The following is a 72089-nucleotide window of genomic DNA, read 5'->3' as shown; positions in this document are numbered from 1 at the left end:
TCTGTTGATTAGTTTGTACAAGTTATAGAAATGGATATTGGAAATGATTATGATGATATATGGATTCACTTCAAACTTATCACATTTATGAAGAGATACATTCCTCATCCCCGAATCTTGTATTTGAAGCTCTTTATAATGTTACCAAGGGTAGACCAGAGGTTATTTCTTCACAAAAGTTGTCTATTATTTTGTGCCCCTGATACATAATGGTATATATTTCGCCATTTTAATTCATTTTTACTCAAAAAACCTCAAGAACTTGAAATGAAAACTTTCTCCACACTTCATTTATAGTTTATCTATTTATCTCAGCAGTGTGCAAACCTTTTCATTTTTTCCAGTTCAGGAATTCAAATGTAACTTCAACCAAACTCCAGTTTTCTGATTCTGTTTTAAAAAACAGCACTTCACTTTGAGCAGATTTACTTTGTATCTCTCTTCTTTAGTATTCATTAATTTTTTTATACATATAAAAATGGAAGCGCACAGCTTTTCTTAATATTTGTGAAAAATTAAAATCTTTGTTATTGCACTCATATTTTTTTCACTTTAGGCAAATTAAAGTACCTTGTCTTGATTAAAAACATCTTTTTCATATTTAGCCGTGCTTGTAATATCCTTTATCTAAAATCCAATCCAACACAAAGTTTCTCTGTATGATCACTGGTAACTTATGCTAGACTTCTAAATGTTTTGAAGGAACGCTTGCTATGAATGGTTCATGCCACATTCTCCTTAAATCACCCTAAAACAAAATAATATAAAATACGTTTGAAAAATACCCTGTAAACATACATAAACCAAAATAAATTTCCTATGATGTCTAGAGGAAAATATGTTAGGATTGCTGACCTGAGGTATTGTCATAAAAAATTCTTTCAGATTGAGACAATCCATTTGTCCAGAATTTATGGGCAGGTGTTCTCAACTTTTTCTTTTCTATTACCCCTTTCAGGATCCTTGATCAATTAAAATAAATACTTATTATCGCCCCCTCTTCCCCCTACAAATCCTTATCATTACCCCACTTCCCCCTATATATCTTTATTATTACCCCACTTCCCCCTACAAATCCTTATTATTACCCCCTTCACCATATAAATCCTTATTATTATCCCTCTTCCCCTATAAATCCTTATTATTACACCACTTCCCCTATAAATCCTTATTACCCCCTTCCCCCTATAAATCCTTTCTATTACCGCCTTCCCCCTATAAATCCTTATTATTACCCCTTCTACCCTCTATAAATCCTTATTATTACCCTTTTACCCCTATAAATCCTAGTTACTATTTCCTAATTTTCTCTTAGGTTTGCCCTACGATCTTTTTCAATATAGGCTGACTGAAAAGAACGCCCAAAACTATAATTGTCCCAAAATTTTATGCTGAAATACAAAGCACCTCATTAACCCCCAAAAAAATCAAAAATTACCCTCAGATTGAAAACCCTTGTTATAGGGCTTTAAAGATACAAACACATGGAATTTTGTTAAAAAGTAAGCCTAATAATTTGATTAGATTTGAGTACAAAATAGAACATACCTTTAAATAAGCCATGGTAAGAAGTGGAAGTAATGTAAATGGAACTAAATAAAGTAGAGCTGGTTGGGCAGCTCTAAACATTTCAGATGATACTGTTGCTGTTAAAAGACCTGTAGTTGCAAAATTTGATTTGAATTGAATAGTAAATTTCAATGAAAAAAATGTGCACATTTGTAATGAAAGATGGCACACAACGAAAATCGGCATGCCAATGATTAATGTATTTGTGAACTAGCAATTTTCAAATGTTCAAAAATGGGCACTTATAAATTTTTTAAACAATCCACAAATTTTCACTTAACATTTATTGCTCTTGTGTTTCAATTACTTGCACAGCACGTCAGGCCTTAAATGCTGAGCTCCATAGCAAAGTGCCGAAAACCTAACGCCTTGTCACGACCATTACTTGGACAAATATCGCGCAAGTGTCAGTGTGGCATTAGATAATGTAAATGATTATACCTAAGAAATATCCTACTAGAGAACAATGAAAATAAGTTAATTTCTGTACATATGATGGTGTTGGTGGTATACCGGTTTCAGCACTGCCTGTTTGATTCTTCTTATAAGCATCATAGCGTAATACAAAACATAGTAACAAACCAGGCATTACCTACAATAATAATAATATCATTTTTATAATATCAATATACATGTACATTTTTTTTAGTTAAAATCAGCACTAACAATAACCAGAACAAAGCGTAAGCTTCAAACCCAATGCAAACATTTTCAAAAAACTTCTCTTGCAATTCTTATCCATGCTCATTTTTGTGCAGACACAAACTGGGCTTTAAGGTTATTAAAGCATGGTTCAATACCTGATAATAGATTGAAGGGTTAAAAAATCATATACTTACTATATCACCAAGTCCTAACATGGAGAAATGACTAGAGTTTTGTGAACTGAAATATAATAAGTAAAAAGTATAAAATATGTACAGCAAAATCAGAGCTTACACAGCCAACCATGGATACTGGTTATACTTGAGAATTGAGTAAGAAATTCATCTAATATTCAATACCATAAATTAAAAGTCTGTTGACCATGCATCCGTATGTCCTGTGGTCTTTGGTTCTGATCTCTGTAACTGTGTGAAAGTCAGCTGACCTTGAATGAGATATTATTATAACAGCTAGTAGAAAGAATCCTTGTGAACCCAAGATTTTATCTTTCTCAAATGCCTTCTGACTTTTTATATCAAATGACTTCTGCCTTTCCATAGCAAATGCCTTGTGCCTTTCTATCTCAAATGCCTTCTATAAATTCATCTCAAATAGCTTCTGTCAATGCATCTCGAATGTCTCTTGACTTCTTATCTAAAATGCCTTGTAAAATTCAATTTCAATCCAATATGACATTTGACAAAGTATCTCAAGTGAAAAATAGAAAGATTCTCTTACAAAAATACAACTACCTGGGAAAGACTAATTTGGCTGGAAGAGACAGTTTTGGAGCATCACGAACAAAACCTGTTAAATGTAGTTTCTTGGCTAATAGTCCAACCTAAAATACAAAAAAATATATAGTTCAATTAGTCATATATTAAAACTTAAGGTTTGATAAAAATATGCACCTGGATTTTATAATGAATGATGGTGGTGCTTAACTGGTTATATGTTTTTTTTTCAATGCCAATGTCAGACAATACATTTCCAAATACTTGATTGGCACTGCCAGACACTAAAGCCCTGCCTTGTAAATCCATCCAAATCGTTTGCCATGTTGTAAGTGAACTGAACCTAGTCTCTAATTTTATGGTTTGTGAAAATCAAATGGAACAGAGCAGTAGCACAGCAGTAAATATGTATTTAATGCAAAATTTCAGACATAAGAAGTCATTTTAAAGATTTCCTGATTATTATTAGACTAGACATAATATCCTAATGATATACTCACAGGGTTTTCTGCAGGTCTGGTTGCTACCTTCACCATAACATTGGCACTAAATATATATGAGGAAAAGAATACCTGAAATATACAGAAATAGATTTAAAAATTTATCTGAGGAATCAAGCTTTTTATCTTGATATAGTACGAGTTATTGATCAAACTATAACATCTATAATGATATAGGATAGTTTTGACTCAATCTATAACATCTATAATGATATAGGATAGTTTTTGACTCAAACTATAATATCTATAATGATATAGGATAGTTTTTGACTCAAACTATGATGTCTATAATGATATAGGATAGCTTTTGACTCAAACTATGATATCTATAATTATATGATAGTTTTTGACTCAAACTATAACATCTATAATGATATGGGATAGTTTTTGACTCAAACTATAACATCTATAATGATATGGGATAGTTTTTGACTCAAACTATGATATCTATAATGATATAGGATAGCTTTTGACTCAAACTATAACATCTATAATGATATAAGATAGTTCTTTACTCAAACTATAATATCTATAATGATATAGGATAGTTTTTGACCAATTATTATAAGTATACAGTCAGGATGTCTATTTAAATGTACAATGATTTGTACATAGATTTTTGGATGAAGTCTCTGTAAATGTACAATGATTTTCAAATGAATAGATCATGATTTTATTTATAAGTTACGGTACCTTTACATTTGTATTCTAGGCTTGCTATTTCTACGGTTGACTGCATAAGCCACACATCAAGTCAGAATTATTTAAATTATTTGTAAAAATCTAGTTAAGAGAAATATAATTACCCAGAAAACATCATATATCAGTAATCCAACTAATAATAAGGTGGAAACTTTCAGACTAGGTAATCGAACTAAAGCTATAAATGCTACACATAAACCCATGCCTAAAGCTGAAATAACAAATAAAGTTATTTATAGTCAAAAGATTCCATAGTGTTTTTCATAATTAGATTCTGGTTGAAGGTCATGATTGTAATGAAATAACTCAGCAACGGTGATTCACAGGGATTCTATAATTCACTGCTCCTCTGATACTATTTTCTCCAACAAAAATATTAATGCAATAACATTACTGTCAGCATATAAAAATCATAAGAGAATAGACAGTTTATGTTTTTCTTAAAACACAACTAGAGGTGCCCTCACACCATATCGATTGCAAGATGCGTATGAAAGGAGCCATGAGTTCTGAATGCAGCTCACAACTCGGTTGCATGAGAGTTGCATTCGTAACTTATGACCGCTATTCTTATTCGCAACCTGTTATCACTATGGTGTGATATATGTTCTTTATAGTCTACTCTTATTCTTATTTCTAAAATCTACATCATATCAGTTCCTTTTAATCATACATACCATCCATGAGTAGCCAGTGACCAGTTAATATCCATACACATACAATAAAAAATGATAAACAAAATGACAGAATCTCAGCTGCTGTGAAACGACCACAGACACCAAATGATATTCTGAAAGAAAAATTTTTAGATCCTATGCAAAAGTGATCAAGAATTGTAAATTATGGAAATTTTTATGGATTGTTTATGTTGTTGACAGCTCAAATGAAATCACAAGCAGGTTTGAGGATTTGGTTGAATGGAATTAGGGGAAAATGGACACAAATTATTCACAAAAAATAAACTGTTGTATAACATAGATAGAAAGTTGAAGAGAAATTTTAAATTTTTATATTTATCCTTATTATAAATAGATATAGTTGTTAAAATTCCTTAAGCTGAAATTTCAGGTATTCCTGTCCATCATGTTTGGTTAATTTGGCTATATTTGGAAAACATGAGTATATTAAAGATGGGTTTCCTTATTTTTTAGTGTCAAATTAAGAAAACTCATTGGAATTCTGTTGGTAATTCTCTTCTAATTTAGCTAAATATGAATAAAATTATGGACATGTGAGACAAACTGGTATTTTTCCAAGTCATTAGAACACCTCTACTTTCTATTCATATAAGTATTAGCATTTTCATTTTCATAAATGAAAATAAGGAAAACCCATCTTTAAGCATTTTTTTAAGGAAAAGCAATATTTTCAAATGAAGTTAAATTTGATATTGTAATTGTAAGTGGCTCTATATCCAGAATTGTAACATCATATTCAAATAACTGTATGCCAAATGTAACAATTATAAACGATATAAAATACTCACTTTTGACCACTAGCACAGGGTTGAATCATATACTGACACATAGGTAATAATAAAAATGCAAAAGCTATTGTTGCTAATACTGAAAAAAAGTTTAATCAATATAAATAAATGCCATGGTCCCAAATTTCTAAGATAAGTATACAAGTTTTGTAGGTAATGTAAGGAAACATCCACTGGAAACTGAAAACTTATATAGTGTCTTTGAGTGTAGCATAATTGGGTCTTCCATATCAGCATGTTTCTAGTGTTTTATGGACAAACTAACAAGGCCCAATCTCCTACTGTAGCCTTAATTCATATTTCAACTTAATCATGGGCAACAACATAAATCTTTTTAGACTTAATATTGCCAAATCATACGGTACAAACACTCCAAATTTAAAAAGTTCAGATAGAGCACAAATCCATAAATGTTATGAGAAAATGTCATAGAATGAATGAGAAGGGTTTTTATCATACAGCACATAAAGCTAAAATTTATGTAAAAGAAACCGCAATACTTACTAGCAGTAAAAATAGCAAAAACCATTTGTAATGAATCAAAGAAGAAGAACATGATAAGCAATGATGCTGAGGCTCCTAGTGGTAAAAACATAGCTTGACAACTATCTATTGTCTGCACTTCTACAAAAACAACATTAAAAAGGTGTTAGAAGAAATAAGGGTTAATCATTGAAGCTGCCCCCGTAAACCCCAGTAAAACCTTCTTCAGTTCAGAAGAGATTAATTAATTTGCAGTGTTTTCCTACACAACCGAAAGGATAAAACATTTGGATAGGGTGTTTGGTGTTTCGAAATCAGTAGTTATGATTTTTTCTGGCTTCTTATTTTCAAATTTTCATAGTGGAGGGCCCCCAGCTCATAGAGCTTGAGTCGCCCCGCCTGCACAACCTTGCACAAAATCCGAGCACCAGCTCCATTTCATTCCTGGCCACGCGGCTGGATCTATCTTACACTTCATATTAAATTGCATATGCAAATAAATGCTCCGAAATTTGCCATATTATCAATATTGATATTTGTAAGGTAAGCTAAGGGACAAGTGAGATAAAAGGTCAAAAACACTGATTAGCAAAAATTAACAAGAAGAAAGTTCATTTGAATACAAAGTTTCTAGGATAGTTTGTTAAAAAGAAAGGTGTAATGTTTCATGATCTAAGTACAGTATGTTACAAAGTAAATATTTCTTCAAACAAATATATAATTAAGGTAAGATTAACCCCCACCCTTCATATTTATACAGGTGTCAGTATGCAGTGTGAACATACTGCACTTACCTGTTTCTATTAACAAAGGTTAAAAGCCAAGAAAACATCAAATTAAAAACAAGTCAACCTGCACATGATGCAAGTTCACAAGAACTTTAAAGTTAATCTATCAAACTACAAATTTGGATGTATTATTTTGACACGCAAACCACATGAGCCAACAAAGTTGTCTATCAGGGAGCGACAAGCGAATTTTTTAAGTGGAAAAACTGATTAAGACCACAGTGAAATGGCATTGTAATGAGGTTTTCTAAAAAATTCTTATGTGTATCAGGGACACATAGATTCAATTTGCTACCCTCCAATTTTCATTCTGATGTCTGTGGTTATAGCAATTCTACTAAAACTAAGCGCTTTACGACATCACAACCAATACACATAAAAAGTTTAGAAAACCTCTATACAATCCCTTTGACGAGTGGATGAAGAATTGTAGCCTATAGAGTGAGCACAAGCCAAATGTGAACGAATGGACAGACAGGGTGATTTACAATATACTATATGTGGACGTATAGAAATTGATTAAAAAGCTGAAGTTATGATTAACATTATTAAGGAACTTACGAGTTTCATTAACAGTTTCCCCTCCATTGGTACCAGCAACATAAACAGGTGGTTTCTGATTTTCACTCTTTTCTTTTTCTAATCTTTTCTCTCTTTCTAAATTCAGAGATCTAAAATGAATTACAAAAAATATAAATATTTATTGATGATATGGTAATTGGCCTTCATCAAAGTAATCCTCAACTTTACTTTGATCATTGCAAGTTATGACAATAGTATCTTGAAAAAAAAGACATACAGAATATATCTATTTGAAAATTTAAGAGTATTATTTTTATGAAATTGAGAATAAAGCTGTTGAAAACATCAATATATTATTGATATGTTGCAATATATGGTCATGGAGTATTAAATTGATATATAAATATCTATAAAAAAAATCATATAATATGTAAGCAGATTGCTGATATATTAATAGATTTTAAAGTGTGGGTATGTTGCAATTGACAGATTCTCACATGTTGGCATCAAATAAAGGTCATCATTGCAAACATTAATGACTTTGTAAAAATACAACTCCTTTAAAACTTTGCATTTTATGACCTCACTTTTGCAAAAGCTACTAATAATTGAGCAGTTTTGATATATACAGTGAAGTATTTCTATAAATGAAGGACCAACATACTTCTGACAGAATATTGGAATTATGCAAATAGAAACCATAAATTATACTGAAACAAAAAAGAGCTAGAAAACCTCCTTATAACAAATTGAACCCCGTGACAGGGGATATAAAAAATAAATTAAAGTTTCCTCACACACAAGAATTTATTTGAAAATTTTTTGAGCAAACTTAAATTTATATTGTAATGTGCATGTACAATCTTTGTCACTGTTTTTTTGTCACAGATGCAAATCTTGAGAAAAATCTCACATTATCACGTTGCCAATACGATTTATTTGTTGCCGATTGTTTTATTGGCTGCAAGTCAGAGTGTCCTCATCCAATCAGATTCATTTTCCTTTCAATTGCAGGATTCACACAGTGGAAAACAACTGACTGGAGATCTATGTCTCCTCTTGTGGCAAACTCTTGACAAGACTCTAGTCTATGTCCAAAACCATTTTTGTGTCCCCCCCCCCATAAGTAGTAATCATTAAAAATACAAAAGAAAGGAAAAGATATGAATGTCTGCCTATATCAAATCATATGTAATTTTGCCTACACCACATACAGTCATGTAAAAAACAACAAAAATCCGGAAAATTCAACAAAAGGTTTTCTATTTTGATTACAACTACTCAGGATGTAACTTTTAACAAATAAGTCCATTTACTTAACAAGCAACTTTAAAATTAGATCTTAAAAAATAACAAAGTTCAGCTAAATCAATATTGATAAAAATGTCTGACCGAAGCTAAAATGGGTTAAAAAGTTTAAAAATAGACATAGAATTGTTTGACCAATGTGGTATGTTGTTTCTCAGTCTGTCAACCAGGTCACAAACAATTGAGTATTGGTAGACATAGTATTCTTACTCAGTTAGTTCAACTGTTTCAAGTCAATATCAATGATCGTTATTAATGCAGTTTTATATTCTAGAAATATACATTAACCTAATTGATTGATCGGTCATTTAAAGGGAGCATTCTGTTTTTTTAAAAAATTCAATGAAATTTTTATATCAAAATCTGTTCCTTAACTTATCAGAAAGTTTTTTTTTTTTTTTTTAAAATCCTGACGTTTTTTAACGCCAAAACTATTTAAAAGATTCACTTAATTTGTTTTTTACGTTTTACATTTTTGGGAGATGTTAGCTACTGCGCAGATTTAACAAAATAAACCCTTAATTGTAGAAAAATATATCTCCTCCGTTTTCTAAAGGTTTCAACAAAAAATTGAGTTCTAAAGAGGCCTCATCCTAAAACTCGTCTAAGCTGCTTAAGTAATAATAAGTGCACTCCAATAACCCTTTTAAAATAAGATCAGTTTGATCAAATAGATATATAGATATAAATAGCATATTAAAAACATTTTCAGGTATAGAATGTTTTTGAAAATGAAAATTTTGCATAATGCCCCTTTAAACTTTAATATATGTATATTCATACAAAAAATTGCCAAGACAAAATGGGTCAAAATCTGGACCTTTCTTAAGTACTGTACACACTGACAACATTTTGGTCCTGTATTAATAATATTCATACCAACTGTTCAACAACATCTTTCCAACATATTACCAAGTTGTGTCAACGAAAATGTGGATTTTGTAATTAAAATTGTTCATGTGACAACATTTTTAAGAAATTAAAATCAAAATTTTAAAATCTAAAGTGGCAAAATAGGTGTAAAGCTGAGAAGCATATGAATAAGGCATTTTGGTATATATAAGAGACTGGCATTTGACCTACCACTGTCTCCTGAAAGAGTCTCTATTGGTGGACAAGACCTCATACAAGAATTGTCTCAGAAGATCCACACAAAGTGAGTCCTTTCAAAGCAAAACAAGACACCCATATAATGAGGAATGCGATTTTGTTTATTAATCATGATTTAATGTATAAATTATATCTCATTTGAAGGTTACAAAATTACCAGTAAAAGTATCAGTATAAATATAACTTAAAACATAAAAGAAACAAGTAAAAAATAAAAAGGAAATGCACCCAAAATATCTTTTCAAAAAATGCCAAAAATATACTTTGTGCAATAAGAAAAGACTACCCAACCTCACATTCACTAAAGATAAAAATAGTACTGTAGCTATAAAAACACACAGGGGTGTAGTCTAATTTCTAGTCTTGTCTCTTGAAAATAATGCCAAGATCCTCAATAAAATGCACTGCTTAAAGTTCATTGTTAACTATTTTTAGGGTCAATCGTTCCTCGGTCTCAGAATTGGAATTTTCCAGCTTAGCTAATCAGTTTAAGTATTCACAGCACACCGTCGAAATTTAAGCCTTCTAGACACATATATCCATAATTATCAGTCTTTAAAAGTTAAAAAAGTGACTCATCTTTTTACAAGATTTGGAATATCTGTTAATTATGTCTTGTGTAAACATTAGACTCAATCATCCGGCCCCACCAACCTCTGTGGCAAAAAATGTCTGGGTGTCTTGGATACCCTAATTTTCTGAGAGAAAATCAGCTTGTGATAAAGCTTTTGAGGTCTATATAAAGGAATTATGCGATTAGCGATTATTGTGCAGTTCTAGTAGTTTTGAAGACTATGTACATACATTAAATTGAAAATGGCGAATTTTCACCTTTAAACAAAACTACACAGTTTGATGTTAACTTAGAATTAATAATATGAATATCTCTGAATGAGCAAATGTAACACCCTTACAAATTTATTGCCATCATGTCCATAATTGATAGGTTTTATAAGTGACATCAGATTTATATTTATAAAAGTGATACCAAAAAAGTACTTACAGGTATATCATATAAATTTCATTTTGATATAAATATTATGTGCAATAACTTGTTCTATATATTTTTTTAATAATTTTAATCTATGGTTATGTGCCAGGTGCAAAAATATCAGATCTAAGATAGATAATACACATGTTATTAATATACATATATCTATATTGATCTGTAGAAATTTATATAAGTATTGTAGATAAAACCTGTTAGCATTCCAGTTAACGCATGACTAAATGATCAATAATTCAAATATATTGAATCATTTAAACGCCTATTTAAATCAAGTAAAAAAATAAATTGTCGATCTTGCAATAATATTTGAATTTCTCGTGTGTAAATATATGTAAATTGATGATAATACATGGCAAAAAATACAAATGATATATTAACTAGTAAGGCTAGTTAAACAACTTGTTAAAGAAATCATCTATAAACTCTTTAACATTCTTGTCAGCAGGTTTGACATGATATCTTCATTTCTCTCACACTTACACAGCTACTATAAAGAGATCTTGAACAGTGAATAATGACAATAGATCATTATGAAACTAGGAGAGTGCTAGTCATATTATAATAATAGCTTTTGTAACAAGTCTTAGTTACTGTAAAGGGGCGTTATGATTGTTTTGTAAGTGGATAAACAACTTCGCTCAAATTTGTGAAAACTAAGCTTATACACCAAAAGCTACAGAAATATGTCCTATTAACCTGACAGTTTAAACTTTTTGGAAAGTGTAAGAAAACTACTGCATTTTAAGCAAAATAAATATGTAATTGTAGAGAAATATGTCTCCTACGTACTCTAAAGGCTTCAACTAATAATATATATCGAGCCATTATAAAGCCAAACACCAAAACTAGATCAAACTGCTTAATTAACAATTAGTACTCTCCACTTTTAATTAACCCTTTTTTTTTTAACAAATTCAGTTTGATCAAATAGATACACAAATGTAAATAGCATATTTTTTAGGTATAATCTACAACATTTTTGATAATAAAAATTGTGCATACTGCTCCTTTAATTGGCTATTAGTGTGAGGTGGAATGACCAGTACGTCAGAATATCAGTAAGATATTTTTTGATGAAGTTGATACAATAAAGATGAAAATATTAAAGAGAATAAACATATAATCTGATGGTTAAAAGTTCATTGTCTTACAGGCTCGATATTATGTTGTTAAAGACATAATGGGTAAATAACTCACATCTTGATAAAACAAACCTCAAAATATTTATTTTAATGAGATTAATACTGAGATTAGGTTAAGTATGCACAGTTTATTGAAAGGTTTTTAAGAAGGTTAAAAGTCATAGTAGCAATTGGAATGTACATAATATTTTAAGTCTAAAAACATGATCAATAAGAGTATATATTTATCAGTTGGACTATGAATAAAGAACAGAATCCCTATATAAGATGATATAATTAAATCAAGATTCCGTTTAAACAGTATCAAGCAATCTGATTGGATAACAGTTGTCACATGAATTCTTTTTATATCTGTATAAATGGAATGTAAATATAAGCTCCACCCCTTATCCGACTACTTTTATCATTGAGTTTGATTGACGTGGCCATTACACTGCATCGATGTCATTCCTTCAAACGTCAACAGAGCCGAAATCGACACCTCACTCTTATGATATAGGTATTTTCTAATTCCCTCGAAAGTGCACACTCCACATTCTAACAATATGACGTATTCTGGACTTATTTAGAATTAGTCTTACAATAATTGAACTTCAAATTTGGCCGCTCCGTCAACTTTCATGTAGTAGGCAGTAGACTATAAATAGGTGACCTACTTATTGCTGATTGGCTGTACTCTAGGAAGTGTATAGTGTACACAGGTTTTTTCTGTTTATACATCGATAAACTGAAAAAATGTTCAGGTCATTCCTTAAATATCCATTAAACTACATATCTATTGAAACACACTTCTAAGCATGTTTCAAAATTACTTAGTTTAATGGATTATTACTTAGTTTAATAGATTTCTTGGATTATAGATAGATTCTGTTATATAGTTAAGACACCAGGTAAGTCCACTGATGAACAAAGAATCATCTTAACCAAGTGTAAAAATCTCAGTAAACTATACAGTCAAATGAAATAAATTGAACATGACCTAATAACAAAATAGTCCCAGAGAAACCATTAAGATGATAGTTTTTGTCTTGAAAGTAGTACAATGAACACATTACAATATAGATATAATTCTATTAACAGCTGTTAGTAGGATATAATCTGATTAAAAAGCACATTTTAATCTAACTTCACTTGCCATTCATGATTTGACAAAAATCTATGTTTTAAAGGGACAGGTAGGCCATTTTTATGACCAATCATACTTTAGTGTCAGAAACGGGAATTTTTTAACTGAGCCAATCAGTAATAGTGTTAACAACTCACCTTCAAAATTGTAGCCTTTAAATCCATGTGTGGCCAGAATTATCTGAGTTTGAATTTTAAAATGATGACTCATCAATTTAAGATACTCTGTGATATATTGAAAAGACATATATAGAAATAGTGAGAAAAATTCTTAGTTTGAAGTATTTTTACAGGAATTATGTGATTTTCGTACATTTCTAACTGAAGATTATTAACAATAATCAAGACTAAAATCAACCCCTCAAAATGGCAGACTTGTCCCTTTAAATACTAAATTATTAAATGCACTGATATAAATTGGTTTACATTACAAGTCTTTAAAAATTCAATTATTCCTCACAGCAAGTACATAAAGTTTTCATTGAACAGACGATGTGGTTGCTTTAATAATGTGCCCTCATAACATTGCGATTACCAGTTGTGTATGGTTGCAAAAAATAAGATTGGTCATGAATAGAATGCAACTCACAACACATGTGCATGAAATTGCATTTGAAACTTATGATCGCTATTCATATTTGTAACCATACGCAACTGGTGATCTCTATGGTTTGAGGACACGTTAGTGTTTAAGATAACTTTGTAATGTATCTAAATCATTGTTTGTTTTAATCAGATTAAGGTAAATTCAAGAAATTTCTGCGCCATGTACAGTTTATTATTATTGCAGAGACTTATACCACAGTCAAAATATAGAGATAGTTTGACCTGGTATATGGGGTATTTGTATGTAAGATATTAAGAATTGAGTAATATTGAACAAATTTTGAAGGAAATAATAGGTTATATTCATATATAGAAATGCTAAGCCATGCATTTCAAGAAGGGCTTGGCTGCACATTGCTACAAATATCAATTGCAGTTTAGTTAGGTCAGAATTACAAGAGTTTAATATGTAACTAAATGATGTTTTGGAATAGGCCTACATATTATTAGTTCTGTTTTGATTCCTCTCAACCAATATCATACAGATCTCTTAAAAAGAACTGGCTCCTTATTTTCTAGGGTTGATTTGGGACTTGAATATATTAGTAAATAGTCATAAGAAGTACTAGAAATGTACAAAAATCGCATAATTCCTTCAAATATATCTTTTGATTTCTATTATATATATGTCTTTACTATAAGCTTATATGATATAGTATCAAGAAAATACGAGTCATTTTAACATTCAAACACAGTTAATTCTGGAAACACATGGATTTGAAGGCTCAAATTCCAACGGTCAGCTAAGAACACTTAGCTTAGTCAAAAAGTTCATCTTGTTTCTGAGACTAAGGTATGGATGGTGAATTTGTCCCTTTAACTATAGAATAGAGGTGGGAAATACTAAAAAATTAAAAGAATGGAAAACTACTTACCTAAAACTTCCATATACTATGAGTAATATTGATATAACAAATGTGGATATTCTAGACGTGTCTACTATATTATAGGCTCTAAAATATACAAACATAATAATAGAATATAAAAAAATATTCTTAAAATCTAAAACTTATTCATTTTCATTTGCTTCTTGAGTTACTTTTTGACAGAGATCTGATAGATAAGAAGAAATTGGATAACAGATTTATGAAGATTTCAGAGATTGTGTTTAAAACTTAATAATCAAAGGAATACTACCTCTCAGAATTAACATCAAATTTAAAGACTCAAACTTGGTCAATATGAGCATATATTCATCAATAAAGTTACAACAGAATCCCTGTATAATCCGATAAATCTATTTAACTGAGTAATCATTAAAAAAACATCAATATATTTAACGATTTCAATAATAACCTGTTGTATAGTTATGATACCAGGTAAGTCTACTGATAAATATACTTATTTTGGTCGAGATTAAAAATCAAATTTTGTGGACATCCTAAGAGGTAGTATACATTTAAGTTAATCATGTTAATCATTATAAGTTTAGAAATGTATAAACAGACTTATTTTTGTCTACAGAGCAAGTGCAAAATATCTATATAACAATACCATCCATGAAGAGTGGGCTTTGTTTACATTTGCCTCAAATTCAAATGTTTATAACTTAAAAACGTTTTCTCATATCAAAAGATAGCTTGCCAGGCAAAGTAATATACGCCCACTGGCAGCTTTGATTTTGAATAAAAGTATTTAGCAGTACAGTAACAATCACCAGTATGAAATATTTTAGTCATACAACTTTTGGAACTTTTTGGGTATTTTAAAAGCACAGGCATGTAGGCATAACCTCTAGTTATAGAGAAATGTTTGTGAAAATGATCTAAGGGTGATACTGAACAATATTACAAAGTTTTGTCAAAATCTGACAAGAATCGAGCCTTTAAGTGTTTACGACCAAAATATTGACTGCATTTTCACGAACGAGCAACAAGGTCAATAGCTCCGAATAAAATAGCTTTTAATTTTCAATAGGGTTTATTCATGGGTGATAAAAAACAATTTCAACAAGTTAAGAATTGTGCCTTCTTGAGTGTTTACACGCTAAAACTTGAACTTGAACAAGGGCAATAACTCATAATTGATAAAATATTTTTGATTTTCAATAGGGATAATCCTTGGGTGATTCCAAACACTCACACCAAGTTTTGTCAAAATGTGTTGAGAATTGTGCTTTCTAGAGTGTTTACGATCTAAAAGTTGAGCGCGTGTCAAGAACAGGGGCAATAACTCATATAAAATATTTTTGATTTATTTGATTTTCGATAGGCTTCATCCTATCCACTCACACCAAGTTTTGTCAATATCCGTCAAAAATTGTGCCTTCTACACTCTAGAGTGTTTACGAGCAATTGTGGCCGGACCAACAGACATTGGTGATGCCAATATATGTCTAAAATATGTATAAAAATGTAAGATAGAGGCACAAGTTTAAGTACTGAAGACACTGGCAACAATTTCATTCAATATGTTGCGAAAACACCATATTGTTGTAAAAGTTATTAGTATGTGAAGGTATGAAATTTTCAACAATATGTTGCCACTCTTTTTTTTTTATATTGAATAAATTCTGCTATTAACTAGATTGTAAATATCATCTGTGATTTTAGAAAAAAAAAGCAATTTAAACTCAATAACACTTGCAACATAATCTATGTATTATACTGCCTTTGTGAACAACAAAACTTATTACCGATCCAGTCCACCTGATACCATTAAAAGAATAGCATGAGTAAATGATAATAAAGTTTATCAAATTTGGATAAAATGTGCAGATTCTAGAGCATTCACAAGGTCTTTTACGGTCAATGCTGAAATTGGCAAATGGATAAATAATAATATATATAAATAATGCATTAAAAAACTTACGAGACCGTCGCTGCTTCTGCTAATTGTTCCTCTCCCATCTTGACTGAAATGATTTTATTCTAGCCTCACTAGATACCATTCACCTAAAAAAAAAAAAAATACCACATAATGTACCATAACATCCATGAGTATTAGACTGAAACAGAGATAACAGGATAAGTTAAGTATGATCAGAATAAATTGTTAACATAGAACCTAGTCTAGCAACCTATCTATTAACCGTTCTTTAAGCCTACTTTTTTTTAGTCGTCTGAAGCTAGCTTAACGTGAACCTACTTAGGAGCTGGCTTTAAACCTGGCTTGAGAAGTTCACCAGCTTAGATTGACAATCTGAACGCAACTCGGTACTTTCAGTTCAGCAGAGATTGATTCATTTACAGCGTATTTGTATAAAATCAAAAAGATATAGATTTTAATATGTTTTTGGCACCCCCAAATTGTCAGAAATTGGTTCTCTAGGGCCGTAATTCTTAAAATTTTCTGACTACAAAATCTGAGCCCCAGCACCATTTTATTCCTGGCGATGTGGCTGCATATTAGTTATAATGATATTGTGACCCTTGAACTTCTCAATAACTTAGGAGATAATATCAAAGCTGGCATAACTTTTTTATTCGTCTGAACACTCTCCTTAAAACAGTAAACAAGGCTCAAAGAATGGCTGATAGTTAAATTGACTTAACTTTTGTTGTCTAAACACATATGGTCTGAGTGTTCATGTACAAACTAAACATATTAAAGGGCCAATTATGAGTGTTCATGAGCACATGGACAATGAAGCAAAACATATACCTCTAACTTTAGAGTTGAGCATGTTAAAGTTACTTCAGGGATGTATTACATACATTGAATAAAAATAGCCTTAATTAACTGAATGTGAATAGAATATATAAAATGTGGAAGCAGATCACAAAGCATTTCTATATATTCATCTGAAAGAACACTGTTTTATTCTTTCATTGAATTATTTATTTATTTACCTTTATTTATTTTACTCATAACATAAAAAAACCATTGTTTTTATTTATTCAGTTGTACAAACTTAACATATTAAAAGGCCAATCCAAAATTGAATATTTTCATAGCTGATGTGAAATATTAGCACTGAAATAATATGAAGCCTTCTCAAACAGATTTAATCCACATTTAAATCACAGAATTTGATAGATTTGCACACTATTGAAATTGAAATCAAATTAATTATTTACATGAAGAATGAATTGTATATCAAAATATATAAATTTATCATATAATTGTTGAACAGTCAAACAATACGAGTTACAAGTAAAATATATTGAAAATATTGATTTAGAAAAAGATAAGATTTCAAACGTAAGCATTTATCAATTGTACTGTATAGGATTTCTATAAGTGAGCTCCTTGGAAAAACCAATCATTGTTTCAGCACTATTTATAACTAAAAAAGACTTAGCTAAAGTAACATACCTAAAAAAAGATCTACGAATATGGAATAATCATAAATATTCAATATCTAACCTAGTTTAGTTCAGTTCAATATCATACACAAGGTACAGTTCACTACAGGAAAATAATCCTTTCATAACCAACTAACACAATTCAGTATCTAAACAAAGACATTTATAAACATGTGGTCACAGACCATCTCTGACATATTGACATTGACTACGCTTCACTGATTTCACTATATATTCAAGATGACAATTTTTCAACCACTTCTCAGCCATTGAATCCTGACAATAACTAGGTCAACATTTAAAAAAACCTAACAAAGCCTACCATACCTAATGTGAGTCAAGATTGGGGAAATATTGTTGTCATACTTTCCATTCGATTGTCCACATTGAACATTGTAAAAAGCTACAATTTTTGACAATTGATTTGATTCAAGACTCAAATCAACCCACAAAATGGTGCATCTGTCCCTTCAAACTTTTTCAATGCAACAAGGCATGTCTACCTTCTTCTATGATTGGGAAATTTTTCGCCCATTTTCAAAATAAAACTTTACTTAAAAGTACCGAAAATGTTAAAATTGTTGACTGTAAGGCAAGGATGAATACTTCTGACTCCAAGCTTCTAAGCTTCACTAAAAATTTTTATGGCTGGTTGTCTGGGGTCTGTTTTCTAAAAATGTTAACCAAGATAAAAAAAATTCAGATTGTATGAAATTCAGCAATTTGATTGGTTAATGAAGCTGCATTTTAAATTTATTTTAGTGATTAACCAATCAGTTGTGCACAAGAATACTAAAATCATTATCAAATTCATCTCCCAGAGCCTCAGAGTTTGCAACCCAAAATATATCCAACTTTATTTTGAAAAAATTCAGATTTTTATACATTTTTTCCCCTAAAATATATTTTTTCGAAAATTTTCTTGGAGAGTTGCCGCATTTTGAATTCAGCTTCAACAGTAGTTCCCCACTGAGTCAGTCTGCCCTCTATTTGTAGGCCTACCCCTGGCATGGCCACTGATTCCTAGTCCTACCAGCTTGTAAAAAAAAAGGACTCAATAGGCTTATGTCAGACTTACTTCTATCAACCATTTAAAATTTAAATGTATATTTAAAGTCAAGTGTATATAAACTAGCATATCAAGTTTCACCAAAATATAAGATCCCATTATATTATAAGTTACCTAGATTTTAAACTTTAAAAAGATAAATACATTGGTAAATATATTTGTAAACATTATCATTTCTTAAGATTTTGTAGTTTGTCATGGAGGTCAGATGATCTGATGCATACATGCGTAAAAACATTACTTGATGGAGGTCAATTTTCTATAGTTAGAAATAGCTAGGGATAGATGGTAAATTTTGCAGTCTTCGTTTTGAAAAAGCTGTTACCATAATTAAATAGATATTTAATCAATGTCTATCAAAGGTTTATAGAGACAGATTTTTCAGTTTATTGACATATTCGCTATCTATGCTAAACTAATCATAAAATAAATATGATCTTTATCACTTGTGGTGTCTCTAACAATTCATTAGGTTAATGAGAAATTGCCTCCAGGTTGAATCAAATCTGTAAATTAATTTCATGATTAGTTTAAGCTTTTAATAATCTTTAACACCTTCTCTAATGACCTGTCACTTCCTAATCTTTAAAGTTATATCCTTTTAAAATATTTACTACACAGATCATGTTAAAACTACTTCTCATTGTACCATTCAAACACATTTAAGACTTTAGTTTCACACATTTATACCTAGACAATTTAATCATCAAATTTAACATTCTCTTAAACTACTGATTCTAACATTCTGAAAATATCTAACAAATTTTGATTATCAACTCCGCTTGAAAGATACCATTCAAAACATATTACTAAATTTTTAAAATTAATAACTAATTCTGGTTTATGATCTAATAGTTGTTGTTAAAAAGCATTGACGTGATCCAACCAAATCCAATTGAAATTTTGATGAAAGTGATGAGTCGCTCACGTTCCAGTCCAATTGAGTTATTCATATATATATATATATATATATCACAATTGGATCTTATTTTGCAACTTGCATATAAGAATATTTTTTGCACTTGTTTGAGCTTCTTTGCTCTCGTTTTTGCTTTTTAGTAGGACCATTCCAACTGTGATATCATCACTCTTGAATATTAAAGGTTTATCATATGATGCTGCCAATACAATTTAAAAACAAAAGCATGGAGCATTAATTAAACTGTGTAAAATTACATCTTTCATTTTCATGATCAAAGATTTGGTCAGTTCACAGATCTCTGAGACAAAGTGCAAGGAGATACAACAGATATTTGTCAACAACACAAAATATAACTAACAAGAGCTTGGGCAAAGAAAATATAGATAACAGAACTGAGTGATGCGGCTCAGGAAAATGGCGACGATTCCACAAATTTAACCAAAGTTAGTGAATACAGGTAGTTGCAATATATAAATTGCAAATAATTGAAAAATATATTCAAAAAAATTATCATACCATTTCTAGTTCAGAAGATCAAATTCATTTTGTTTACCAACGCTTCTACACAAATGAGATCAGAGCAGCCGACCAATAAATAAATAACCCCAGTCAGCTCAGTGTTATTGTTACCAAAAATCCTTTTCCTCAGCAATAAATTAATTAAAAGCTGCTCAGTTGTCGAGCAGAAGTTTGTAAGAAAAAGGATTGTTCACAAAACCACCCAATAGTATTAAATAAGCGGTGCACAATTTATAACACGGGAAAATATAATGTTTTGATCAAACCGACACAATTTACAACAATGTATCATCCGTAGTGTATCACTACGCTTATGAAAGTAGTCCCGTGATGTATCGTGATGCAGAATAAAATTCGAGGCAATTTGCTGGAACTCAGATAGAAATATTGATTTTAGTTTTCAGTACTGAATCAACTTGAAAGCTGATATAATTTTGCATTAATCAAAGCTACGTTACAGGCCCAAATTTTGCTTTCAATTATAACTGCTTAATATTGCTCTACAATTTTGTGTCAGCTAAGGTATATATGCCAACAACTCTCAGTACAGTGGCGGAGCCAAAAAGCAAGTTTTTCGCGCAAAAATCTCATGACTAGGTTTGAGATTCGGACAATCTCATATATCTCGCCTCCCCTGGGACGTAAACCTGCCCCCGCCACTGCCTCATTAAGGCAGAATGATAAAGCCAAATAGCAGGCTGATTTTGAATCCGCCTGTAAACTAGTTTTTGACAAATTAGGGGTTATTCTAAAAGGTTTCTTCGAAAAATTAAGAATGAGAAAAGAAGACCCCCCCCCCCCCCCCTCCACCTTTTATTGGATTCGGTTCATTTCCCTGTGGAGGTCCTACTTGTCGCACATGCGAACACATACATGTTACCCATTTTTTCAAAAATAACGAAAAACGGAAAATTGTTTGCGATGAATAACCTAATTTCTTGCGGAGATCAAAATATCATATACCTAATTTCTTGTAAAAAATGCGATGTACAATATGTTGGCGAGACTCAAAATGCGCTTCGAACGCGATTCAATGGCCATCACTATCCCGATCATTCCATTGATGACCTTCTCATTATGCCTATAGAAACAGTTTCTACATCACCTAGCATGAAACCTAAGCTTAGACGTCTACAACGCGAAAGTTATTGGATCGATCAACTGCAGACTGTGAGGCCAAATGGACTCAACATTCAACATGATAACCAGATAATACCCTTTATAACGACATTTGATTCTACAGCTACCAAAGCCTCCATAATAGTCAAACGCCATTACTCGGAACTTCAGAATTTCCCATGTATACACAAAACGTTTGGTTGTAGCTTACAAAAGAAATCAAAATCTTAGCAATTTCCTCTTTCACGGTAGACTTGAACCATTGAACAATGTCCATTCATCCTAGGAGCATAGATTTGTTAATATAAATGTATCATGTTCTATCAATAAATTAATCTATTTCTGGGTTAGATTTCAGGGAATACTTATTTCAGGACTGGTGCCATGGCTATATACAGTATATTATATAACATGCAGTGTATTTTTGTGTTTGTGTCTTTTCAACTAAAATCATACTAATGACTAATTTTCACATAATCAATAGACTTATCTATTGCTCTGTGACCTAGGCCAGTGCTTTCATTGAGACTCGTCTCAATACACCCTAACACCACTATATTAATTTCGAATTTATAAAGGATTGGAAACTACCTTCCATTCTATGGAAAAATAACACAAACAGAAAGCCAAATGCAAGATAGTTGTGATTTGATTGAGTTCTAACTTGTGAGCCATGGCTCCTGATACCACAGGATTTTGATTTTGATGATTTTTAGGAGAATAGACTTAGAGTAATTGTCCTTGATGTATCTAAAATAGCATTGTGTTGAAACCACACCCCAATTCATCATAATTCCTCATGTCAAAACCTGTATAGGGGATACAATGCCAAAATAGTAAAAATTGACATTGGTTACTGTTTTGATCCAATTTGGGGTAAACCTAGTTGTACATGAATTCGGCAAGATCTATGAACTGTTGAATATTTCTCTGTATGAATGAGAAGTTATTGATCTTGCTGGTCTGGCCCAAACTTACATGTGAATATGGCAGATGCTTAAGTTTGGAACAGATTTTTATTGAACATTGGATAACTCTGATAGGCATACCCAGTGGTGGCGTCAGTGGGGGTAGAGAAAAGTGGTTTGCACCCCCACTTTATCATCAACAAATCTAAATGTCTAAGTTTTTTATCCAAAATATGTATCAGAATGCACAAAATAAATTCATTTTTCTAAAATTTTCTTAAGAGAACCCTCTAAGACGCTCTATGAGAGGCTTGTGACTATGACACTACCACAGAATAGCCAAAAGTTTGGATTCAGCCTCAACAGTTGTCCCCCCATTGAGTCAGTCTGCACCCTATTTGTACCCCCAGTCACGGAAGGCTGGTGCCGCCACTGCCATCTTTGCCATACACACAATTTGTCTAGCCAGTTTTTCCAGAATATTGTGCCACATATTAATTTCTGAGGTTTAGTGTTAAAAGGAGAGATTCATCTGGTTAATTTGAGTTTTGGATATATGTAAATAGTCTTCAGAAGTACAATTGCACAATTCCTTCGAAAATATCTCGAACTAGGAATTTCACTTTCTATTTTTGTTTATGTCTTTTCTACATATTGCAAGTCTCAAGAAAAGACAAGTCATCTTTCAAACACAGATAACATAGATTTGAGGGTTCAAATTTCAACAGTGAGCTGTGAAAACTATTACTGATTAGCTCAGCCTAAAAAATATACGATTGATCAAAAAAATGGCAACATGTCCCTTTACTTTAAGGCTTTGAGACATAATAGGGCTAGTACTTGTGATAACAATCCTCTTGGTATTACAAAAATGAAATTAGTATGATGAGATATTTTTAATAAAATTACATAGAATTACATAGAACAGAGTTGGTGGGGTAAATAAAAGGGACACATCACCTCAATATTGAACTAAAAGGGACAGATGTTCCATTTTGGGGGGCTGATTTGAGTTTTGGAAATATATAAATTGTAAATAGAGTGCAAAAGTACTATTATTGAACAAAAATTGCATAAGTGTTTCTTAAATTGACGAGTCGTCATTTTAACATTCAAAAGCGGACAATTCAGGACACACATGGATTTAAAGACTCAAATTTGGAGGGTGAGTCATGAATACTATACTGATTAGCTCAGCTAAAAAATTCCTGTTTTTGAGACTAAAATATGATTGGTCAAAAAGAATGGCGTACCTGTCACTTTAAATATATACTAATTCTGCTGCCACATAATTCAATTCAATGAAAACTCCAATTATGGGATTTCCATAGAAACTTAAGGAAATTTGAAAACATTAATTTGTGGGTGACTGCTTGAAACCTCTTAATACATTGTATGACACAAAATCTCTTTTTGAGAAAAACACTAACATGGAGAAACTGCCAAATATTTGAACATTTCATTTGAAACCTCTGATCTATTTAATCAATTTGGATTTGACAAGGTTTGGAGATGATGATCTAATAGGTGCTGTGGAGAGAATATTTACAAATCACCAGCTTCACCATCTACAGTCCGACAATAAATATTAGACAAAACACGTTGATGTCAATGAGGATCATCTTCTCCCTTCAATTCATGAAGTTTTTAACCACCATAGCGGTTTCTTAGTATCTAAGATATTGCAACACATTATAATAGCTGAAGTAATCCTAGTTGGTTAATGAAGAACATGTCAAACTGACAAAATCAGTCTGATTTTCAAATTTGTTTGCCATGGGCTACAGTTGGAACCTTTCTATCCAGACCATTATGAAAATAATGTCACTTTAATCTATTTAACACTATGATGCTCTTCTCCTTAAAATATATTTAGCTTTTTGTAACTGTGATAAATATATTCGTAATTTGGAATTATCCGATGTTTTACGTATCCATATCTGTAATAAATAAAAAGAAATTTCAGTCCATAATTTAGAATCATTCACATGAATATATCTTGTGTCTAAACCACGCCCCCATATTCGTCATACTTCCTTGTGGCTGTGGTAATACAAATGAGAGAAATTACGTATTCATAGCTTAACATTGTCCAATCAAAATTGGCCTTTCTAGGAAATCTCAGCTAATCAAATCATTCTTCATAGATGCTTTGTTTGTGAACGAAAGCAGAGTATGACCGTTTTGGTCGATGATAAATAATATGAATTTTCAGTAAAGAATTACAGCTGACAGATAATCAAAGAGTTTTGTTTACAGGAACTTATTCTCACTCGATCTGATTTGTATGATCTAAACAGCACCAATCTCTTTTCCACACCGACAAAAGGAAATGTAGTGTGCTTAGTTTAATATGCAATCCTACCCCTATGTAAATCCCTGTGCTCCTAAATAATGAATTTCATTGTTTCACCCCAAATTTGATTAGAAGTCCTTACCTCTTGTGTACCTATACCAGTAATAATACCATGAGTTTTACCACCCTCTTTAGATTCCACAAATACTGGATGATTCCTCTGAAACCTACAAACAACACAAAAACATTAACAAATACTAGAGAATTGATATGGAAAGAATATCACTTTAAATAGTAGAAATATATCAAATCAATAACAATGCCACTCCGACCTACCCCAGGGCTGTTGATTTGGCTGTATTTTCCTGACATGACTGGCAAACCAGCTTAAAAGTCCGGTTTTTGCAAGGGCCTACCCGAACTTTGTCATTAGCATATTAAAGGACCAAACTGCCATGTGTTTACAAATCCACATCATAATCAATAAGTCACAGTCAGTATTACAGCAACATCACTGAGGAAGACATAAAAGAAATCACAGAAAGAGTAAGCACATTCTACCCACTGCACCTCTCTAAAAGCAATATTATCAAAATAATAAGTCAAAGAATATCTAAAAACAAGAGAGGTGCAGAAATAAAAAGATTATTTCAAGGGAGTTGATATTTAATAAATCTATTATTTAATTTAAGCTAATTTAAAGGGACACTTGCGCCATTTTTGAGGGCCGATTTTAGTCTTGAATATATTTAAATAGTCTTTAGAAGTACTAGAAATGTACGGAAATCACATAATTCGTTTAAAAATACTTCAAACTAGGAATTTTACTCACTATTTCTATATATGTCTTTTCAATATATCACAGAGTATCTTAAAATGATAAGTCGTCATTTTAACATTCAAACACGGATAATTCTTGACACACAAGGATTTGAAGGCTCAAATTTCGACAGTGAACTATGAACACTATTACTGATTGGCTTTGCTAAAAAATTCCTGTTTCTGAGGCTAAAGTATGATTGTTCAAAAAGAAAGGTGCACCTGTCCCTTTAACGAGAGGCAACCCTGAATTATTTTTTTTTTACTTTTTAAAAAAACAAAAATATCTTACCATCGTTTGTCATAATATAATTTACCATCTTCTATTCTCATTTCATTATTAACATTACCATCAATACTAGAGGTTGATAACATGGTCTTTTTAACAGGTTTACCTGTAATCTTATTTAAATATTGTATATCTCTCATTATTTCATCTTCATCTAGTAAGATATTTAATTGTGGTATTACCGTGTTAAAGAAAATATATTATATCTCATAGCGATATTTATACACAATCAGACTGCACAAATTCTTTTTTTTTCTTCAAAATCACAAATCCAATACTTAAGTATATACCAAGAAATCTGGATAAGAAATACAAAAGTGGGTCAATTAAGCCGTGGGCAAGCTCAGGATCTCAGCATTATGAATCTGAAAGATTTATTGCTTTATCGTTATTACGGCACTTGTTAGAAGGCTTTAAAGATGAAAACTCAACTTTTAGTGACACCCATAAAACCAGAACCACTTGTCGGAAATAAAAAATATTAACATTATCTAAAAGCTGTAGTCAATATTAAATATTACTGTAAATATCAACATTTTCAAAATTGGACATTTTTTATCATATTGGACATTATTCTTAACAGATTCCAAAATTGAAAATCCAAACAAATTCACTCCAAAATGTGCCATCCAGAGCCATTTATCTACTTTTTGCACATATTACAATTTCGTTTTACATTCGGTAGATAGTTAGTCACAAGTAAGAAATCGTCATGAAATTTATTTTATCATACCCAGTGCCGTTGCCAAGAAAGAAGCTCCCTGGTGGACTAAAAATAACAGTTATGAAAGCAAAAAAACCATTCCTTTACAAACGCTCTGCAATAAACGACCAATTGTAGAGATATATGTCTCCAATGTATTCTAAAAGTTTAAACTAATAATATCAAGCCATTATAAAGCCAAACACTAAAACTTGGTCAAACTGCTTAATTAACAATTAGTACTCTCAATTAACCCTTTTAAAACAAATTCAGTTTGATAAATAAGGCGCATAGATATAAATGCAAACTTCTCAGGTGTAATTTACGACGTTTTTGATAATAAAAAATGTTTTACATAAATAGCAGAATGCCCCTTTAAGTAGACAAACATATTATAAAGGATATTTGCAGTGGGTTTTCGACGTTTTTCTGGGACTGGAATAGGCTCATTTGGTCTTCTTCTTAATTTTCTTGTCATAACTGGCCTTGTCATATCCATAAAATCTGAAATTTTTTTTAACAGATTAAAAATGTTCAGTGTAATTAAATTAGACCAAACTTTCATTGCGGATTATTAGCTTTTATTTTAATGCAGCCACTGCAGTTAGGGTCCAACGACGCCCTTCTTGAACATTCATCCCAATAACAATGAAAAAAAATTTGGTCTACTTTTAATCAGACTGCAAAATGTTTACATTCGGGACTAAAGTAAGGTAGATGTGTCTTAATATGAGATCAACACTCAATATCATGGGGTCTTAAATGTTTAAAGGGATTGTAAAGAGGTTTTCTAAACTTTTTGTGTGTATCAGGTATTAAATGGAATTGCAAGAACCACAGATGTCAGAATGAAACTTGGAATGGTGCAAATTGAAGCTATCAATGTCCCTGATACACATAAAAAATTTAGAAAACCTATTTACAATCCCTTTTAAGATACAGATAGTTCCATCAATAATATATATTGATGGAACTATCTGTATCTTAAAAGGGATTGTAAAGAGGTTTTGTGTATCGGGGACATTGATAGCTTCAATTTGCAATTTCTATGAACAAACGGCCTAAATCATCATATGTAGAAGTAGGCGTTAATTTTGTCAAACTTTAGTAGAGAAACAGCATGAAACTCTATTAGGTGTTGTTTTATTATTGTCTAATCTTACCTCCATTTAAATCTAATACAGATTTCTCTCCTTCTACACTTCTTTTCTTATCTTCTAATTCCATTATTAAACTCTCCTTTAAATCAATTTTCTTTTCCTACAATAAACATATCACTTGTATATATATAGACCATAGATCACTTTACATTCAGTTAGAGACATGTTGAACTTATTATTTCAACACAGTAGAGGTGTTATAAATTTATTTGTTTCAGCAACAAATAACATGATTCCAAAGCAAAAATATCAACTACTACCATTGATGGTACCGAGGCCAACCAAATTACGCAAAGTTAGCAATCAAAATGCCTGCCACCTTGTTAATTCTCAGATCGATTAAAATAAAATTGTAGAGAACAAAAACCGCATAAATCAAAACTGAAAAAAGTCAGCTAAAAAAGTCACAATCTGAAATTCTTTAAATTGCTATTTTAATCAATCAGTTTAAAGTAATGAACAAATCGAAAATTACGCTCAAAATAGATTCAAAATTAGAGCAAATATAGTTTGGGAACAGAACAGAAATGTATGAAAAAAAGTCAAAATACTTCATCAAAATCGTTTGGAAACTGCAGCTTCTACAGTCCTCACAACACATTCACAAAGTCAAGGGCAATAACTCAAAAAGCTTTCATTGAAAATGCGTCAACTTAGAACTTGTTCGAGATCTATCAATTCCAATGATCACACCAAAATTCATCAGAATTGGTTGAAAACTGTAACTTCTATTGTGCTCACGAACAAATTTTGACGCGTTTTTACAAAGTCAAGGGCAATATCTCAAAAACCTTTCATCAAATTGACCGAGATCTTATCAATCTAAAGCATCACACCAAGTATTATCAAAATTGAATAAAAGTCTCTATAGTGCTCATAAGAAATGTTGACAGGCGGACATATTCATGTACTCGACATTAATATAATCTGTCATAATGGAGCATGATATGTGCTACCGATTTATGATCGGTTACATGCTTCTCCGGGATGTTTTTTGCCTACTGTAGAGACGTCAGAGTGTGGTAAACCAAACACCTGGACTGTCCAAGCAGACGATCTACTTGAAAAGCCCCAAATTTGAAACGTCGGAGGTCAAATATAAAAGTATCCCATGATAGCCAAGGTCAATGACCTTTAACCCTGTAAAAAATTTGGTCAAAATTTTCAAAATTATGCTAAAAAATGTGTGAATTTTCAAAATTCTAAACTGCAATCATATTGGAAAATCTTGTGAGATCCCAAAAATGAAAACCCGAACAAAAATGCTCCAATTTTCTACCTTTTGCACATTTTGCACTGTGCCAATTTTCCAAATTATATTCATTCAGTTATTCACTACAGAGCTAGGTCAAATGCACTACAAATGTTGCAGCAACTATTACAGTTTCTGCAGAGTACCTGACACAAATCATATTTTTTTTAAATTTTGAAAACAAACTGCAATAAACAAACCTCGAAATCTTTCTGAATATATTCCTTCTCTTTTATAAATTCTCTTTCTACCATTTTCAACTACAAAATCAGAAAAATGAACTAGCATGATTAGCTGATTAAATAAACCCACAGAAAACCATGTTTTCTAACAAAGATGTTGATCAGTTGTAAGTTAATCTCAGATCGGCAGGCTATATTAAATCATATTATCATATATTCTTGAATAATCTGCAAATTCATTGTGCATTAGAAACCTAAATAATTACAGAAAATAACATTCTCTTAACCAAAATAAGCAAATAACTTAAAAAAATGCAAAAAGTTTAACACAGAACTTCAGAACATATAAATTTGACTAATGAAACCATGTTTTCTATTGTAATGTGTTGCAAAAATTGAGACCTACCTGGTTCGAAAGAAATATAAAAAAAACTAAGCTCCATCAGCTGTCAACTGAAAAGTTATAACTTAGTTTAACCCAATTGTATCTGTTTTCGTATCTTTTTCTAGAAATTATATCAGTTGATTATACTCACTTGAAGATCTTTCCATATTTCACTCAGAGCTAATCTCTCTTTGTAATGTTGTTCTATTTTCTTATTACGTTTGATATATTCTGGTAATGTACCTTCAGATAACATTTGTAACTGCTTCTTTAAATGTGCTAATTTGTCTTGATACATCCTGGAATAATAGATAATAATTTCAGAGATCTTAGTTAAAAATATAGAGGAAAAAAAATGGAAATGATCAGTTGAGGGTGAATGGGGTCACATGCTCCCATGTGAAGGAGATTTTATTTAAACCAAATTTTAACTTGATTTATTCCCATAAAAAAAAAAATCACTGGCCAGAAATATAGATCAATTTCTCTTAAATGGACAAGTAGGCCATTTTTTTTTACAAATTAAACAAGAATTATCCGCATTTGAATTTTAAAATGACCACTTGTCATTTTAAGATACTCTGTGATATATAGAGAAAGCGAGTAGTATGAAGTAAAGGAATTATGCGATTTTTGTACATTTCTAGTACTTCTGAAGACTATTCCATACTAAAATCAACCCACAAAGTAGCACAACTATTCCTTTCAATCTGTGATTTTTTATTTGACTGTTCATGCATAAACATACAAAACTACTATTACTATTCATCAACACAAGGCACTGGCACTGGCATTAGGGATAGTAGCTGTGTTCACTACTGAGAATGTAAAGAGGTTTTCAAAACTTTATAGGTGCATGGGGGAGGGGACACTGATATATCATCAATGTGAGTATTCTTATAGTATTTGCATACAAGTTATTTAGTTAGTTACTTACTGTTCTTTAATTTCTGTTCTTTGAAATGTAGGTTCTTGCTTCTCTTCTGTCTCACTTGCATCTTCAGTATCTAATTTATAAAATTATACAGGATTCACAATTAATACTTAATAGTAACTCATCTTTAAAAACAAAATCATTACAAAGTGGTCATTTTCCATATTATGTCCATCTTTTGAAATATAATTTGCATGGATTGAAATATCAACTCTAAACTATATTGGGGCTTGTGACGGCATCAGAATTATAAACTCAGTAGTGTAGAAGTATTTCTGATTTGGTATTTCTATGTCAAAATGTGATTCTCTGAGCATTGATTTGTGATCAGAGAGTAGGCATAGTAATAGTTAGACTGAAACACCTGCCACTATTCCAGCCTCCAATATCTATTTGGACAGATGTCAGATGGTGAAGAGACAGAAAAAATAGGCCCTGATAAATGGGTCCATTCTGCATCTCTGCAGGTGCACAGGGTTTAAACCTATTCAGATACCTCGCATCTGCAAAACCATTTATGCCATTTCTCAGGTTCCATCGAAGTTTTTTTTTGCGAAACTGATCTAACATTGGCTGTTTTAAAGCCAAGGTTCAAAGGTCACAGAGTCAAATTGATACTAACAAAACGAAAATTACCGTGATGACCAACACTAATTTACAATCATCAAGATAATTAAATGGGTGATTAGTCAACTTGCCTCCATGTCAATTCGTAGACAGTTAACTCGTCAATAAACTGAGTTAACTCATCTACAATCATTCAATATTATGTTAGAGAAAACGCATTTTTTTGAGGTGTGTAAAATCCCCCGGGCCAGGGTCTGTTTCTTCTGACTCTACTCCAGCTGATGTAACTGCCAAAATATCCATCAAAGGCTGGAATAGAGGCAGATGTTTCGGACTAAGCAATAGTATAAAGGTATTAATAGTCAGCGGGCATGCAGTGATCTACCATGGAAATTGAAAAGAAGGAAAAATAGTGTATAAGCCAGTCAGTCCGATGATGGTGATCCCGATCGTCAGGATACGGATATCGATGCCGATGTGATGACTGAGATGGTATGAAGTTACCTTCGTCCGACATGTTTCCATCCAGATCATGATCATCTTCAAAATCGGTACTCTCATCTAAATCTTCATTAAGAAAATCGTCGTCATTATAATGACGCGGCGATGAAGTGTAACTTGACATTTTATTCAACAATTGAATTATTTTCTCTCTTCTTTCAGTATTTACGAATTTTTAGTTTATCTTCCGCTGTGCGCAAGAACAGTGCGCGGATTTAGGAAACAAACCGACAATCTTTTTACTTTCAATAGTTTCAAGCTAGCTATTAAGAGTTAAGCTCATTAAAAGTAACTACATCGCAAACGTTCACGGAAAAAAATTATGGTTATAATGAATAACGAATATCCTCACTGTTTTCTGAATGTTTGGATTAAGCTATTCCTTTATTCGAAGTTTAAAGTCTTAATTTCTTATCGGTTATTATCGGCATATTCGACGCATGCGTGCTACACGTGGCTATAGAAAATGGTAAACAACCGAAATGGCAGCTCAAACGTTTCAACAAGAGTACTTGCAAATGCCCCCAATTACACGGGCTTATACAACAGCATGTGTATTAACAACTGTAGCAGTTGTGAGTATATTCAAAGCTACAGCTGTCATATTTATTAGGTCTATAGGATCAGAGAAATTCAAAGGGACTATGATGAAATACAACTGCTGTTTTGCTCTTCTCACTCTCAGTCTCTGCTGTCTGAGGCAGAATTCAATCAGTAATCTATCTGTTCTGTAGACTGTAGGAACCACGACAACTCAATATGCCTAAATAGTATTCAAAAGACAACAATATCAAAGACTACTCTTTGATGATCACTCGGACCTCTTTTTGGTTACAACATGGACCACTTTTATAACACTTTTGAAGACAACTCAGACCGACTTTCGAAGACAACTCAGACCACTTTTTATCACAGGTAGCCTATCTCAATCTGTAGACAAAATTGCCTTTGGTGAAGCATTTGAGATTTTGCTGGTCGACTGATATTACTTTTTATAAAATCTCAAATTCTTCACCAAAAGCTTTCCTGTCCACAAGAACCTAATTTTAAACTAAAACCGATGTTAAAAGTCTAAATTTAGGATGGCCCTTGGTCAGAGCTAGGATGATACTTATATATTTTTACAAATTTTTTTTCAGCAACTTGATGTTATAACTCCATTTCAAATCTACTTTAATCCAGATTTGATATTTAGACAATATCAGGTAAACGGACATTGAATTTTTTTTTTTAAATGTATGCATACTTTGTCTCACATTGAAGAAATACTTCAAAATAAAATGACTTTTCAAGTGATACTACGTCTTATAATGAACATAAAATTTAAGTTCTAAAGAATGGTCAATATGAGTATATATTCATCAGTGAACTTACCTGGTGTCATAAAGTTACAACAGAATCCCTGTAAAATCTGGAAAATTCGTAAAACTAAGTCATTATTGAAAATTTTTATTTTGCTATAGTTAATTGCGTATTTATGGATAATTACTAAGTTTTTTGGATTTATCAGATTATATAAGGATCCTGTTATGTTATTTATAACACCAGGTATATCTACTGATGAATATATATTCTGATTGACCAAGTTTAAAATTCTTAAAATTTATGTTCATTTTAAAACGTAGTATTATTTTAAATCTTAGACAGACTGGGAATCAGACTTTCATTGATATTTATAATATATAAACGTAACCATATCTGTTAATCATAGGGACAACCTAGTTTGCCAATTAAGAGAAATATGTCACCTAATTATTCTGAAAGTTTCTTCAAATATCAAACTGTTTAGTTTGAACTACTTACTTGGCTGGTTTTTTTTTATCACCTCTTGTGAACAAATTGAACAAATCAAGTGAATATGAAAAAAGGAATAGCATATTTTAGAAATATTTGTATGTATAATTTACAATGTTTTTAATAATGAAATTTTAAATTTAAAATGAATTATAATGTGTTTAGGCTTAAATCTTTGAGTAGATCTTACTTGTATTGGGTGGTATTACTTTACCATGTCATGATTTATATAATGATTAAATTGCACCTGCGACAGTGTATAATAGTTTGAACATAGGTTAGTTTGCATAATTTTATTTATCAATATGACAGTAGTTTATTTTGAATTAAATCCAACTTACAAATATTAAATATATTTTAACAGAACTTGAAACATGTTGTTACTCAGATTATCTTGCTGTGCGATCTTCAGACAACTAACCTATTTCAGCCTGCATCACTATACTCAATGTATCAATTTATAGAAATATTAAATGCAGAACCTTATTCATGTTGTTACTCGGAGTTTCACGCATTGCTGTCTTCAGACAACTGACCTATTTCAGGCTTCGTCACTTTATTCAATTTATCAATTGTAGAGCGATATAGAAATATTAAAACAGAACTTGAAACATGTTGTTACTCAGAGTTGCACGCTGTGTGATCTTCAGACAACTGACCTATTTCATCCTGCATCACTTAACATCACAATTATAGAGCGATAAAGAAATAGAAAAACAAAACCTGGAGCAAGTTGTTACTCAAAGTTTCACGCTGTGCGATGGTTTGACAATTGATCTATTTCAGTCTGAGTTGTCTGAAGATCGTACAGCATGAAACTCCGAGTAACAACATGTTTCAGGTTCTGTTTTGATATTTCTATATCGCTCTACAATTTATGTTTTAAGCACTATTTTAACACTGGAAATATCTTCTGAAACATTATAGTTTTTTATATTTATATTTCAGATATGGAGACTTGTTACAAACTTTCTGTATTTTGGACCAATTGGTTTTAACTTTTTATTCAACATTATATTTGCATATCGTTATTGTCGTATGTTAGAAGAAGGTTCATTCCGTGGTCGAACTGCTGATTTTGTGTTTATGTTTTTATTTGGTGGAGTATTTATGATTGTATCCTTGATGAATTTAAGCTCTAAAAATGCCTTTTAATTTTATATTTGTGTGCACCCATTAACAAAAAGAATTTCATTTCACTTTTCTGAATTTCTTACCAAGGCTGTGGCTGTAATATTTTGACAGTGAGATGCTTAATAGTGATTAGCTATTAATTTTGAACTTGAATTTGAGAGAAACTTCTTAAGATTACCAAAAAATAAAAAATGTTCAACTTGGCCAAAAATTGTCTATAATACATCAGTGGACTTACCTGGGTCATAGCTACATCTGTAATTTCAACAAATCCATAAAACTAAGTTATCAATAAAATGACAGGAAAATATTGAAAAATTCTTAATATTATTAGAGAGTTTTTTTGTGATTACTTATTTTTATGGATTTATCGGATTATAAAGGGATTCTGTTCTATAAGTATGACACATGTATGGTCAAGTGTTTTATTTTGATGTCCCATCTGTGAGGTAGTTTTCCTTTGAGAATGAACATCTAATTTCTTAAAGTGATACTACGTCTTAGAATGAACATAAAATTTAAGTTCTCAAAATGGTCAATATGAGTATATATTCATCAGTTAGTTTACCTGGTATCATATAGTTACAACAGAATCCCTGTAAAATCTGGAAAATTGGAAAACTGAGTAATTATTGAAAAACACTTAATCTTGATATTAAGCGTTTTTCAATAGTTTTAATTGCATATTTATGGATAATTACTAAGTTTTTTTGATTTATCGGATTATATTAGGATTCTGTTATGTTATTTATGACACCAGGTATATCTACTGATGAATATATGCTCTTATTGACCAAGTTTAAAATTCCTAAATTTTATGTTCAGTCTAAGACGTAGTATCACTTTAATCTATCTTATGATAAGTTGAAATGAATGCATCAAACTAACATTGAAGATAACGTTTATGACCATATTTGAATCCATTTAAAAGGCAAAGTTAGATGTTTTCCTTAACCAATTATTTAGCTTGTTGGTCTAGTCATTAATTTAGTATTTTTAGGTAGTGTTTTTACGATAATGTTGGTGTATGTATGGAGTCGAAGAAATCCTTATATAAGAATGAATTTTTTTGGTTTAATGAACTTTCAAGCGCCCTATTTACCTTGGGTGTTATTGGGGTTCTCTTTGTTATTAGGAAATTCAGTTATCATAGATTTAATGGGTAGGTAAATTAATCAACGTATTATATACTACAAAGAATGACTTGTGCAATAGAAAAAGGTCAATGCTGATGGAAATAAGCTAATTTGCATTTGTTTAATTGTTCGCATGAATGTTTGCGATAGATCTAAACTACCTGATATTTAAAACAAACTGCACATACGAAACTAAGTATAAGTATGGTTCTTTCGTTGAAATAACACACATGAACATAGTTCACAACCATTTTGAATCACTTCTTCGACTTAATAAGGTCATCTTAAAAAATATTTTTTATGTGTAAGCAAAAAACTATTTGCCTATTGGGATCCAAATTCCAGTCAAAAGGGAAAATCACAGAGAATCAGAAAACAGAACAACTTCACTTAATAAGATTGTTTAAATGTGTTTAAATCTTTTCTTACAGGTATAGCAATAGGTCATATATATTATTTCTTAGAAGATGTTTTTCCACAACAACCAAATGGTTTTAAAATTTTAAAGACTCCACAATTTTTGTAAGTATTTTACTCTTGGTTTCGACTTGTAATAAATGGTATGTCATCTAGCACAAACAGTAAAAGATTAGATAATATTTTGCTGTTGTAGTTCCAATCAAAGTTTCAAAAAGTTTTCAAGTTTTGGAAAATGTCCATTGGGGCACTCTTGCGAAACAAGTGTCAAAGGAAGATTTTTGTTTTGTTATTTTTTGTTTTTTAGCTATTTGCTCAAACTTGAAATTTTTAAATTTCATATTTTTGGTTTTCCAGAAATCTTTCTTTTATGTCAAACGAAAGCCTGGCCAGTATCTAATTAAAGGGACAGGTGAACCATTTTCGGGGGTTGATTTTAGTCTTGAATATATGTAAATAGTCATCAGAAGTACTAGAAATGTACAAAAATCATATAATTCCTTAAAAACTATCTCAAACTAGGAATTTCCATTTCTATTCTATAAATGTCTTTTCTATATATGACAATGTCTCAAGAAAAGACAACTCATTATTTTAACTTTCAAACGCAGATAATTCTGGATAAACATGGAAGCCTCAAATTTCGACGGTGAGCTGTGAGCACTATTACTGATTGGCTTAGCTAAACCTGTTTCTGAGACAAAAAAAATGATGAAAAATAAGTATGTCTGACCTTGGCCACTGCTTCTATAGAAGTATAACACCAAACACTTACAAACTTTCTTTATTTCTAGAAAATATATATTTGATGCAGCTCCAGAAGATCCAAATTATAATCCATTACCAGAAGAAAGACCAGGAGGTTTTAATTGGGGTCAAGGACAGCAAGCAGGCCGAGGTCAAGATGAAAATGAACAACCACAGTGACAAGTGTTACTGGAATGTGTGAAACAATTTGAAAGTGGATGCAGATATTAGAGACATTTCCTTGTGGAATGAGCTTCAATCAGCAGTTTTACCAGAGAAATGACAATGTTTCTGTTTGTTAACTTTTTTTTTGTATGAAAGTAATATGTATGAATGATTGAATCAATAACTTACATTTGAACACATTTGTTAATTATTATTCTAGATCGGTCAAAATAGTGACAGAACTATTGGACATCATTTTCATACAGTGTCTTTTTTGGTAAGGGCTGTCAAGTGTTAAAAGATTGCTTTCCAGGCAATGTGACGTATGCCCACTGGCAGCTTTTGGCTATAACTAGAAAAGTCTTAAGACTCTAACCTTTTTGCTGTCTTCTCTGCATCTGTTCTAAATAAACTTGTCAATGCATTTACAGTTCAAAAATTTAAAGGGACTGGTAAGCCATTTTTGGCTAAGCCAATCAGTCATAGTTAGCCTTCAAATCCATGTGTTAATGGCGATTAAATGTTAAAATGACGACTTGTCAATTTAAGATTATCTCTGATATATAGAAAAGACATATATAGAAATAGTGAGTAAAATTCCTAGTTTGAGATATTGGCATTATGTGATTTTCATACATTTCTAGTACCTCTGAAGATTATTTACATATATTCAAGATTCAAAAATCAACCCCCTAAAATGGTGCTCCTGTCCCTTTAAGACAAAAAATGTGTTATGTAAAATAAATTATGACATAAAATGAAATGAAATAAATTGAGTTATAAGCCTAAATTTAAATGTGCTAATGAAGACAGTCAACACCATTCAATGTGCAATAAGGGAAATAAGGTTGTTTGTTGATGGATTTTCACAAAATATGGTGTGAATGTTTGTAAAGACCTGATTTAAAATCAGACACGAGAAACCCCACTAACTTGTATACCAAAATTTATATACAGCTTTTATTGCATGTACAATCACATAACACCTGGCCACTCCCCCATCCGTCAATCATAACTAACAAGTATAGCATTTTTTCGTTTCGTTTACTCATGAATCCTGCTGTAAATATTACTTAAAATTATTATCTAGTTCAATTTTGACGGAGGTCTCATCAATATCAGGTCAGGTCTACAAGAAAGATGGACCAACCGACAGGGGCTACAGTAATATACGTCATTATAATGTCTCTTAATTTCTGAGGTCGTTAGTAATGATATGATTGGCACATGGACTGAGTAGACAATCAAAAAGCAGAATGGAAACTAGAAAGTCTTGAGGAAAAACTGCACATCAGTTCTGTTTAATAAATTGATGGTAAGGTGAGGATTTTAAAGACATGAGCACAAAATTAGTATGTCAATTAAAATGAGTTTTTATCCTACCACACTAATTGATACTGACCTACAATAAGAAATCAACTACAAGGTTTATGATTTATTTGCACAAGTGACAATGTTATTAGATTATCATTATATTTAAATGAGCGATTTACAGATCAGACGAAATAAAGATGAAGTGTTTACAAGATATTTTCTTATTCTTTAACAGATAGCAATTTAATTAGGATTTTAGTAGTTCACAATGCGAGAGTAAAAGAAAAATAAACTATGGCAATCTTAAATCACTTCCATACATCAACAAAATAAAAGTATATTTCTGCTCCAATTTTTAAACATGTAACAAAGAAATTATCTAGTTTTAAGTGAGTTTTTAATTTCTAACAGAGCAGATATATAAATCTTTCATTCACATAGTAACAACCTCATGGTATCTTTAAAACACACAAAATATTATATTCCAAATTACAATTTTCATAGAGAACCAAATAAAATCATATTTCGGTAAACATGAATCAAATTTTAAAATGTTCCTTTAGTTTAGCCCACACTTTGTGCTACATTCATTCTTATATCATCAGGACAGGTTCATTTCTCACTTATTGCTTTACCCCAAATCATAGAACTATAATTATTATAGTTCTGTACCCAAATGAATAGTACAAATTTGATGTTATAAAAATGCCACGATTGTCCAGCAATAAAGAGGGAATGTTTTATTTATTATCACCAGTTATATGGCATAGATTAGTCTTTTGTGAGTTGGATTTTTGAATACTTGGTTTTAGGCTTTTGTCCTACTAAAAAAATTAATTTTTCTGTTTTTACTATACCTTAATACTTTACAAATCTTGAAAAAACATTTTCTCACCATTGGGACATAAATATCAATCTACTTTCCCCAAATTTTCAATAAGGTTAGATTCAAATTCAAATAAGCTATTTTGACAGATCATAGCTGACTGCCTAAATAATCATTGTTATCTTGATTTTTAATAACTAATGTTTAATTTGTTAACGCCACATGAAAGCTAAACATCGCAGAAGTATCCTGCCAAAAAAAAGTTACCATTGGTTGTATTGAAAGATGAATCTTAACATAAATTTTACACAATAAAATAAAATAGAAAGACATACTAACATTGACCAAACTAGTTGATACGTGTGCCTCATTAATAATTAATAAAAAACTATCTAACGACTTTGTTTACAAGAAACTGTTATTTTGAATAATCATTCAACCAGTTCCTCACACGGCCTTCAACTATTGATCAACATTTTATAGTAAAGAAACACGTGTATTTTAAGAAATAAACCCCCAAAAATGTATTCTGCATCAACTTGTGAGATCCCAGAAGATTTCAGCTTACAAAAGAGAAGAACTTTAAAGCATGACAACAGCGCTATCTTTCTTTGACTACTAACCATTACCAATTTAACATAAAACTGTTTAATCATTCTTGCTGTTTCTTTGCTGTATCTAGAAATCATCCAATTAATGTATACTTTCAGCTTAGTAAATATCAAGACCAAAACCTGAGCAAACAGTTGTCAATTACTTATTTACAAACAATCAGAAAACAATCTGCCTTAAAAAAAATAAACAATTGCTATTGCCGAGATAATACCTGTGTAAAATTTTACATGCTTTACAAAAGAACCAATGTGGCAGCAATATTTTTCAAACAGAAATTTTATGAGATTGTATCTTGAAAGAAGATTTTGTGTCTGTTTTAGGGTTTAAAGAAATTTAAAACCACATTATCATTTAATTACAAACTCCATCTAATACCTTGACATCAATAGACACTTTCCTTCTATATTTCTGCCGTAAACTCACAACGCAAAGGAGAACTAGTAATTACAGACGCAGCCATATTGTTTACAGTCTTTCTGTGAAGGGCTCTGATTGACTGTATTAGCTAGCATGCAATTCAAGCAGATAACAAACTTCAGTTAAAAAAATGCCTTTTGGTGTCAAGGTATTAGATGAAGTTGATAATGTATTGACAATGTGAAGATGAAGCCAATTATGAAACCATGTCAAAGTCTTGTTTGATCAGAGTAACTTGTCAAGTCATACTACAAAAGTCTTTTTCTATTAATCTTTGATATGGAGGCATTTCAAGTTGAAATCTTCAACACTTTCACAAAATTATATATCAAACATAAAGAGGCCAAAAAAAGATAATTCTTGGTTTTTCATACACTTTCACTCTTATATTGTGAGCAGGATTATAAGAATGTTTGAAAAATGAAGAATTCATCTTTTACGGCCATTATCTAACAACACATATTCAATTGGGTTGATTTTTCTCTTGCGCTGAAATCAAAAGTTTTAGGCTTGTAACATCACATTTGTTTGTATTTAAATAATATTTTTAACATGTCCACCATCAAAACGACTGGATTTAGTCACTGGGGCGTCGTTCACTGAACTTTTTCGTAAAATCTTCAGCATTTTTCATAAATTTCTTCTTGTCTTTCGTAAATTCTTCAGCTAAATCACCACGTAGTGGATGCTCTGGCTCGGGATCATGGATGAGTGCAAGTAGTGCTTGAATCACTGAAGAAAAGAAGATATTTAACATATTTTACTCATATGGTTCAAAGACATTAGCTGTGAGATTCCTGAGAGCTCATAGAAGCTCTAATAATATCGTGACAAAAACATGCTCAATTTGTATCTTCTACCAATTACATTTATCTCTTTATTTGTGACCTTGGCCAGTGCTTTACATAGAAGTTTTTAGGAACTTTTTCACTCTTAACACCAATTTAGAACTGGTCTCTACATTCAGAATTTAAGAGCAACTGGACTTTCAATGAGTGTTAGAAACTAGCAGTATCTGAGAGAATCTGGCCCTGTATTCTTGAAATGATCTTAGCGATAGGACGTCATAGGGTCTTAACTTCTAACACTGTTTTTAGGACGTCCTAGCGCTAAGATCAATTCGAGAATACGCTTCTGATCTATCTATTAACCTGAGCGTACAAACAATCGGAAAATGACCTTAACATCAGTTGCTCATTATAGCAAAACTCAGACTTTGTATTTGACCTGAATCTATGTCGATGGCAGTTAGTAATCAATTATATTGAATATCACTCATTTGACTTGGGAAGATCTGTTAGGTGAGCAACCTCAAGTCAAACTGTGGTGAGTTTAAATTTTAAAGCTTTGTACTGACCTTGATCAGTTTTTGTAGCAGGTTTCCAGTTTTCAGGACTTATAATTGGTAAACATATTTGTCCCTTCTCATCAACATTAGGATGATAAATCTTTGTTTTAAACGCTAATTTTGGAGGTTTAAAAGGGTATTCTGCTGGGAAAGAAATTTCGATCTTAAAAGCTCCTTTATTATATGGTGGTACATCCTGTAAAGCAAATGTAAGAATTTGAGTTCAACAATATCAAGTCTCAGCATATATGTATATGATGCAATGAACAACATACATGCATACTAAAATACAGCATTTAAAGATGGGTTCCCTTATTTTCATTTATGGAAATACTAATACTTATATGAATAGAAAGTTGAGGTGTTCTAATGTGTGTCTCACATGTCCATAATTAATTCATAATTAGCTAAATTATTAGAGAATTACCAGCAGGATTCCAATGAGTGACCTGATCAAGAAAGGTCAAAAAGTCTTTTTTGTTTATCCAGACTATCGTACATAGACACTTATGATTGGTTGAAACTCTTAATTATATGCAATAAGAACATAATGATATGATTAAGAATACATGATAATTCATTAGAAACACCAATTAATCTAATAGTTTGCTTAATTGGACACTAAAAATTAAGGAAACCTATCTTTAATGCATGTGAAATGATAATTGATCACAAAAGAGCCACTCCCCAATCTGTCCTACTTTTTCAATCAATAATAAATAATAATTTCACTATGGCATTAAATTAGTAAGCTTACTCAATACATCAACCACCGGCTTTGTCATAATACCTCAAGGCTGTAGTATTACAAGTGAGTGAAATTAGTAATTACATATTCATAGCTAAATGTTGTCGAATCAAAATTGGACATGAAAGCCGAATTCAGCCAATCAAATCACTTGTTCTAGATGGTTTGTTTGTTTGTAGTGTGATTAACTGTGATGACCTGTGATGACCTTCATTTCCGTTCTCCCTGATCTGATTGGTCAGATTTGAATAGTACCATATCTCCACCCCCAAAAAACAATGTGTAGTATGCCCTAATGGACTCGGGGTTCAAATCAGTGCAGTTATGAACAATAAATATTTATTCTGACTGCTTTAAATATGCAATATGAATATATTATGAATATCATAGCCTCCAACCTCCCCAATAAGCAACAACGACAAATTCGAGAAGCTCTAGCTATCCAGAGAGGCTTTCCAGAGATCAACCGCAACAACAGACTTTTCCAAAATAAAGCTGAACTAATTCCCCCACCCCCATTCATTATATGTTTGTTCCCATCTTCTATTTGTCCTCCCATTGTCTTCCTCAACTTAAACACATTAGCTTATGTTTTACTACCATGTTTGCTGCTGAGTACACCTGCTCGCATTGTTACCTTACTTTATAATTACCCTTTTATATATTGTCTCTCTTAATCTCTATATTGTTTTCTTGTTGGTATATATTTTGTTATGTCTTATTCTCTCGCCATTACATCTTGATGACGACATATGTATAATATATTGTGTTGCAACGCTATGTGCCTAACCTTATTAAAGAAGTGTGTTATATTCCATAATATTGTCTTGTGTTTTGTTATAAATGTTAATATAATTAAGTAATAATTTCAATTCAGGGAATCACCTGAAACACAAAATTTGAAAAGGCCAATGAAACCATCCAAATATATACAAAATCTGTTCATTATTTGTCTTATTATGATATTATGTATGCTTGGTTTAAACTTGTATGAAGCTTACACTGACAAAAGCCTGTGTGATTGTAAAACCTTTTTATTTTTCAAAAAAGAATTCCAGGATGCTTTGCATTTTAAAATTATCTATTCATCTTGTAAATTTGTCCAGAAGTAGGTAATTTTCTATCAAATTGATGTATTCAATTGAAAGCCATAATCTCCACTTGTGACCTAGGCCAGTGCTTTGGGAGAGTATCTCTTATACCACCCTACACTGAAAATGTTCAGAATAAATGTCATTGTATCTCATCATTTTCTTTTGGTTTAAATGCAGATTATTGAAGAGAAAGACTTACTGGAACTATTAATCCTTGCCAAAATAATATATTAGAATCATCCACTCTTATATCACGGAAACCTTTTTGATCTGATTGACGGATATCGTTCAATTCCTAAAATACAAAAAATACATGAAAATTAGAACATTGGAGGTCATACATCACACAATGGTTCATTGAATAAGTTTCACGAAAACAAAAAAAAGAAACTTAAAGGGATTGTAAAGAGGTTTTCTAGCCTTTTTAGGTGTACCAGAGACACCTTTGACTTTTGGACATTCCAATGCCTGTGGTTCCTGCATTTCCAGAAAAAGTTGATTAGTTTTAGCAGAATGGAAGAGTGGTACATCTTTGCAAATTTTAAAAACATTTGGTAAATCAAGTTAGTCCAGTTACTGGCACTTATTTGACTTACTCGATTTACCAAATGTTTGCCTCAATTCTGTATTCAATTATACTAAGGACTGACAACTACTTTCAGTTTCAAAAAGCTTCTTTCACTTCCTGTTGACCTGTGGTAAAAATATACATTTGCCTACCATCAAGGTGGCTTGAATTATTCCATTGTGCATGTGGATCCAGACCACTTAAACATTCTGTATTAATGATTGTATTACATACGTATTTTTTCATTTGATGTCCTAAATTGCCATTTTTAATTAAGACTTTTTTTAATATAAAGAGACTTAAATGAGGAAGGAAATAAATCCCTAGTCTTGTCCTGTTCAGGTAGTGGTCTATTTTCAATTTGCCTTAATTAAAATTTTCAGACATGATGTTTTATCACTACTCTCAAGGTTTTGAATCACTCAATTAGCGTCAGTTGATCTGAGAAGAAACAATGCTGTTTGTATAAAGAAATGTTAAATTCAATGTATTGTATAGGCTACTACTAAGTCTTATTGCTGTGGCATTAGGCCTACTCCTTCTGAGTCAGCCTATGAACTTTTCCCCCACCATTGAGATATTTCATGTCTAAGAACCAAATTCCCTTATTCATCCAATCAGCATTAGCTCAGCTTTCTATTGATGAATTATTGCTTAATCATTATCAGCAAAATTTCACAATCATGTGACATCTTGACTGACAGAGCTAGTGTTTTTAGGTTGTAAGGAAGTTAGATCATATAAGGTAAAATATAAGTCACGGCCATTTTTCTCTCTCCAACAACTTTCTATGTAATATAATAAAGCAACAGTTATGAAAGTGAAAATGAAATGTGAAATAACAACCACCACCACACTGACCGAATGCTCATTTACTATCTACACAAGTATTTATTGACCATAAAATAAGTAATTGGGTACACACAATCTTGGCAAAAAAGACAATTTCCACTGCAACTCTCAAATGTAACAAGAGATTAATTTAGGCATGTAAATTGTTAAACATTGGATAAAAACAAAGCAAAGACAAACGCAAAGGCGTTTCTATGTATTCCTGTTCAAGAAAACTCTGACTATTCGCTACAAATTTGAGTTTTTGAGGCACCAGGTAATGTTGAAGGCAATAAAATCGTCAATTGATGAAGACAACCATAGAAAAAATATGATCTAACGACTGTAGACACCATTAAAACAGAAAAGAATTTACTTTTTGAAGCCGCCTGGTCGCTGCCATCTTAGAATGTATCTCTCGCAAACAACGCCACCTAGATTAAAACTTAAACGATCAAGGGAGGTAATAAAACATAAGGTGGCACATCCATCCAGTTGGGGGTTTTCAATCATGGGGTATTGAGACGCTTTGCAGTCTAACTTTAAATTTGTTGACGATTTTAATTTAAGTGGTTCTATATTCTCCGGCAATATAGTTTGACCAATGATTTTGGTTGAAATCAAAGAGTAATTTTAGAGACCATTAATTGATTATTGTATTTTGGGCAATTTTACTTGGGGCCACTTCAGTTAAGTGCCAAGTTAGACCCGTTAGCCAGCCATATTACCAATTTTCGGCTGACTGAGGGGTTGTACCAGCTGGATACAGCTATGACAACACCTTTGATGGCTGTGGCTGGCTCGACATAACACCAGCTGGCTAGCCAGAATAAGTGCCATTAATGGTGAATGATTCTCTCCGATTAAGACTAACCGGTTCCATAACCAAGAATCGTAGTCTTCTAATGTAAATTGCTAAATGAGATTCAAAATTGTAGAATTACAGACAATATCAATTTCCAAATACTTAAATGGACAGACTTTTTTGACCAATAACACTTTTGTCTCAGAAACGGGATTTTTTTTTTAGCAAAGACAATCAGTAGGCTAATAGTGTTCACAGCCCACCTTCGAAATGTGAATCTTCAAATCCATGTGTGTGTCCAGAATTATCTGAGTTTGAATGTTAAAATGAGATTAAAAGAGAGATTAGACACAAGCCTGTTATTCTGTAGAACTTCTGGGTCTAGAACTGCCTTTTTCTATAACATCGAAGGGACATCAAAGGGACAATCTCTGTTTCAAAAATAGTAGGCCCCTATTTATGATTTTAGTTAGTGTTGGAAGCAGTAGGCTATATTTATAATCAGCAATAGGAACATCTAGTGAATAAGTAGCCTGTGGGTTTAGATCAGTGCTCAACCGGGGGCCTATTGCACCCCAATTCTTGGAGGTGAGGTTTGGATGGAGGGGGAATTGGGGGGGGGGGGGGGGGGTGAATTATTCTCAATGGGGGGAATTTGGCGATGGCGATGAACGCTTCGCCAGTGTCGTTCAGCTGCTAGCTTGAATCGGCGACATGCTAAGATCTCAGTTAAAAGCCATTCTGATTCTAGCTTGGAACGCTAGGGTTCAGTTTAGATTAAAAAAGTGTGATAAGCAATTAGCCACACAAAATTTCAATTGGATCTAGCTGTTCTTCAAGGATATTCTTATGAAAACTGTACATTATGATTTGCAGATCTTGTGATAAAATATTTATTATGGCTATAAAATATTGGATGACAAAAAGAGTTATTTTGAATCTCAGCTGCGATGCCGCTCTTAAATTTGAAGTAGAGAAGAGGTAAGAAAAGTATGGGAAGTACAGAGGAAGGTGGAAGAGAAAGGGGATGGGCACAAGAAGAAGTAGAGAAATGAGGAATAGGAAAAGATATGGGAAGTAGAGAGAAAGGATGAAGATTGTAGAGAGGAAGAGTAATAAGGAAGACGAAAGGATATGGCAAATATAGGGGAAGGATGAAGAAACAAGGGGAGACGCAAGGTGAAGTAGAGAGCAAGAGATATGGGAAGTATAGAGTAAGGATAAAGAGACAAGAGATGGGCCCGAAGAGAAGTAGAGAGAAAGAGAAATAAGGACGAGGAAAAGATATGGGAAATATAGGGGAAGGATAAAGAAAAGGGGAGAGACGCAAGGAGAAGTAGAGAGATGAGTAAGGATGAATAGACAAGTGATGGGCCCGAGGAGAAGTAGAGAGAGAGAGAAATAAGGACGAGGAAAAGATATGGGAAATATAGGGGAAGGATGAAGAAAAGGGGAGAGACGCAAGGAGAAGTACAGAGATGAGTAAGGATGAAGAGACAAGTGATGGGCCCGAGGAAAAGTAGAGAGGAAGAAAGATAAGGAAGAGGAAAAGATATGGGAAGTATAGGGAAAGGATGGAGAAACAAAAATGGACACAAGAAGAATCAGAGAGCTATAGGGAAATAATGAAGAGGAAAAGATATGGGAAGTAGAAAGAAAGAATGAGAAGGGATGGGCACAAGGAGAAGTAGAGAGGAAGAAAAAGAGGGAAGAAGAAGAAACATGAAAAAGAAACAAGAAATAATAGAGATGGAGTGAAGTAGCAAGAAATGAGTGCACTGTACATGAGAACAGTTTTGAAGGAGAGATAAGAATACGTTTGTAGGTTAGGTAGACATTGGTGACGATGTCAGTGGACGCTGACGGAGGTGGTTAGGTAGACGCAGAGACTTTTAAGAGACTTTCTCTCATATTGAGAGGTACTTAGTGTATCTCCGTGCAATGCTTCGAATTACAGTACATGTACTTCGAAGATTGCCGTCTTCAATCACGTGAACCATTTTGATACTGCCATAACTAAGGATTAAAATTGGATTGAAAATATTACATAAATAGCCTCAGTGGTCAAATGAAATTGCACAGAATTGCTTCCCTTGAAGTAAAACGTCTATAAACTACCACCATTTGAATTAAAAATTTTGAATCTCATTTCATAAAAATTCTTAAGTAATTCAAAATGTTTCGGTTGTACTTGTAGATTTCTGATTGGTTTCGCAAATGATATATTATAATAAAACGTGTAATAATACAATGGAACCAGCCTCTATAGTTCCTCAATGCCATGTATTGTCTGACGGAGTCTGTAAACCATGACATACTATATTTTGGCAAAAATTCGGATTCTGAAAATATTTGATTTAATTTTGGCTAAGATTAATCATATTATAGGTTTTTTGAGAAAATTTGCGATGCGATAGCCTACCGCTTAAATTGTATCATTTTTCAAGCTCCAACTGGTACATTTCTAGTATTTCTGAATACTATTTATTTAAATGGGTGTTGATTTCCAACCCCCAGAAATGGCACCTGTTCCTTTAGGCACCGTCTACACGATCAACCATGTGTTCAAAATTTGCATGCCTGAGTTCGTGAACAAATTTTTGATCGCCTGGACGGCTTTCTCAACAATGGCGAACATGGTCAAACATTTTTTTACAAAATTTAGATGTATGATTTTATAAGTTTTGCCCTTAAACATGTGTCAGAATGTACCACATCAATTTTTTTTTAATTTTCCTGGGAGAACCCTCTCAGAAGCTCAACGAGAGGCTTGCATTCTGAAATCAGCCTGGACAGTTGTCCCCCCTTCCAATTGAGTCTGCCAATTTCTGGAGACTGGCGCCGAGATACACCAAACAGATAAACATTCGCGGACTGAGATGAATATTCCTAATAAGATTATATCTTATCCAACACACAGATCCAAACAGGATTTCCCAGCATCCACACTCTCCTACAAAAGAACAAAGCCGGGCAAACAGGGAATATTGTCAGAATGACAGATGATCGCCTGCCTAAGCATCTGAGCTAAGCCAAAAAAAGATTTAAAGACATCTTCAAAACAACCTAGGCATCAACCCTGAAACTCAGGAGGAGAAGGCCAAAAACCGTGTTGATTGACGCAAAGGATACCTTCTGATTTTTCAAGTTGGGTTAATGCTCAATACACAAGCTAGTTGGATATGATAGTTTAGATCTATCGTATACAAATAACAAAGACGAAATTACGGTGTATGCAAGTGTTTTATTCACAAAACTATTGATTTTGAAATGTAGATTTATCTGTCCAATGTTTGATTGGATTTTAATATTCTTCTCCCTCTCCTTCTTCTCCTTCACCTTCAACAGAATCAACCCCAACTTCTTCATAATCTTTCTCTAAAGCAGCTAAATCTTCTCTAGCTTCAGAGAATTCGCCTTCTTCCATACCTTCACCAACATACCAGTGGACGAAGGCTCTCTTAGCATACATTAGATCAAATTTATGATCAAGACGAGCCCAAGCTTCGGCAATAGCAGTCGTGTTACTCAACATACAAACAGCTCTCTGGACCTTGGCTAAATCACCTCCTGGTACAACAGTTGGTGGTTGGTAGTTGATACCAACTTTGAAACCAGTTGGACACCAGTCAACGAATTGGATGGTTCTCTTAGTTTTGATGGTAGCAATAGCAGCATTGACATCCTTGGGAACAACATCACCTCGATACAACATGCAACAAGCCATGTATTTACCATGACGAGGATCACATTTGACCATCTGGTTGGCTGGCTCAAAACAAGCGTTCGTGATTTCAGCCACAGAAAGTTGTTCATGGTAAGCTTTCTCAGCAGAAATGACTGGTGCATAGGTAGCCAAAGGGAAATGGATACGTGGGTAAGGTACCAAATTGGTCTGGAACTCAGTAAGATCGACATTCAATGCACCATCAAATCGGAGTGAAGCTGTGATGGAGCTGACGATTTGACCAATCAATCGGTTCAAGTTGGTGTAGGTTGGTCTTTCAATGTCGAGATTTCGTCGACAGATATCATAGATAGCCTCGTTATCCACCATGAAGGCACAATCGGAATGTTCCAATGTGGTATGGGTTGTTAGGATAGAGTTGTAAGGTTCTACAACAGCAGTTGATACTTGTGGAGCAGGATAAACAGCAAACTCCAATTTGGATTTCTTTCCGTAATCGACGCTCAGTCTTTCCATCAACAAGGAAGAGAAACCAGATCCGGTTCCTCCACCAAAGCTGTGAAAGATTAGGAATCCTTGGAGACCGGTACATTGATCAGCCAGCTTCCTAGTTCTGTCGAGGACCAGATCAATGAGTTCTTTACCCACAGTGTAGTGACCTCGGGCATAGTTATTAGCAGCATCTTCTTTACCAGTGATGAGTTGTTCAGGATGGAAGAGTTGACGGTATGTACCAGTTCGGACTTCATCTACTACTGTTGGTTCCAAATCAACAAAAACAGCTCGTGGAACATGTTTACCAGCTCCCGTCTCGCTGAAGAAAGTGTTGAAGGAATCATCTCCACCTCCAATAGTTTTATCAGACGGCATCTGACCATCAGGTTGGATACCATGTTCTAAACAGTATAACTCCCAACAGGCATTGCCCATCTGAACACCAGCTTGACCAACATGGATAGAGATACACTCACGCTGAAAAGATATGAATGGGTAGGTAAATATACAGACTTTTCACATGGTAAGAAGCTGGAATACTAGCGTAAACGCGCTGGCCTAGGAATCTAACCTCAACGAGTCTATAATCTCATTTTACAAGAAGAATGGAAAAGGGTAAGGTTAATGAGTGAAATGAAATGAATGTAGTTTTACGTCTTACTTTTCTGCACCATGTGGGCTAATGAAGACGGGCAACGCAATGCAGGGAGCAATGAAGGACATTTTGCCAGGACAGCGGTATTAGCCTGCTCTTTCTCGATTTCCAAATGTCGGGATCATTAACGTACACAGCCTGTAGCACATGGGGCCTCGATTTATTGTCGGCCCCTCTTACCTGCATCACTGACAGGGGGGAATCGCCAAATCCGGTTGAAAAATCTACCTATGTCGATATTTAAGGTTAATGGATGGGTGTTGGTGGACTGAATGAATATGATAGTCGACATCTTTGCACTTTTTACCAAAATTAAGAAGTTCTAATGAAGTTCACAGACTTCGTAAAATTAAAGATCCACTTATCTAGGCAGGGTATCTTTACCCAGTGGCGGATTTTGTACTTGTTGGGTCGTAGGCACGCGAGCGGTAGTGAGTCTAATTTCTCATTTTAGGGAGGGGGTATGGTGTGATTTCAGAAAGTTTGCGATCTGTTTTTTTCAGGAACAGATCAATCAGCTCATTAGCATCAATCATATGCACGATATCGACATTCATCACCATTAGGCTCAAACAATTTCGTCGATTCTCGCACATAACGCTTCTATAGGACAATTTTCGTTGGGCCTGCGGAAATTTATTAACTGTTTGATAATATTTACTGTTACAAAATTTGTCATGGGCCGAAAGGCAGCTGTCTAGTTTGCCTACAGGTTAATCCACCTCTGTCTTTACCCTTCTGAAACTCAGTTTAGTAGATGTTCTAGCCCCATAGCTTATTATATAGTGTTTATTTCAGAGCGTTTTAAATACATAAGACGTACTTACCATTTTGAAGAATTAGTACAAAAGTTGGCGAGAGTCTTAAGACGAGAAGCTTGCAGGAAGATTTGAAGTTTACCAAACTAATGTAGGATGTTAGCAACTAATGTCTTGTGGTTGGTCAAGATTTCTATTTATACCTAAAATAAAAGATCAGTTGTCATGTTAATTGTTTATTTGTTGTTAGCTATATTGTTGACGATTTGTTGTTTATCAGCTGGAGTTTAAGCCGATTAGAAATAATCCGTTAATCTCATTATAGATTTGAATTGACCAATTGATTTTAAACTAATTGGATAGACTAGATTAGATAATCAAATTCAATCGGAATGGATTACAGGATGTTCATGGTAAAACACAAAAGCGAATAGAAGGCACTATTATGGTTTATATATATTATTTAACAATTTTCATTTCAATCAAGTTGTGAAGGCTATAACAGATTAATCTACCTGAACAATACTCGTTCCCGATACCAAGGAACGATCGACTCTCTTAAAGTCTTTGAATGGCATTTAGCAATTGTGAGTACGATATATAGACACAGCTTTATGGAACAACAATCACTGATTAAAGATTTATGCAACGTTTCGACGTGTTTCCCCCGTCGTCCTCAGGCACTATTTTCAATAACAGCAATCTCAGGTTAGTATTTGCGTCTGTACAACAACGATCTACATTCAGGTGACATAAACGTTATGAACTTAAATTTCACGTCGCTATAGTGAATTTGTCGTGGACACAGATCACATGTGGCTAACGACGATTTCCGGTTATTCTAATACCTATACTCGTTCTAAGTATGTCTTCAAACCTTTAATAGCATGCTCTCGAGATTAGGCCAGAATGGCGTAAAAGTATCACATGTTCTTGTTTTTCAGTCGTGGAGACACCTTCGCCTGAATAATTTATAATATAATGACATCATTATAGGGGATATAAACCTATGCGAGTACAATGCCGCCATGGTTTTCCAGATCAACATCTCGTTGAATATTCTATTTAAAGGGATTGTAAAGAGGTTTTCTATTTTTTTTATGTGTAACGGGGGACACTGATAGCTTCAATTCAGTGGCGGAGCCAGGTTTACGTTCGAGGTGGGGTGGGGGAATGGGAAGTTCTAACCTAGTTATGAGATTTTTGCCCAAAAACCCACTTTCTGGGCTGTGCGCCCCCCCCCCCCCCCCCACCCCTTTTGGCTCCACCACTGCTTCAATTTGCACCATTAAAATTTTCATTCCGACATCTGTGGTTCTTGCAATTCCACTGAATTAACGCATTTAACACGTCACTAAGTGGAGCTATCCACGCAGTTCCCCACTATAGTGACGTCATAAAGCGCGTTAGTTTTCCATGAAAATTGGAATGGTTCAAATTGATGCTATCAGTGTCCCCGATACACATAAACAATTTAGAAAACCTCTTTATATTCCCTTTAAGGCCATTCATACGCAACTCAATGTTTTGTACAGTTGCTGAGATTCTAATCGATTCAGCTTTTAGTTCCACTGAGATTTCATCAAGTATGATATTTTTATGATTTTCTATTACATCAAAGAATCTGATATTAAACTTTACAACTACGAGATCAATAATTGTACTTACGGTATATTGTCCGCCATGGATTTAACCTTATTTAAGTGTTACCAACCGGTTTAGGCGTCTCTCTTTAAGTATGACTATTTCGGTTTCAAAAATAGTAAATAAATTAAATGTTACTTTTGACAGCCTTTGGTGATATAGGTATAAACAGCTGCAGAACCAATCGGGATACAAAAGGGGGGAGAAGGGGCATTTCGCATTTGCACCCCTTCCCGACCCCGTGTTAAAATGGTTTGCACCCCCAGGTGTACCCTCATTTTATTTTTCATAAATTTAACAATTTTTTTTCCTCAAATTATGTCGGAATGCACCAAATCAATTCAATTTTTCGAAAATTATCTTGGGATGACCCTCTCAGACCCTTCCACGGGACTTGCGACAAGACGCCTCCACAGAATTGCCGCACGGCAGCTTCGACAGTTGAGCCGCCATTGAGGTAGGTAGGTAGGTAGATGACAAGTTAACGCCATTGAGTCAGTCTGTCCCTATTTGTACCCCCAGTCTCGGAAGGCTGACGCCACCAATTGGTCGGTATAACCTATACTCCATTGGAAAAATTCTCTATTTTAAAATATCAAAGTTTATAGGTTCAGTAGACATTTACCATTCTTACTAATTCAACTTGTGCAATATTTACTTTAGGCTTCCTGCAGGCTAAATGAACACCTTATGTATAAATATTGTTTGTTTTATAACAAATTGCCATACCATAGATTTACACCGACATTTAGTTCGAATATTTAAATTCCAACCATGGATGGAACTCTGAACCAAGGTCTCAGCTAAGCGAGTAAGCTCTTATTAACAATTTCGCTTACATGTAGCCTACAACCATATAGCTTGACTATTCTTGATGTGATCTAGTCACGGTTAGGGCAGACTCAAAAGGTCGCATTTTATGAGACTTGTTCTGATCCATTTTTGGATCTGTAGTTTTTGAGAATTTTCATCAGACAAAAGCTACATTTGGCAACTCTTTCAGTATCGATACAAAGCTTATCCACCGGGCTTTACTCGGTATCACAATACAATCGATTGTATGGTTGAACCGGCCAAGGCACTGTGATGTTGCAGAATATCCGAAAATGTCTTGATGGATTTATCAATGGTTCAGCTCTGTGTCAATACCAAAAGTCTTCCCAATCTTTTGTCATGGTGAAAAATTCTAAAAAAATTGACCATTATAGGATCTGGTGACGATATCACATCCATATATCATATATAGTGTCTGAAGTTTAGCATTTGAAGATATGTTGAGCTGGATTTGTATTTGTAGATTTATATTGAGGATATTTTGGGCAAGAATTCTATTAATTCAATAATTGGAAAACCGAATGTTTATCGAAGAATGTTCATTTTCAGAACAAAATATGAATTTTGTATACAAATGTAAATTTTAAATGACAAATATTGAATTAAGCGTACAAATTAAGAGAAAAGAATTTAGAATTAAGAATTAAGAAATAGTAATGAAGAGCATTGAATAAAATGCCATTCCGCCTTCCATACATGGAACGGGTAGGGCCAGATTTGTAGCGATACATTTACCCTTTTAAAGAGAATATTGAAAGCACAATAAAATTACGATCAAAGGACATTTGTACCTAGTACTTATATAGTGATTACTAGAATTAAACATAACATATTCAGACCTTTCATCCCGATCGATTCTCTTCAAAGGATTATATACAATTCAAGCTAGAAACCATTGTTGAGATATTGACACATAGATCCAGTTAAAAGTACATATTATACTATATTCTCTAGTCCGAAACATCTGCCTCTATTCCAGCCTCTAATAGATATTTTGACAATTGTCAGCTGGAGTCCGAAGAAAAATATCCTGTTCAACACCCCAAAGATACGTTTTCTATAACATAATATTGAATTACTCTTAAGATGATTATCAATAATGTTGATAACTTTGGTTTTATTAGTATCACGTGACTCTGTGACCTTTGCACTTTTGGCTGGGCACGCAGTTTTAAATGGCCGATGCTAGATCAGTTTCGCCAAAAAAAACTTTGATGGAACCGGAGATATGACATATTATAATATGGTATGACTGAACTACAAAATATTCATTTTTCCAAATATACCTGGGTTTTGCAGATCCGGTGTATCTAAATATGTAGACAGAAAAAACAGGCACTACTTATGGAGATTTTCCTTGATATATTTATTTACTCATTAATTCTGATAATGAAGCATCCTACTTACAAAAATATTTATCTTTCGGAACATTTCGGGTTGTGGTGTATTCGAGCTAAATACATGGTTAAAACCCCAGCGCCTTCAGAAGTGTGGAAAAATCCCCAGCAAACAAGGCTAGTGTCCTACAGGCTAAACAGATGAAAATCCCAGTTCGAAGACAGTTCGAAATCGAAATGACTGTCCTGGTCAAAGTTTCCTCGTTGCATATTCCAGGACCCCATACTTCATTTCATTTTGGCTTTCTCCCAAAGAAATAGTACCTTAAGTTTTTCAAACCGGGTCTTCCTTGTCGTTGATGTAAGTTGCTAGGATTGACTGGTCGTTCGGTATAGTATCTCTCGAATTTAGGCTTATGTCGTTGTTTTAGAAAATAAACTTCAGCACACCACACGGAAGAGTAGTGACAAAGTCCCAAAATCTTAATGAATCATTACAATTGGACTGTTAAAAACTAAACTCAGAAAAAAAGGAATGCATCTCATTGAAACAGTAAAATCTATACAATTTTAAATAATCCAGTTATAGAATCAAATATGTTTTACTTAGATTTCATTGGCACGAAATGGTGGACTGAAAGAAAAATAATAATAATTAATTAACAATAACATAACAGTTACAATATCTGTAAATATATTAAATATGTATCAATATCATGTATCTTGATGTCACATCAAAATACAGATATATGCCAATAGGCCTATTGGTTTTTCAGAATTAACGTTTGTCTACACTAAAATGAAAACGGGCGGTTATATCGACGATAGTTCAAATCTGTAACCATTTATTTAATTTTTTTCAAGCAGGAAAAGGTTTGGGCTATCACTTGCTATTTGTGAAATTACCAGTTTTTGCTAAGTTTTACTAAGTTTGATTTTAAATTCAGTTTTCTTATCCAATCAGATTCCTGTATTTTATTTAAGTTAAGTTTTGGAGATTAAGGCCAATAATATTAAAATAATTTTTGAACAACCGATATAACGTTATACAAACAAACTTCTAATGAAAATGTGGGTTGGGTTTCAACAGACTATAAAGTTCCAGGAATGATGCAAACAAAAATATCACCTTTATTTACACTTTGTCGGACACATCTAAAAAAAAATTAAGTTTTAAGGAGAAACAGAAAAGAAATCAAATAGAAATTCAAAATCTCGACTACTCATGTAGTCTTTGAGAGTCTTCTCTGGATTTACAGGATTTATAGAAATCACTTATGGCAGCCACCAAAAGATTGAAATCTAGAAGTACGATTCCACCAAACACCACAGCCATAAAGGCGACTCCCACATAACCAATGCTCTGGGCACTAGGACGGTCATCTGTTGCACTTGTAAGTTTTCGTATTGACGACGACGTATTTTTCACATCAACAGTAAGCTCTTTCTGAATTGCCTCCACTTTGTCATCCAGGGTGTCAGCTTCGAGTTCAGGATCGAAAATTGTTGGTGGCGCTTCACAACCACAATAACAGACATCTTCATCCGTTTCTGAAACACACACAATCTGGTTTTAGATCTAATAATTCGCTAGCAGCATGAAAATGATCCAATCCCGAACAAATAATTGAATTTGTGTTGAAAGTGATGAGTCACTCACGTTATAGTCCAAGTTATCCATATTTACAATGGATCTTTCATTGTAATTTTTTATTCGAGAATATTGTTTGCGCTCGTTTGTGATTGTTTGCTCTTGTTTGCGCTTTTTAGTCAGACCCATAAAAAATGTGTTCAGCTTGATTCAACTGTCTGAAAATATGGATATCATTTTCATTAACATTTTCCTAAACTAATATTTGAAGATCATCAAACTAAAATTATGTTTTGACAGATTCGTTAGCAATTTTCATATTTACATGTACTTAGTTCGAAATCCTGTTTCGTGGTGCGACATTTAATATAACTTGATTAAAATGAGATAATATCTATTCTTTTACCATAATAGTATATCGACATGTTTAAGGTCTGCTATTATTAACATAAACAATACTGAAAGGTAATCAATCAGCCAAGGAAATCATAGATCAATATAGATTGATTCTCTTTGTGTTTGTGAAATCTTTAAGGATCGGGCCAGTGGGGTGTTTCAAAACAAGTAGCTAATAGTTTATTTATTTCTTGAGAAACTTTGGTTGAACGATCATAAAATAAAGAAGCATCCGAAGATAAATGATTATTTATTATACGTGGATAATTCCTAAAAAATCAAGCGAAGTATACGTTTCACTTAGTAGTTTCATTAAACATAAGCTTCAGTGGCTCAACTAGATGAGTAAATGAAATGAAATGAATGGAATTTTACGTCCTACTTTTCTGCTCCATGTGGGCTAATGAAGACGGGCAACGCCATGCAGAGTGCAATGAGGGAAATTTTGCCAGGATAGCGGCATTAGCCTGCTCTTTTTCGATTTCCAACTGTCGAGGGATCTTTAACGTGCACAGCCTGTAGCACACGGGGCCTCGGTTTATTGTCTCATCCGAACGACTAGACGCTTTTTCCATGTCAGTCCCTCGTACCTGCATCATTGATAGGGGGAAACCGGGTTGAAAAATCCGAAGGTATTATCTCGACCTATGCCGGGATTGAACCCTGGACCTTCAGGTTAGCGAGCAAGCGTCATAACTCACTGAGCCACTGCGGCTCCCGAACTAGATGAGTAGGGGTATCTCAATGAGTTAAACGTTAGACACTAACCTGAAGATCCAGGGTTCAATCCCGACTCAGGTCAAGATGATACCTTCGGATTTTTCAACCCAGTTTTCCCCCGTCAGTGATGCAGGTAAGAGGGGCTCATATGGAAAAAGCGTCTAGTCGTTCGGATGGGACAATAAACCAAGGACCGGTGTGCTACACACTGTGCAAGTTAAAGATCCCTCGACAGTTAGAAATCAAAAAAGAGCAGGCTTATGCTGCTGTCCTGGGAAAATTTCCCTCATTGTATCCTGCATGGCGTTGCCCATCTTCATTAGCCCACATGGTGCAGACAAGTCGAACGTAAAACTCCATTCATTTCATTTACATTTCTAGATGAGTAAAGGCGCCCGAGGGTTTGGCTAGAGAAATATTTTTATATCAGGGGCCTCGAAGGTACAGCTGGCAAAGGGGGTCAATTTTAAAAGAGACACACTTATCGTGAACTGTTTAACACTGTGTTTTTTAAAACCTACATTTTTTTAATTTTGCATTTATTTCTTAAGATGGGAGCCCACTTAGGTTTTATGGTAGTTAAGCCACTGATCAGCTAGTAAAAGAAAAAAATTACTCTTACCGAAGTCTGTTGAAGGTGTCACGCCTTGACAAGAACTCATTAATGGTGTAGTATTTGGTAAATTTAATGTTCTATTATCAACTCGTCTAACTCCTGTTACAAAAAAAAATGACTTAGTTTAGCCAAATTGAAATAAATATACGTATTTCTTCTTAAATTATTATTTTTTTTAGTAAGATCTATTGTCTAAGCAAATCAAAAAGTTTTTTGAATTTTTTCGATATTTTTTAAAGAGAATTGGAAAAATGGAAAATAATACTGATAGTCTTATAATGTTTTTGCTTTGATAATAGAACTGCATAATTTGAGACATATCGTCGGATTGTCGTTTTTCAACTTGTTATAATAAACTGTCATTGATCTGAGAGAATATTGACAAAATACCAAATATCAATTATCATATGAAAATAATGATGTTTCATCCTTATTTAGTGAAATCTGTGAATGTCAAATACTATAAGAATTAAAAAAAACACAGAATATGTTAAACAATAAAGCACGCAGATAACTAAAAAAAACGTTAATTTTCTTTGGTTCTCTCGAATATGATTTAACATGGTCTTGACCTTATTGAAGCTTAATCTGGTGACTGATGGCCTGAATTTTAAACAAAGGTCTCATAGAAAATGATTTTTTATGAACAGATTAGACAGTTTACTGTTCCCTATCATCTTTTTCATCATAATATTGTCTTCTTTCAACGATATCGCAAATTCCAAGTAAATGATAACAAAATTCTTGCAAATGAATCATAAAACTCTCTTCTTTTAAACGAAATCTTCAGTTCCAACTTAATCATAAAATGAATCATAATCATAGCGAAATCGCCAGTTTGAAGTAAACTGTTTTTCTTTTCAATGAAATTTTAAGATCCACTTGTCCCCCTTTCAGTGAAATCATTAAATCCAAGTGAATCATAAAACTGTCATCTTTTTAGTGAAATCATATTTTTCAAATGAAATCATAAATTTTATTGTTAGCATTTTCAATAGAAAAATTTTGAAATTATTCCTTTTTGATGTGATTTATCAAAACAAAATTAGCTGATATATACCTTCAAAACACATTTTGGTGTAGAAAACTTTAGAAGAGTCTGCTTGTAAAACTCGATCAGGTTTAATATAAGCTGAAAAATCGGCATGGTAATGTAGAAAACAGTTTTTACTTGTAAACTGATAAGAGAATGCCCAACATTCTTGTGAATTGTGTAATGATTTTCGACATAGTTGAGCACAAGCTGCTTCATCTTCTACTACTGTGGATGGCGGTGTTATACCATCTATTGTTGTATTAAATGGTATTGGATCGAACCAGCATTCACCTGAAATTCACAAGAATTGTGGATGCTTAAATAATTCATTAAACGTCTATGGCTATACTTCTTAGCTTTGTTACTCTTATGATTAAAGAACTCGATGCTGCATATACATTGTGCTACAAACAATTGACATACAAAATTCATTTAACGATACAGATCAGTGAGCAAAAGGATTTTCCAGCACTCATAATAAAGTAACAAGTTTTTAACAACCAATATGTTTCACATGATGTCTCTGTATTAGATGAGACAAAACCAAGTTATTAATGCTAATTAATTTTAATTTGTCCCGTTATTTTATTTGAATGAAAGAGATGTTTATTATTAAGTCATTGTAGGCTTTGGTCGTTTTAGTAATGTTGTTAATTAAAGGGACGAGTTAGCCATTTTCGGGGGTTGATTTGGATCTTAAAAATATGTAAATAGTCTACAGAAGTACTATAAATGTACGTAAATCCTCTAATTTTTTCAAAATACCCCAAACTAGGAAATTCTCTTTCTATTTCTATATTGTTTTATACGAGTCGTCTTTTTAAACTTTCAAACACAGATAATTCTGGACACACGTGGACTTGAGGGCTCAAATATCGAGGGTGAGCTGTGAACACTATAAATGAATAACTTAGCTAAAAGAAATCTCGTTTCTGAGACTAAGGTACGATTGGACAAACAGATTGTGAATCTGTCTCTTTAATCATTTAAATCACATAATAACGAACTGTTACAATTTCACTAATATGCATTAAGTTAATACATGTATATATGGAAATGCGAAATATAGGTCAATAATCAATTGATCTTTTAAAATAAGCTAACAAATATGATACTTAAAAGTGAATAACAAGTTTTCCTTCATTATTATATTATACGACAAGAAGTGTATCTAAACATCTATAAATGAAAAATTGATTAACCAAGAACAATGCGGAGAAAGGCAGTACTCCATAGAAATTCTTTTGTCTGCAACACTTCGATTTTATCGATCTATTTTTATTCCATATCTTTATACTTTCCGTGTTTACATGTTAATATATCAGAATTCATTATCAATCAGTCTAATAATTACTACACTCCTATTTAATTGCCTCGGAACACACAATGACAAACATTGCATTCAACACTTATTTTGGTGTAGAATTCAAGTTTAGTCTGTAACAAATATCATTGGTAACCTAGACACCAGACTGGTTTACAATTCCAGATACAAGACTGTGGTATAAAATTCTAGACACCAGACTGGTATAAATTCTAGATACAAGACTGTGGAATAAAATTCCAAAAACCACACTGTGGTTTAAAATTCTATAGACCAGACTGGTTTACAATTCTTGATACAAGACTGTGGTGTAAAACTCTAGACACAAGACTTTGGTGCTGTGGTGAAAAAAATCTAGACACCAGACTGTGGTTTACAATTCTAGATACAAGACTGTGGTGTAAAACTCTAGACACAAGACTGTGGTGTAAAACTCTAGACACCAGACTGTGGTTTACAATTCTAGATACAAGACTGTAGTATAGAATTCTAGACCCCAGACTGTGGTATAAAATTCTACATACCAGACTGTAGTATAAAATTCTAGATACAAGACTGTGGAATAAAAATTCTAGAGATAAGACTGTGGTTTACAATTCTAGACACCGGACTGTGGTATAAAATTCTAGACACCAGGATGTGGCTTATAATTCTAGACACCAGACTGTGGTTTAAAATTATAGACACCAGACTGCGATGTAAAATTCTAAACACCAGACTAAGGTTTAAAACTCTAAACACCAGACTGTGTTGTAAAATTCTAAACACCAGACTAAGGTTTAAAACTCTAAACACCAGACTGTGGTTTACAATTCTAAACACCAGACTGTGGTGTAAAATTCTAGAGATAATACTGGTTTACAATATTCTAGATACAAGACTGGTTTAAAATTCTAGACACCAGACTGTGGTTTACAATTCTAGACACCAGACTGGTATAAAATTATAGACACCAGACTGTGGTTTAAAATTATAGACACCAGACTGTGATGTAAAATTCTAAACACCAAACTTAGGTTTAAAATTCTAAACACCAGACTGTGGTTTACAATTCTAAACACCAGACTGTGGTGTAAAATTCTAAACACCAGACTAAGGTTTACAACTCTAAACACCAGACTGTGGTTTACAATTCTAAACACCAGACTAAGGCTTAAAATTATAGACGCCAGACTGTGGTGAAAAATTCGAGATACCAGACTGTGGTGTAAAATTCTAGACACCAGACTGGTATAAAATTCTAGACACCAAAATATGGTTTAAAAACTCAGATAAAATCAACACTTATATTTCTTTTAAGACAAATTACATTTCGAATTTTAGTGACAAAAATATTCAATTCTGCGGACACAGTGGTCGAAGAGTATATCTTTCCCCCTTAATGTCTGAGATTACTTACCATGGTATCTTTGACAAATGAATGGTTGTTTAAGATTGCATTCATTTGTTGAACCAATGTAACCGTTTTTAATAGATACACATTTATCATTGGAACTCGGTGCTGGAGTAGTTGTACCCCAAAATGGCCAATTATCCATCTTATTACATCCTTCCCAGAAATAGGTAGAATTATCTTCATATAATCCAATCCAAAACGGTGTGGTTTGAAGCCTGAAAATGATAATTAAATTCGGTTTTTGCGATTTTGCGTGTTCAAAATATCCACAATATGATATAATACGATCACACTGTGTTCTGGCAAATATTTTTATATAAAATGGTGAAGTCAAGGGTATTTCCAGTAATTCCACATAATATTGATATCAAATTTATAACATTTGAACACCGATACAATCGAATTTCAATTGTGTTGACACGTGCGGTGATACGAAAGGCATAATCGTTTAGTTCAGGGGTTTTCAACCTTTTTTCAACATATAAATCCTTACTATTTCCTGGTTTTGTCTATGAATTACTTGCAAACTTTTTCATATGGCAGAATAAAATGAAAACTGTACACCTGTCTGCACTCTTTATCTCTAAAAAAAGGGGGTGGGGGGTGGGGTAGGATCTTTGATGTGAGAAATGAAACACTAATAATTTAACTCGTTCTATTCAGTCAGGTCATATTCTCCGACATGAAAAACAATCACGAAATTGTAAGGATTTATATGGTGAAAGCGATCAGGGATCCCGAAAGGGATAATAGAAAGAAAAAGGTTGAAAACCCCTGTAGAAGGTAATGTTTCCGTCGAAGTTCTACACCCATGCATGTATATCTGTTTACAGTAAATCTGTGATGGTGAATAATAAATATTTCAGATTTTACCAAGAGGTGATAAAACTCCATTTTAGTCTCATTGTGATCTTGCAAATCGTGCCTGGAATTTCGAAAATTTGTTGTTAAGTTCGCCAGGTCTACAACTGAAAAAAACGACTACCCTCTACAATCTGGAATGCCCATTGCAATATGGTTTTTGTATTCTCATCGAATATAGTATTTGGAAGTCCAAATCTTCTCAAGCAAAGTGAAAAAACGATAAAAAAAGAATCGATGATATGACAATCTAATTGACAAGTGGGATTTTGATCGTTTTCATACAAGGCTAAATCAATCACAATGAATTAATCTATATGATAATGGGTGCGATTAATTATTTATACATCTATTATAAATTTCCTAAGGGTTGTCTTTAATGTTGGCGATGTACTCTGACATGCACTTTTAAAAAATTTTAGAAACACTACAATTTTATCAAATTTGGTATTTTGGCTGTAATGCCACCATAATTGTAAGAAATATAGCAATAGTTTTGTCTAGGGTAAGGAATTTTAGGTTGTAAGCAATGTAACGAAAGTACAGGCGCGGGTATGTAGCCGTAACCTCTAGTGAGAGAGCAATATTTGTGAAGTAAGTTTGAATAATAATATAGAATATTTGGTTTGGGGTAAGGGAATCATCGAAGTTTCAAAAATTTGGCCACAATATTGGAACAAGTTTTGCAATTGTTTTGTTGCAAAGTTGACAAACGCAGAATTAAAATAATAACGTTTTTTTATATCGCAATGTTGTAGGTCAGAAAAGAAAAAAGGATTCTTTTTTTAAAACAAATTCTGGCTCGTTTAGGCGTTTTCAAAAATGTGTTTTTATTTTGTGTTTTTGAAGTCTTCAACCTTCTGAACTACTACAGCCCATTCAGTTCTCTTGGAGATATTGATTGTTCGAAAGAAATATAAAGAGAATTTCTTGTCGTATCGCCTAACAAATATTTATACTGGAGATTTAATTGTGATCAATTTGCTGTTGCAGAAAGAAAACAATTGAATATGAGAATGAAATTGTGTGGAATATAACCTAATTCTTATAAAATTCAAAGCTTTATCGATCTCCTTTAATGATTTTCTATTGAAATAAAACGTCTTATGTAATTTTTGTTTTATATTTACAGATCAAGTTGTACTCAAATCTGCCATATGCGTTAATGACGTAAGTCATTATGCTTCGTGTTATTGAAGATTACTTTAATATAGAAGGCCACAACTAGAAAACATACTTCTTTTACATCAATTATCAATTTGAGCCATAAGATTGAATTGAAAGTGTACTTCGCTGTGTGCAAAGAGAAATTAATGGTCGTCCACCCAGAGGCGGATTAAACTATAGGCAAACTAGGCAGATGCCTTTCGGCACATGACAAATTTTGTAACAGTAAATATTATCAAACAGTTAATAAATTTCCGCAAGCCCAACGAAAATTGTTTACTAGAAGCGTGATGTGTGAGAATCGACTAAATTGTTTGAGCCTAATGGTGATGAATGCCGATTGAAGCTGATATGAGCTGATTGATCTGTTCCTTAAAAAAATAGATCGCAAGACTTCCTGCCTTAAAATTGTAATCACACTATGAAATGAGCTATTAGGAGCTCTACCACCTGTTAAAGTTGATCGTTTTTATAAATCTACATTATAATGTGGACGTACATTGCTGTCGTCCCTGCCAATCCTCCTGAACGTCGGTCCGACCACAAAGCGCGAGTCCACATTTTTTTCGGATTTTAATAACGTTCAAATTTGGGTATGATTCGACAAATTTATTGATATAGTTTTAATCTTTGATACATAGAAAATGCATTAAATGTGGCTTGTGAACGCAATAGAGGTTTTTAGTACAATTTTATGTAGAGGATTGTACCCACAAGGTCTTGGACTGTTTTAAATTTGGGTTCGATTAGACAAATATTGGTGGAGTTTCAACTCTTGATATAAAGAAAATATGTTAAAACTGGGCGTATCTTGCTAGGCAACCACTTGTTATTAAATCGAATTGTCAATGTTAGCAAATCGTACATGTTTTCATTTTTAAATATAGAATTAATCTTTGCAATAAAATATGTATCGCCTAAAGGCTTTTTATCTACTTTTTTTAAAATTTTATTTTCCTGTGTAATTTAAGAGATTTTAAAGAGGTTAACTAAATTTTTTATGTGTATCGCGGACAGCATGAATTTGCGCTATTGTAATTTCCAGTCTGTCGTTCCTGCAAGTCCACTAAAATTAAGAGTTCGTTTTACCAAACCCCTACTTGCTTCTGCACTATAAAGATTGATAATATTTAATAGGAAAGATTCACTACGCTTTGAAAGGTTTTAAATATCTTTGAACAAACCATGCGTAATTGGTGCTTGATGTTGCTAATAATTAATTCATGCTCTGTTGAAGATAGTGTATTGATGTACCAAAGCTTTTGGAATCATGGAAACTGAAACCTGATTGAAAGAGCTAGAAAATTCAAGTGACTTAATCTAGCCACATTGTCGTACTAGCTTAATTGTGTTATAAACAAAATAGCCTCCTGTTGAATTGTTGCTTTATAAAGTATACTTTTTCAATCAATTACCTTTCCATTTTAGTTCATTCATCAATTTCGATTCAAAGTTGCAATAGTCTTTTAATGCTAACCTTTAAAAGAGATTGTTAAGAGGTTTTCTAAGTATTTTATGTGTGTCTGGAACACCGATAGCATCAATTTGCACCATTCCAATTTTTGATCAGTCTTCTTTGGTTCCTGAAATTCTACTAAAACTAAAAGTGCTTAATGACGTCACTTATGGCAAAATATGCTTTATCACATAAGGCCCTTTTCTATTAGTGACGTCATAAAACGCTTAGTTTTAGTGTTATTGCAGAAACCACAGACGTCAAATTGGTGATATCACTATCCCCGATACACATAAGAATTTAGAAAACCTCTTTAAAATCCCTTTAAATACTATTGAAATGTCTTGATCATCGTCATTTCAGACAGTATTTTGACGACTTTGCCCATTAAGAACTATACTTACATTGAACTAAAATTACCATTCCATTCTGTATATGAATCTATATATTCTAGTCGTTGTTTGATTTCATTGTCTTTGATAATTATAAGAGTTGCATCCTGTCCAGCGCATAATATTTTAGCTTCATTCCATGTCCTGGGTATAATGTTTAAATAGTATATCATTCTGTGTGATGTTGAGTTTCCACTACTTTCTGAAAAGATATGATAATGCCGATTATCTAATCAAATGTACCTATTTGTGCCATTTCAATTTTCTGTCAGACGTCTGTGGTTCCTTCATTTAAAGTCAAGCTCTACGAGATATAACTTAAAGGGACTGTTCCGCTAGTTTAGGGCTTGAATATATGTATATAGTTTTCAGGGGTACTAAATTGTACACAGATCGCATAATTCCTTCAAAAATAAAAACTAGGATTACCAATCTTATTTCTTTAGATGTCGGCTTTCGTTTCGTTTTTTATTTAGTTTTTATTTTTAGTGTAGCAACTTCAAAGTAGGGTCTAACGGCCGGACTCTTGAACGTTCGTCAAAATAACCTTTTGACCTAATATGATGACATCCACTTTAACCAATCAAACAATCCTTCAGTCTTTCGTAAAACGCCAACGATGGAGATGGCGTAAATTTGATTGAAAAATGTGTGATTGTATATTATTACGACTGAAGGTTATGAATATTTTCTTAATGGGGGGACGACTGTTGAGGCTGAGTTCAAAATATGGCTACTCTGTTGAGGTGTAATAATCGCAAACCTCACATGGTTTGCATATGTGAAGGTTCTCTCACGAAAATTTAGAAAAAAATGAATTTGATTTGATACAATCAAATCGAAATATCTGATGTTGCTCTAATTTCTAACCCAGTTATGAGAGTTTTGCATATTTTGTCTACATCTTACCCGAAAAACTTGTCTTCGCAGATGCGAGAAGCTGGCATATTGGGTAGTTATTTATCCACAAAGAATGATCAACTACTCCTAGCATAGACCATATATCAAAAGATTTGACATAGCTAGGAGGATAAAGCAGGGTGTCATTATCACCTGTTTTGCAGGTGCAGTAGACCTAAAATGTTGGAGAATTGTCGAAAAAAAATGGTCCTATTTTTTGCTGAGAATTTTTTAATTAGCCAAGGTTTTCAACATTTCACCAAGTGTAGACAAAGCATATTGGAAATATGTTGATAAGAAATTTATAATTGTTATTTGATTTAAATGTTTATAGACTATGCATTTCGAAACATCGTATTGGCTTCCTGATATTTTACTATAAACTAAGGACAAGTTAATAGTTGTACTAACAACTTACCAACATACTGCAAATTGGTGAAAATTAATCCAAATATCACATAGAAATAATACTGTAAAACACTGTCGATAAACATCATTGCAACGTTACTTTAAACAAAGGAGTTTTCAAGAACTTCTTTACTCTTAGTACTGAAAAATAAACAATCGACATACATTTAAATAGATAGACGATAGATTTATCGTTCTGCAACAATAACAGACCGACACATTCCATATAATCGTTTATACCATAGATTTTATAACAAGTATTGGAAAAACACTTCGATCCATCATCGTGAACAATAGATGTTTTATGATGCCGTGACGGTATTTTCGTTACTGGACTGTTTGTTGCTATATGGACGCGAGGAAATGTTTTAATTGTCAGAGAGATAGTTAAAGCTACGGACAGACTGGGCGAATTTTCATAGCGAATTGTTCGAGCGAGTCGATCGCCAACTAAATTCGCCTAGTGAGTCCAGTTCTACGACATTCGCCCCAATATCGGCCGAAGCCATTCGCCAAAATCAATCGTGTTTGATATTATTCGCTCGAATACTCATTGCCTTCGACTTGGGCAAGTGTTTCCACTGTGGCAAACCTTAACTCAACCAATCACAGACGCCAGAAGCGTTAAATGACGTCAAATTCGTCGTCAAATCAAAGGAACTCCAATTTCGCTTTTTTCTGTACGCGTAATTTTATTTGTAGGCGAGTTATCAATGCAGGCATTCGCACAATGTGTCCACTGCGTGAATTCGGCGGCAAATAGTTCGGAATATCAGCGAATGAAATTCGTCCAGTCTGTCCTAAGCTTATGAAATCAATTCTTATTGAGTTGAGTGCTTAATGTGTTACCGCTTTATGGACATAAGATCAGACAATCCATTATGAAAATAAACTTGGTCAATATATTTTATTTTGACGAAAAAGAAACATTGGAAAACTAGCTTATGAGAATATCAATTAAAAAAAGGACGTAAATGTGTAAAATGTGCCTTCAAATCCATGTGTGTCCAGAATTATTTGCGGTTGAATGTTCAAATGACGACTCGTACCTAACCCTTTAAATGTAATATGTGAGGTTCAAGTGCAACATTTTTATTGATGATTGTATGGAATCATGTACCAAGTAAGACGTAGGGCCTATTGAAAGCATAGAGACGACAAATTCTGTATTTATAGATTTTTTGGAAATTTATTTAGAATAACTGGTTAACCAAATCGATTTTGATATAAATATTATATACTATCAGTTAAATAAGTATAAATTTTATACTTAATAAACCCAATTTAATTATTTCCGTCTATATATGCATATAGCAGTATTTTTATTTTCAATCCATAAAAATATTACGCAGAGAAAAACATGTTTTTTTTAGAGTTTCTTTATAATGTTAATTGTACACCGTTTCAGTTTTTTTTATGTACCATTCCGAACCCCAGTTCCTTAGATTTCAGAAACAGAGCAATGCAGGTAAAATTGTTATTTAGCATTAATTTCAATACCTTCAATGCGAACGGTTCATTGTTCATGTTGTTAACAATAGCCAGTCGTAATAGTATCCATTGACCGTATATTCGATCTAATTTTTATCTTAAAGTGATTGTAATGTGGTTTTCTAAATTCGGAGACACTCATGATAGCATCAATTTGCACCCTACCAATTTTCAATCAGACGTCTGTGGTTCCTGCAATTCCACTAAAACTAACCCGTTTGATGACGTCACTTATCGCGAAGGTCCTTATGCTATAAACTATATGTTGCGATTGCGTCATCAAACACATCTGATTGAAAATAAGAATGGTGCTAAAAGTTCTTATCCGGAACTCTGGATTCTGGGTTTTTCAAAAAGCCTGGTCACGTGATGTAGGTACATGATCGTCAAAATGGCCGCATGCTATGAGTGGTTCCGATACACTTAACAAAATCAGAAACCTTTTTACATTCTCTTTAAGTATTGTATTAACTATTTGAGTAAAAATGACAAAAGATGAATAGGTTGATACTATGGTTACTTTCACTAAGAATACTATTCTACGGATATAACACCTCATCCTTGTCTTTGTTGAGAACAAATAGTGATGCTTTATTCGAAGAATAATACATTTTCCTTTATCTCCGAGCATTAAATCTGTAAGGTCATAACAACACAATACAGCTTCACCTTTGACGGAATCACGTAGGAATATCGTCTCTAGGAAACATGGAATACTAAAAGAATGCTTTTCTTTGAATAGCATATATTTAACATTGTAATTCTTTTAAAATCTTTTTAAGCAATAGTATTGAAGAAGCACTTATCTCAAGATTTCTTCCGATACATGCACATTAATGTATATTTCCATGATGATATACATAGGCCTACTGCATGATTAAATTCTGAAGAGATTACAAAAATTCGAAAGAGACTTACTAAATTCTAGATTAACTAAATGCGGAAGAGATTAACCAAATTCAAGAAAGAACTGAATTCAGAATAGATTTACTAAATGTTGAAGAGAATTACTAAATAGAGATTTATACGGAGCCCCTAAGGCGCAATTGTAAACATATTTATTTATTATTTCGTTAAATTCTTATAAGATATAAGAATAAGACCTGAGTTACCGTCAGCGATTCAACTTGTCAAGGCAGTTTAAGAGCAGTGATGTAGATATAAAATATTCTAATCAAGATCTCCTGAACATCCACCGATCACTAGACCAACTCGAAGATCACAGATCCAAAAGACAAGAGAGGAATAGAGGATTGATAGCAACAAAATGATGGACGTGGTTGTGGACAAAGCTTCAGCTCACCTTTTTGTTGAAAATACAGTTTCTCTCAGATACTGCCTGTCACATGCCTGTATCGTCGAGTGTCGTATGCCGTCGACAAGAAAGCTGTCCGAAGTGGCCTAAGATGTAAGGATTCAAAACCTTTGTTTTCAAAAATTCTAGGTGTGTGTATGGGTGTGGTGGAGGGAGGAGGGGTGGATTAAACACTATCGAGAGGAGAGCGTCTGGAAAGGCCTCCGATTCAAGGAGATCAACCCTAATTTTCAACATTTTCCTTGTTCAGAATCCCCCATAACCTTCCTTAATAGGCGAGCGCTGATTGCTAATCACCCGGATGTCTGTATAATGAAATTCTTTCTCAGCCGTTTATAATTCTCATTTGTTTCAAATGGTCCTAGGGCGATAATATATAAATAAGCGCTGAACATTCATTAAAATCCGTTATAAAACTGCTACTAGCGTTTATCTTAATAAACATATTTCCACTATTGTGTATATAGCCTTTTAAAAAAACAAATAAGTTGATTGATTAGGCATTTATTGTTATTAACAATACAAATCAGAATACCTGATTATCAATATTATTACAGGCATTTCTTATACCTGATAAAGGAAAAGGCTTTTCAAAATCATCATCTGGCAACTAAGTAAGAAATTCACTTACCTTATTTAATAGAGACATTCATTATCCATGTAAGCAAGTTAACTGTTATTAGTATCAAGGGTATTGAAAAAGTCTCTCAGATGCCAATGTAACATTATTTTATGTTCTTGTTAATGATTGACGATTCTACATGGCGGCACTTTCTTATTCTAGAAATAGGAAACGACGGTGTAGGTGATTGGTTGATTTCTTATTTGTAAGATCAATTCTTATGTCTTAGGTTAGTGCAACTTCCACATTAATATCTAAACCATCATAATACATGTTATTGAAATGCTGAATTTTTCTACAGCAAAAATCTTACATACCACATACATTATTATATCGGGTCTCCCAAAAAAAACGCCCCACAGTTCAACAGGTAGTTGACAGTCCTTGGATATGACAGTCATCCAATAAAAATTGCACAAGTACTGCCCCAAACAAAATAGCATGCCAAAAATACAATATCAAGGCAACTTACCTACGAACAGCTTAGATACTGTGTTTATCTCTGTATTTTTCTTTGAAAGATCATTTTCAGCTGGCTACAGCTAAGCCAATACCTTTGGTGGCTGTGACTGGTTTAACATAACACTAGCTGGCTACCCGCAGCTTTGAGTAAAAATGTCTTTCGCATTAAGTGTCATTAATACTAGTTGAATGATTCTCTCCGATTAAGACTGACCAGTGCCATAACCAAGAATCGTAGACTTCTAATGCAAATTGGTTGCAAAAGAATTTATTAACTATAAAAAGACCAATGCTGAATTTCAACATTTTAATCCACATCAAGTGAATCACAACTACGAGACAAGTGGAAGTTTTTTTAAAATTAGATTCAAAATTCAAGAATTACAGACAACAATTTTAATTTCTTAATTTCCATGCTTCAAACCAAGATAGCTTGCCAGGCAAGGTAATATACGCCGACTGGCAGCTTTGATTTTGAATACAAAAATTTAGCAGTACAGTAACAATCACCAGTATGAAATATTCAACCTTCAGTCATACACTTCTTTTGAACTCTTTAGGACGATAATGAATAATATTCAGTATGAGTTATTGCCCTTGTTCTTGAAAACGTGTTCAATTTTTAGCTCATGAAAACTTTAGAAGGCAAATATTCAATCTTCAGCGCGGGACAGAATAATAAAAGCAAGTTTTGTCAAAATCCAGCAACAATCATGCCTTTTAGTGTTTAAAAGCTAAATTTGAAAGCGCTTTCAAGAACGAGGTCAGAAAAATATTTTTCAATTCTTCTGATTTTCAATAGGGTTCAGCCTTGGGTGATTACGAACATTCACACCAAGTTTCATCAAAATCCGTCAAGAATTGTGCCTTCTAGAGCGTTTACGATCAATTGTGGACGGACCGGCTAACCGATGGACGGATGGACATGGGGTGACGGCAATATACGCTCCACATTTCTTAAAAAT

General features: G+C 33.0%; 6 protein-coding genes across 6 annotated transcripts; 1 reads left to right on the top strand and 5 right to left on the bottom strand.

Annotated features, from left to right (window-relative positions):
- Positions 1–679: 679 nt before the first annotated feature.
- LOTGIDRAFT_180068 (hypothetical protein) lies at positions 680–18246 on the bottom strand (the record flags this gene model as incomplete). The annotated part of the gene is made up of 13 exons (XM_009046957.1): positions 680–748; positions 1549–1658; positions 2011–2161; positions 2409–2454; positions 2967–3055; positions 3449–3520; positions 4255–4361; positions 4828–4940; positions 5637–5715; positions 6141–6260; positions 10502–10503; positions 14605–14682; positions 18236–18246. 13 exons carry the CDS (start codon positions 18244–18246, stop codon positions 680–682), a joined length of 1047 nt encoding a protein of 348 aa, XP_009045205.1.
- A 6114-nt stretch (positions 18247–24360) lies between these two features.
- On the bottom strand, positions 24361–31683 carry LOTGIDRAFT_54637 (hypothetical protein; the record flags this gene model as incomplete). The annotated part of the gene is made up of 10 exons (XM_009046956.1): positions 24361–24453; positions 24952–25036; positions 25921–26071; positions 26318–26328; positions 27010–27124; positions 27784–27880; positions 29233–29292; positions 29751–29898; positions 30537–30606; positions 31605–31683. Coding segments are annotated over 10 exons (909 nt in total), but the record flags the coding sequence as incomplete, so codon positions are not given.
- Positions 31684–32072: 389 nt separating this feature from the next.
- Positions 32073–37781, top strand: LOTGIDRAFT_224116 (hypothetical protein). The gene is made up of 6 exons (XM_009046955.1): positions 32073–32176; positions 32741–32806; positions 34344–34511; positions 35496–35691; positions 36097–36187; positions 36877–37781. Exons 1-6 carry the CDS (start codon positions 32084–32086, stop codon positions 37007–37009), a joined length of 747 nt encoding a protein of 248 aa, XP_009045203.1. The 5' UTR covers positions 32073–32083; the 3' UTR covers positions 37010–37781.
- A 162-nt stretch (positions 37782–37943) lies between these two features.
- Positions 37944–45170, bottom strand: LOTGIDRAFT_198904 (hypothetical protein). The gene is made up of 5 exons (XM_009046954.1): positions 45132–45170; positions 43556–43651; positions 41524–41710; positions 38171–40898; positions 37944–38099 (listed from the first exon to the last, which is right to left on the bottom strand). Exons 1-4 carry the CDS (start codon positions 45156–45158, stop codon positions 40744–40746), a joined length of 465 nt encoding a protein of 154 aa, XP_009045202.1. The 5' UTR covers positions 45159–45170; the 3' UTR covers positions 37944–38099; positions 38171–40743.
- Positions 45171–48783: 3613 nt separating this feature from the next.
- LOTGIDRAFT_224109 (hypothetical protein) lies at positions 48784–51311 on the bottom strand. Its single transcript, XM_009046953.1, has 2 exons — positions 51226–51311; positions 48784–50220 (listed from the first exon to the last, which is right to left on the bottom strand). Exons 1-2 carry the CDS (start codon positions 51226–51228, stop codon positions 48865–48867), a joined length of 1359 nt encoding a protein of 452 aa, XP_009045201.1. The 5' UTR covers positions 51229–51311; the 3' UTR covers positions 48784–48864.
- Positions 51312–56190: 4879 nt separating this feature from the next.
- On the bottom strand, positions 56191–67323 carry LOTGIDRAFT_171087 (hypothetical protein; the record flags this gene model as incomplete). Its single annotated transcript, XM_009046952.1, has 6 exons — positions 56191–56522; positions 58301–58393; positions 59355–59621; positions 62054–62265; positions 65939–66128; positions 67245–67323. 6 exons carry the CDS (start codon positions 67321–67323, stop codon positions 56191–56193), a joined length of 1173 nt encoding a protein of 390 aa, XP_009045200.1.
- Positions 67324–72089: the final 4766 nt, after the last annotated feature.

Source organism: Lottia gigantea (genome assembly GCF_000327385.1).
Source record: "Lottia gigantea unplaced genomic scaffold LOTGIsca_109, whole genome shotgun sequence".
NCBI lineage: Eukaryota > Metazoa > Mollusca > Gastropoda > Lottiidae > Lottia > Lottia gigantea.
Note: the sequence above shows the minus strand (reverse complement) of the source record. Positions and strands in the feature narration are given on the sequence as shown.

Excerpts from the sequence above, each read along its gene's own strand:
- LOTGIDRAFT_224116 (XM_009046955.1), top strand. The coding sequence starts at position 32,084 with ATGGCAGCTCAAACGTTTCAACAAGAGTACTTGCAAATGCCCCCAATT. Across the intron at positions 32,177-32,740 it reads TATTAACAACTGTAGCAGTT|CAACTTGATGTTATAACTCC; the intron begins GTGAGTATATTC and ends ATTTTTTTTCAG. Across the intron at positions 34,512-35,495 it reads TTGGTGGAGTATTTATGATT|CTTGTTGGTCTAGTCATTAA; the intron begins GTATCCTTGATG and ends CCAATTATTTAG.
- LOTGIDRAFT_198904 (XM_009046954.1), bottom strand. The coding sequence starts at position 45,158 with ATGGCAGCGACCAGGCGGCTTCAAAAA. Across the intron at positions 41,711-43,555 it reads GGCAAGGATTAATAGTTCCA|GATGTACCACCATATAATAA; the intron begins GTAAGTCTTTCT and ends TTTGCTTTACAG. Across the intron at positions 40,899-41,523 it reads TGCTACAAAAACTGATCAAG|TGATTCAAGCACTACTTGCA; the intron begins GTCAGTACAAAG and ends TCTTTTCTTCAG.